Source organism: Cetorhinus maximus, chromosome 14 (assembly GCF_964194155.1).
Source record: "Cetorhinus maximus chromosome 14, sCetMax3.hap1.1, whole genome shotgun sequence".
Taxonomy (NCBI): domain Eukaryota; kingdom Metazoa; phylum Chordata; class Chondrichthyes; order Lamniformes; family Cetorhinidae; genus Cetorhinus; species Cetorhinus maximus.
This window is the reverse complement of record NC_135892.1, coordinates 93,949,750-94,021,838: the sequence shown is the minus strand read 5'-3', so window position 1 is coordinate 94,021,838 and position 72,089 is coordinate 93,949,750. Positions and strand designations below refer to the sequence as shown.

At 42.4% G+C, this 72,089-nt stretch overlaps 2 protein-coding genes across 6 annotated transcripts in view; one reads left to right on the top strand and one right to left on the bottom strand.

Moving 5' to 3' along the window:
* Positions 1-27,403: 27,403 nt before the first annotated feature.
* Positions 27,404-56,444, bottom strand: fh (fumarate hydratase). 4 transcript variants are annotated; one of them, XM_078557258.1, is made up of 10 exons: positions 56,415-56,444; positions 48,129-48,263; positions 45,205-45,315; positions 42,871-43,047; positions 42,298-42,480; positions 38,836-39,001; positions 37,707-37,910; positions 32,535-32,662; positions 30,359-30,512; positions 27,404-27,615 (listed from the first exon to the last, which is right to left on the bottom strand). In XM_078557258.1, exons 1-10 carry the CDS (start codon positions 56,427-56,429, stop codon positions 27,473-27,475), a joined length of 1,416 nt encoding a protein of 471 aa, XP_078413384.1. In that variant the 5' UTR covers positions 56,430-56,444; the 3' UTR covers positions 27,404-27,472. The 4 variants fall into 4 exon arrangements, with proteins under 4 accessions (XP_078413384.1, XP_078413385.1, XP_078413381.1 ...); XM_078557259.1 differs by lacking the exon at positions 56,415-56,444 and adding an exon at positions 54,065-54,177; XM_078557255.1 differs by lacking the exon at positions 56,415-56,444 and adding an exon at positions 53,824-54,143.
* A 4,565-nt stretch (positions 56,445-61,009) lies between these two features.
* The window catches only part of kmo (kynurenine 3-monooxygenase), a 369,659-nt gene continuing 358,579 nt past the window's right edge, over positions 61,010-72,089 (top strand). For both annotated transcript variants that reach the window (XR_013578721.1, XM_078557265.1), the window contains exons 1-2: positions 61,010-61,273; positions 66,808-66,877. Coding sequence is in view for 1 of the 2 variants with exons in the window: in XM_078557265.1 (XP_078413391.1) it covers positions 61,196-61,273; positions 66,808-66,877 (148 nt within the window). In the remaining variant the exon portion in view is untranslated. The remainder of the gene's footprint in view (positions 61,274-66,807; positions 66,878-72,089) is intronic.

Genomic DNA, 72,089 nt, shown 5'->3' with positions numbered 1-72,089 from the left:
AATGGGAGGCCAGCCGCCAGCGACAGGGCATGTTTCCTGTGGCTGTACAATTAATGAGGCGGGTAGGGGACGATACAGCACAAAAAACCCGCCATTGCAGCCGGTGGGTAAAACAATTTTTTTCCCGCCCACTCCTGCACTTTGAACAGATCTGGGATGATTCCACCCATGCTTATCAGGTGGTCACTATTATCTTACAGTCAAAATGATCTTCTGTGGCCCGGGTTCTGTACAGTTTTAATCAATACAAATTTCAAACTCTTTTGGATCCTCAACTGTCTAACTGTATTATGCAAATATTTTATCCCTTATATATTTGGGAATCAGAATGTGATTTCCACAATTTGAATTTGATGTGTATACTTACCACTGCTTTGACTGATCCACTTTGATTTGTGCTTTTAATAAGACCCATCAGTTGAGCTTTTATGAAAGAACCATTACAGCAATGACAAATATAAGGCAGACACCAAAAAATGTCACTTTCAAAATCTAGTTCTATTTCAGTATTCTTAGCTTCTCTCAGTTTAAAAAGATTACACTTATTTTGAAACTAGTGTATACATTTTTTCTAGATTTAAACTTCACAGGGAGAAGGGAGCGATAACGTTACTGAGGCATTCAGATAATATCTGACACAATCAATCTCATTCAAGTTTAGATGATGTTCATTTGGTCACTCCCTTTTGTTGCTTCTGATGGGCCCTAAACAGTTACCATTAGTATAACATTTATAATGTTGTTAGTCGTAAGTGTTTGGAATTCTCCCCTCCGGCGAACATTGGAGGCTGTGCCATTGAATGTATTGAATGATGGAGCAGGATCAAGTAGCCAAATGGACTACTCTTGCTCCCATTTCTTATGTTTTATAATTTATGGTCATACATTTGGATGGGTAGCCAATTGGCAATGGTGTGAAAGGAAAAGGATTTGGCTGCAGTCTTTGTTGACTACAAGTAGCACCATTCTATGTAAAGTTGTTATGAACTAGGATAATCAAATACTAAGAGACATTTGAAGGGCATTTGGTGACAGGTTGAATCAGGTTATTTTAACACAGATTATCACTGTAACACAAGGGGCAAACTACCATAGTTTTCTAAATACAGCAAAAGCACAGCAGCTTGTCTCTCTAGGATAAGATCCCTCTTCCTCCATCAGCTGGATTCTTTGGGTGATTCCAAGGACAAGCTTCAAGTGAAGATGTCTCTTCACCAATTTTATTGTCATGGACTGACTCATGTGTTAAAGATCCAGATTGATTCCATTGCCTCATTGCAATTAGGGAAATATCCTTCTTCTGACTAATAACTTCATCAAAACCATCACCTTGCAGCAAAAGTGCATAGGAAATACTGTTGACTTGGGTTACTCATAGTATCCTCCGGAAGATTCAATTCAAATGCCAAAATAATTCTTTCAATGCAGGTTATCCTGCTCTTCTAACATGTTGCAGTTGACTATGACAGTGCAAATTGTGCACCTTCAAATATTGGAAGCAACTTTTCAAGCCTCCTTTGACAGCACACTCCAAACCCATGACCTGTGCCATCTAGAACCTTAAGGGCAGCACTCGCATGGGGAAAACCACCAGCTGCCAGTTCTCTTCAAAGCCACGCACCATCCTGACTTGGAACTATATTACTGTTCCTTCACTGTCGCTCCATCACACAGAACTCCCTTCCTAATAGTACCTTGGGTGTACCTACAGCAGATGGACTGTCATGGTTCAAGAAAGCAATTCACTAGCACCTTCTCAAGGGCATTTAGGGATGAGAACAAATGCTGGCCTTGTCAGTGATTTTCAGATCCCCCAAAAGAACAACAAATTCACGAATCAGTTGCTCCTAATAAGCAGCCAATCCCCTCTACAATGTTTGCCAGTTTGTTATTTCTGCCAACTGGCAAGCTGTCAAGTAAAAAATCAAGAATGGTTTCTGAAGGTATTAGTGCATTAAGAAAGGAGTTGCACTGAGGTCTTCCCTGCTGACTTATTGCGAGCCATGACTCAGTGGTGATCTGTGAGTCAGGTAATTTTCAGCTCAAGGCCCACTCCAGACACCTGAGCACAGGAATTAGTCTGACACTCAAGTGCAATTGTAAGTGCAGTCATTGCAACAGTGACTACACTTCAAAAGTACTTCATTGGCTGTAAAGCATTTTGCGACATTTCGGGTTTCTTTTTTTTCTTTTAACTTATGGAACTTATGGTCACTCATAGTTTTGAGGCTAAGAGAGAGTCCTTGATGGGCTGTGTAGAAAATATGAATCTTACCTTTGTACTTCTGGTGAGATTATTACATATCTTTCAGCACAACAGCCAGATCATGCCACAAATGCAGCTGACATTCATGTGTTACGTTACTGTTCATCATGTAGAAGCACACAGCATAGAAGGAAACCATTTGGCCCATCATGCATCAGCTGGCTTTTTGAAAGATCTATCCAATCAGTCCAACTTTTTGGTCTTTCCCCTTAGTCCTGAAAATGAATCCTTTTCAAGTATATATTGGGTTTCCTTTTGAAAATTACTATTGCATCGGCTGTTCACAAATTTGTTGTGATACCCATCTTATGTCCACGGGAAAGGTACCTGTTTCTGTTGACCACCTGATCCGCTAGCATCCCCATGGCTGCATCTGAAAACCTCTGGGAGCTGCCAGAACTAATGTTACCCACAGATGTCTTCCCGCAGATCCAAGATCCAAAACCCTCTTTTGCGCATAAAAAGCATGTCCCCTTTAAGTTGCCTCAGACTTTACAAAACCTGCAGCAACACCCTACCTCCTGGGAACTCACAAAGGCCATTCAGATGATAACAATACCCTTTCCCAACTCTACCAGCCATCCACTGCACTTGCCCCACCTATCGCTGACCAGTTGTTATTTGCTCCCATTATCTGGTCATTCATTCATTCATTATGATTTGATGGACAATTCTGTGCACATATTATCTTCTATATTTGATACATAACAGTATGGACTTTAAGGCCAGGATTGTACGGCCTCTCCCGCCCAGCAGGATATTTTGGACCCGCCGAACTGAATGGAGATTTAAATGGCTCACCATATCTGCCGGAGGGGTGGGGTGGGGTGGGGTGGGGTAGGGGTGGGGGGGGGGGGGGGGGGCGGTGGGGAGGGGAGACACACCGTAGTGGGGCCAGAAAATCCTGGCCTATGAGTAGGGAATCCTGAGGGTAAGACAAGAAACTGTATAAATCATGCTTGTCTTTTTTCCTTCCATGAACAAAGTTTATAACACTAAATAAATTTAACTTTGATAGCCAGATTATTTAGTTCGCCGAGTATCGTTTTGGAGTTCCCAATATCATCCCTAGCAAAAATGTAAAGTAGGTTCTCCTTTGATGCATTTACAATTTTGCTGAAATACAAACAAAATTTGTTTTACAATGTCACTAGTGACAAGCACAAAACATTCCCACTTAATCAAAGCATAAAACCAAGATTAGATGGCATAAAAAAGACTTCTATGACTATATTCCACATTGCTGTTGACAATCCTTTCTTAGGGTTCCATCTTTTCAGTTTACATTGCGTGTGTGGGGCTTATAAATTTGGTCCTATCTGTTGTATTTACAATCTAAATGTTGCATTGCATAAAAATAATCACTCCAAATTTCCTTGAGTTTATGTGGGCATGAGGGGGATCCTCCCAATCACTAGCTTTAACTTTAGTAAAAGATCCCAGAAGCTCCTTTAATATAAAAGCAAAATACTGCGGATGCTGGAAATCTGAAACAAAAACAGAAAATGCTGGAAAAATTCAGCAGGTCTAATAGCATCTGTGGAGAGAAAAACGGAGTTAATGTTTCCAGTCCGTATGACTTTTCAGAAGCTCCTTTTGTGCATTTGCCTGGGGTTCCAGCCAATCTTCTGCAAAAGTGTTGGTGGTGGGCAATTGTGAAAACCCCAAAGAAATTTCTGGTCATAATATTCAGCATTTCAATTTTTCCATTCATCTCATTTTAAATTTGTTGCAAAGTAATACTTTTATTATTTTTATAACAGTGGTTCTGAGTGGGGCCAGAAACAGTGCGTACTTGTGAAAAGCAATCATTAACATTACAGAACTGGGAGAAAAAGAGAAGCACTCACAGCAGAAACAGAGCACAACATTCAAAAAAACTGTGCAAGAAGCAAGGAATTATGGAAAAGTACACAGGATTGCAATACTTGGGAAATATTTAAGGAGAGTGGTTGAGTCCAGATGGCACAAGATGCAAGCAAACAGCAGTCAGCAGGAAAACAAGGCCATAAGGAAGGAGACGGCAGGGACACTGGAAAAGAGACAAAGATGAGAGTCTGGGAGAAAGGCAGCAACTGAGAGAAAATGGTTTAAGCAGGGATACTGAGAGCCCAGGGAAGCCAGCCTGAACAATCCTAATATGCCATTCAAATCCGAAAAAGATGTGGAAAATTGGATTTTGTTATCGGACATTAGAGACAAGGTGAAACCTGTAATCCAGGCCTGCGACTCAGCATTAAGGAGAGGATTTTTGTATTTTGTAGAATTTTATATAGTGAATTGTAATGATGCGTTAATGCTTAAGATAATTTGCCTTCTGGTACACTTAAAAGTTTGGTATATCACTGTCACCTGCATTCAAGGAAATTGTGTCAGTATTTGCAGACTACTTTCTAGTAAATCATGTGAATCTTGATCTCAGTAGGTTTTCAGAGATATTAAAAGCTGCAGAATGCTGTAAAGAGAAGTACAACTCATTCATACTCCCATTTCTTTGTCTGATTTGTAGTTACTTGGTTAATTTAAATTATGTTTACATTGCATACAATTAATAATTATAATTACTGTCACAAAAAGCACATGCGGGAACACCTGGGAGATATGTTTATGTAGCACGGAGAAAGATGAAGACCATAAATGTGAAAGGATGACTGATATTATAGGTACATTAACTCTGTATTTTTTCTTATTTTGGTTCTCTGAGTTTATTCTGATGCTCGATGGAAGACGACCTGTTTAAATAAAAAAGACCTTACTTTTAATAAGTTTGTTCTTGGATAAAATGGATGAAATGGGAGTCATGTTACAGAGAATAGGAACCCTATTTGTCCCTATAGATTTGTTTCAATGTGAATGTGCAAGTGTACATATGTATGGGAGAAATTATATGTCTCAAGGCCAGAAAAAGCACATTTGATCAATACAGAACAAGTGACTGTGAATTAGAATTTTATATCTGGCCTCATGGGCTATCAGGTGGAGATATTAATTAATCTATCCCCGGGCAAGCTTATGGACCTACTTCTATTTGTCACTCATAAATATCTTCAACTGGAATGGAACCAATGGTTGCAGTTTCTTTGGTGCATGACTAATCTGAGAAAAAAATTGTGTTCTTCAGCATATCTCTTATTTATGTGGTTCATATATTAAAATATTGTAAGAGACAAGGTTGGAAAATCAACTGAATATTTTTATATAGCATAGCAGAGCCATAAGTGCACAAATGTTCATTTTTTAAAAAAGAAATTCTGATAGAATGCTGGGTATTGTTAAGGTGTTATTAAAGCCCTAACTATGAGCTGCTACTTTGTACTGGGAACTTACACTCATTGGAATCTTCTCTCTGCCTATTGATAAATGGAAATCAAACTTTATGCACCTGCATATTAGTTTTATGACAATATGTCCTATACATTTTAAAAGGGCACAAAAATAAGAAACAAAACCATTAATTCAAACTTATTTTTTTATAAATAGACTGGATAAAGAAGATTTCTGAATCAATCACCAGATCAAGGTTTGTCAACAGCTTTATTAATGACTGAAATTTTAGTTGGTAAATCAGCAAAACAGGGAAAAGAAATGGGCAGGTGCAAATTATACATTTTGTTAATTAGAAATACATTTATCAATGAATTAGCTATTTACGGTATTTTCAGACACAGTGTCCTTCCTTGTAAAAAGACAGCAAAAGGCTTCTTGATTTTGTGGCCTGCATTCCGTTCCTGGCTCAGGAGCGAAAATTGTGTCAATTCCAGGCCCCACAAACCCAACCCAGGAAAAGTGTCCCAGAAGTTCAGAATTTTGTTCCGGGGATGGGGGTGGGTGACCCCGGAGACAGTTTGGAGGCTGCCAGGTGCGGAGGTGGGCTGGGCAGAAGGTCGGACTCAGTGCTTCAGCACTTCGAGCTTATGAAAATATCAATAAAACAAAAGGCAGCCCTGAAGCCCTTACCCATCACCCCCTTCACTAACCACCCCCCCCCCCGCCACAGTCCCCATGCCCAATCCATGCCAAGCCATACAAACCTACGTGCCCCACTTACCCTCCATGCCAACCATTCTCTCCACCTACCTCCCATGCCCCTTTATAGCCCCTATGAAAACCTATGCCACTCTACCAAACACTGTGGCCCTTTATAGCCCCTATGCCAACTTAGTGCCAACTCATGCCAACCCATCATCCATTGCCCTTACACTTTTCATACCAACTCATCCAGTACCCACCATGACCCCAGGACCCCAGGAGCCGTACTGAGATTAAATAAATTTCTTAAGTGTCTATTGATGAATGTGCTATTTTAAAAAAAACACACATTGATAAAAACCCATTCATCGCATTTAAATTTCCTTTAATCCTTTGTAAAAGCAAGCATTTGTGTTCTTAGTCCCACTTCAAAGAGTTTATCGCCATTTGGAGTTGTCAATCAAACTGTGAACTGACAGGAAACCTGTTGCAATTGTGATAGGCTGTGAATTTAGTCATGCTGCACCAATTCTATAATGGTGATCCTTAGGCTCATGTCAACAGACAGAGTGAAATATCAAGGACTGATTTTTTTTTTAACACTGTGGACAGTTTTTTTCAAATATTTAACGGCAGGATATTTAATCCCCTTTACATCTTAATAGCTCTCTTAACAGTTCACTTGACAGTTCCAATGAGTTTATCCACTTTTTATGCACATTCATGTCTAATTTTAACAACCCCCAATGGTGTCCAGAACCATATCCAAAAGGGTACGATACCTCTCCAAAAGGGTATCCTACCTCTCCAAACAACTCTACTGACATTAGACTTTCTCCCACCAGATCTAAAGTGCACAAGTCGTGTTTTGGATGTCCCACTAGCCAAAATCAGATCTGCCTGAAGGCAATTGCACTTTTACATGTGCAGTTGCCTCCATGAACCATGGATATCGAAAGTGCAGCTCACATCCGTTCCCCCACCCCCTGCAAAAATGGTGGGGGCCAGATTCCAGGGCGGGACCTCTGGACCCGATCTCTACAGCCATTTTCGCAAAGACAGCCTCCCCATCTGTGTGAAAATGCAGGCCTGTGTTTTAAGGGAGGAAGACAGAACAAAATATCTGAACTCGTGCAAAAGAATAACAAAATGTCTGCATTAGAGTGGCCTTCAGGAAGTGGCTTTGTTTTAATTAGTATCTTCAATGAAGGTTTGGAGGCATTGAAATGTTGACGAAAACTGTTCTTATCCACTGTACTAGCATGGTAACAGTAAGCTGAGCATGAAATGTAGCACCATGAAAATTCTCTAAGATTGCACATTTTTGCAATCCAACTAGTAATGAAAAGGAAAATGCTCATAGTAAGTAGAAATTGAGATTAATTTGAATTTTATGGGGTCAGGGCAAGTTAATTTCTACTCCATCAGCAACAAAATCTTGACAACAATTTTTTGCATTCTTTTAAATTATTTAAAGCACTTTTTTTCTTGTGCAAAAAGCAGAGATACACTAAAAGGTGCACATCATGCATCAGATTTATAGTCCAGTTAGTCCAAAGGAGATTATCAATAAACAATGCATGTTCTTGCTGAAACTTCAATTGTAGTTTCAAAGTGAGCTAGCGCCACATTAGTCATAAACTGTAAAATTAATGAAAGGAAATGTTATCCAAAATAGATTTCTTCTTGTGGCTTCAACAATATTCGAGGTACAGCATTCCCATATACCTGTATTTGAAAATACAAATGCAGAAAGAAAGCAAGGTCACGCCATGAAACCTAGAGCTCTCATCTTTGGGGCATTGTTTAAACACACATAGGGTGGAATTTTCCAATGGCCCCATCGGCGAGATCAATGGCAGACGGGGATGGGGGCGGGTGGGGGGAGGGGGGTGGAATTCGGCGAGAGGTCCAAAAATCGGTTTCACGCCGGTGTGAAATAACAGCGGGATCTTCCGATCCTGCCCGCCATGGCAGTTCGCGATTCCCGCCAGAGACCGGCAGGAAACTGATTTGCATCCCACTAATGCCCGATTCTCCACGTTGCCAGGGGGAAAGCACGTCAGTCCGGAACATGTCTGGACCAACGTGGCGTGCAAAAGTTAGGGCTTACCTTAATGGCTTTGGTCAGCTCACGGGCATCCGACAACAAGATGGAGGCCTCCAGCTATCGGACCCTGGAGCACCACATGAAGCACAGGGTGTGGGTGGAGCATCATCCATGTGGCTCCTCCGCGAAGCGTCTTCTAGAAGGTGGGACTTCTTCATGCAGCAACCTTGCTCAGGCTTTGGACCTTATTCTATGGACTTCACTGAAGCTTTGGACCTTCTTCCAGGGACATTACGCTTGCTTCTTTCAGGGACTTCGCCATGGGATCGGATCCTCTTCCAGGGACATTGACATGGGATCAGATATTCTCCCAGGGACTTCACCTGATTGGATCCTCGAGCTGCATGGCATATTGTTGGGCATTGGTGGAGTGTTGGATGGGAAGGTAGTTAAAGGCTAGGAGGACTGCAGATGTGGTGGGGGTATGGGGCCTAGAGGGAGGCTTTGGTGGTTTGAGGTAGAGGGAAAGGCTTTACAGTAGTGTAGCTAGGCAGCAGAGGGAATGTATGGGGAGGTTGGGTAAGGGTTGCATTGGTTGCTGAGCAGGGGATGTTTGGGGGTGGGAGGTAATGTCCAGGTGTGTGAAGGGTGGGGGGTTAAGTCCAGGTGTGTGAATGGGGGAGTAAATCCAGGTGTGTGAAAGGGGGGTAATGTCCAGGTGAAGTGGCTCACAGGGAGGGGTCGGTGGAGTTGACCACTGACTCCTGGGGAGAGAACTCAGGGCTGGTGTGTTTGGTGGGAATGGGCAAGGTTACAGGGGTAGAGGGAGCTGGTAGAGTGGGAGGGTGAAGGGTACGATGGTGTCATGTGAAGGGTCGGTGAGGGTCATTCATGAGGACTTGTAAGTAGACAAGAACTCGGGTGGGGTGAGGGGGGTGGGTGGGCAGGAGGAGGTCGAGCAGGTCAATGTGTACAGAGGTGGGATTTTCGGGTAGGAAGGGAACGTGAGCGTTCACCTGGACTTTATCAAAGGAAAAGGGTTGAGTTAGAGGGTAACAGTGGGGAAGTCAAAGGTAACACTGGCGGTGGAGGGGGGCTGGCGGTGGCATCAAGAGAAAGGGGGTGGGTGACTGGGAAATGGGAAATGGTGCCAAAGTGAAGAAAAAAGGTAATAACCACCATGCTGATCAAATTGGAAGTAAGCAGAGCTTTCCATTGGATGGGCCGAGATGCTACATGGGAGTTGGGTCAGTGGATGGGCAGACATGCAGGTCACCTCAACTGGACAACTGAAAGGGAACCCCAGCAGACAGTATTGACAATGTGAGGGAACTGAGATATGAGTCTGACAGATGAAGGCTCAGCATGCATGAGAGAGTGCTTGCTCACAGCTAGCAAAGGTCTTGCCACATATCCTTCTCCCTGCAAACTCATTCAAGGGGTGGGGTCGGATGCGCACAAGAGAGGTGCTTGGATTGGGGGGAGGGGCGTTTGCTGAGCCTTAAGAACCACGCTGAAAGAAAACAATCGACATTTTTGTAGTTAAAATGATTATATTTACGGAGGTTAAAATTGTGACAATAATTTGTTCACATGTGCAACCAGTTGTGATTACAATTTCTTTATTTTTCGTGGCCTATTACTTCTTCTAGGTGCTACCCTGATGTCCGCAGCAGGGATGGAGGCAGACTGCTGACTAGTTGGCCCTGTTGCCTTTGGTGGCCTTGGCGGCTATCCTCTGGAGAGTTGAGGCCTGGAGGGCCCTGGCTTCCTTTGGCTGTCCTCCTGTGGGCTTCTCCCTCTGTGGTCACAGATGATGAGATTGAAGGATTCACAGGCAAAGGGGATTTGGAAGGTCCGGACAATCTCTGAATAGATGACCCAGGGATTTCCAGCTGCCACTCCTGCTCCCTTAGGGTGCCCGAAGGCCCCAGCCTGACTCCTCGAGGGGAAGGGGCATCTGGAGGGAGTTCGAAGTTCCCCGTCACCCTCTCACATGCCAACAGCAACATAGTTACTGCGGTGGAGTACAGGTCTGCGCGCATCTCCGGCAGGATCTGCTGGACTAGAATCTCTATGGAGCCTGCCAACCTCCCCATGGACACCTTGATCCATGCACAGGTCAGCACCACTTCATCTGAGAGCAGGAAGACAGACTCCCCAGACTCTCATAGCGGGCCTTGGACACCTCTGCCTGATGTTACCCCGCTTCTGGCTGACGGTCCACCATTAGTTGGAAGGCCGATTCCAGAGGCCCATCATCGGACTCAAATCTCGCTGATGCCTCTTCCCCAGCAGTCCTCCGAGTGCCGGTGGTCTTAGCTGACTGCCTCCACCTGCTGCGGACACATGTCTGTGTGGTGACCATCAGATTGTGAGACCTTTCCAAAGCTAGAACTAATACCCACAGAAGTGTGTGTCCCTGGGCTGGTGGAGGGTACAGGTGTCTGCTGTGATGCCTCTAAGGTGAACCTCTCTCTTCTTCCCTCTCTCCTGGCTCCTCTATGGGCTAGGGCTTTTACTGAGGCACAACAGGAAGTCCTCATCCACGGGCAGTAGTTCCTGGTAGCACCTATAAGTGAGAGAAGAGAGAGCAAGTGACAGCATGAGCTGCCTCCAACATGGATGCATGTTTGGCTATCATGATTCTATACCATGGAAGCATCCTTATTGGGTGCGTGGCCAAGTCCAAACTCCCCATCACCAACTGCCCAATCCCGCTCCGTGCCTGCCAGCTGAGATGCCCCCTCCCCGAAATCTGTTAGATGCCTCAGATGTAGGGACCGCACCCACCCCCCCACCTTTTCCCCCCGTTCCCTATGGTTGTGCCTTATCTTCTCCTGCTCAAAGACAACAGGAAAAACATTTGAGAAGAGCTGTATATTGCATCCATTTGTACATTACATTTTGACATTCAATTTACATTTTTCCATTCTTAGAGAGCCCACTGTTGTGTGACATGGCATTACTGCACTGCAAGTTGCCCAAAAGGACTGTGGGCCAGACCCCTCCAGAGTGCTGAGCCCATCCACATGAAAGGAGAAGGCTCAGACAGGAATCTGATTTGCAGAGGTTGCTGGTGCCCTCTGAGCCTAAGCCCTTTCCAACCCCCCACTCCCATACATGATCTCTCTATGTGGACGGGCAAAAGAGGCACAGTGGTCACCCCACCACACAGTGCATGCACGACAGTGTGGCTGTGAGGCACAACTATGCTGTTGCCACAGAGGCCCATGTATCCTGACACATTTATCTCCTTGTGATTGGTGTGAGCAGCTGAAGCTTTACTTACCCTAGCAGAGCGAATTAGGTTGTTCATCCTTTTGTGGCATTGTATTGCTGATCTCTTCTGTACAGCCTGGGCACTGATGGCATTGGCCACCTGTGCCCATGCAGGGTTGGTTTCCCTGCTCGGCCTCCTCCTCTCATCAGCCAGGTACAGTATATTCTTCCAGACCTGGTCCAGGAGGACGCGCAAGGGAGTTGTCACTGACCTTCAGTGCTGGACCTGCACCTCCCCTTCCAGACATCTCCATGGTTCGTTTCGACAGTGGACATCCGGACACCTTTTAAATATGGCGTCTGGATATGATGGCGGGGCAAGAGCCATCAGCCCGCCCCAACGCTCAAGGCATCGGGAAAACCCCGGCTGCATAATTGACAGCACCAGGGCCGGAAGATACCGCGGAATTTCCCCTCGGCCTAGACAATGGGAAACACTCCCCGCCCCCACCTTCGCCACCTTCTCCAGATGGGAGAATACTGCCCATGGAGCTTGGTTTACCTACTTTGAGTCTTCAGCAGAACCTTTTCTGTTGTTCAAACCTTTGGAAAGAGATTATTTTAATTTTTCATCTAAAAATCAGCTATGATGGTTACTATATATTAGAATTTCTGAAAAATAACTTGATGTACTTTATTTCTTGATTTCAACTTCTTCATATTTTATCAAGCAAAGGAACTCTAAACTTGTAAGAAAAAGACATAGAGTTGGGGCTTCCTTCATGTTGCATTGTTAGTTCCAGTGCAAATTGGCCCAACCAGCTCCAAAGAACGAGGAATTTCAAGGTCAAGTTACATCCAGTGCAAATCGCATTTCCACAAAGTTTTGGATTTCAGAAATATCGAGCTCTGCCCTGCCCACAAAACTGACCATGTCCTCTGATCAAAATAATCACTATTTGCACCCCATTTACAGACCTTCAAGGAGGCTCTTAAAATTGGGCTTTTTTAGGGCACTAATGAGTGCATTTTAAATATTTTTGTTAAGGAGCTGATCACTGTGTTCCAACCAACGTAACAGTAAAAGGTTCAGTATAGATTTTTTAAAGCTATTTTTGGTTATTTAAAGTCTGGTAGTTTGTAGGTGGTGGTCTAGATGCTGATTTAAAATGCTGAAATTTGGGATAAACCCATTCTCAGCTGTATTAACAATACTACATCATGGCCAGGATTTTGCCCTCGTCGGGCGGGCTCGGCTGGGGTGAGTGGGAGCAGCCGGGAAACCGACTGCTGCCCGTGATTGGGGCCAGACCGTGATTTCACACAGTCCACCCAGCGTGAAATGCGCGCTGCAGCGCTGCCTGTGTGGCGGGAGGAGAGCGAGCAGGGAACTTCATGCAGGTGTGCGCAGGAAAAGCTCCCTGAGGCACATAAAGCATTTTAAGCTGTTAAAGAGCACGTGCCCTCACGTGACTCTGGTACATGAGCGGGGACATGTTAGAAATTAGTGTGAAATTTTTTTTTTAAATTTGCTGATGGATCGAAACTTCATCCCACCCGCCAATGAGTTTTCGCAAAAAAATGCAAAGGCCGCTTGGTCTTTTCGCCTGTCCACCAAGCGTAAGGTTGGACGGGCAGCAAAAAATTTAATTCAATTAGATTGTTAATGGCCTTAATAGGCCTGTTAATTGTCGGCAGGCACACTGCCGACTCCCGCACGTGCCCACCAACCAAAATATGGCGAGTACGCGATGACATCGGGACGCTCGCCTGGCATCATTGTGCATCATTTTATGCTCGTTTAGGTCGGAAACCTGCCCACCCGATGAGACAAAAATTCTGGCCCTTGTTTCCAGTCTCAGTTATGTCAAGGGGCAGAATTTTTACCTCGGCAGGCGGGCACGCGCCCAACCTGCTTGAGAATAAAATGACGCGTGCTGACGTCGGGCAAGCGTCCTGACATAACGTGCAGTTGCGTGATATTTCGGTCGGCGGGCGCGCGCGGGAATCACCAACGCGCCAGCCGACGATTAAAAGGCCATTAAAAAGACAATTAACTTAAATTTTTCTCTGCCCATCCAACCTTACGGTTGGCGGGCAGGCGAAAAGGCCAAGCGGCCTTTGCACTTCTCAGGAAACCTCATCCATGGGCGAGTCACATGAGGGGGCATGTTTTGTAACATTTTTTAAATCTTCATTTTTAGAAAATTTTAAACTGTTTATCTCCCTGAGGCAACTTTTGTGCCTCTGGGAGATTTACAAGTGTGCACTCATGGGCATCTGTGAAGTTTCCCCCACTGGCCCCGCTCACCCTCCCCACCGCCCCACACAGGCAGTGCTGAGCGTTGCCTCTCGCGTTTTTCGATGGGCGGGCCTTAATTGGCTTGCCAGCATGAAATCGCGGCCCGGCCCCGATCGCTCCCGCCGAGCCTGTTCGGCAAGGGCAGAATTCTGCCCAAGGAGTATTTTAATGCAATAAAGAATGATAAAAAATAATGCTCCAATTTCACTTGTTCATGGAAGAGTTTTGCATTTGATGGTTTGCAAATGAGTTTAAGTGAAAACTTGAGCAAAGAATTCACTTTGCAAACCTAGCATAATTTTGAGCACAGTTTGCACCTGGATAGCTAATTGCACCCAAAGTGGAAACGCCTGACCTAAACATATTGCAACAATATGTTGCTCACATATTGCACCTGCAGTTTATTCAAAAACTTGAGTTATTCCCTCCAAAAAACACTGCTGTTGGACCACTTCTGAATTATGCAGCTGTCCCTCTTGGCGGTTCTTTTTGCATAAACCATTGGTCATTTTGTGATCAGACTGCATCAACATTTTTTATTGTTCTTTTAGTAACTAAATTGAAAAACATATTGGAGCTTTAGATTAATAATTGCTATCCCTCAAACTAAATTATTTATTCCCATATTCCAGCTATTTCCATTTGTTGTATTTAATCATTAGGAATGTGATTTACTGATCACCTTCAAGGAACTCTAATCTACAATGTGCGTGCCCACTTTGAGTTAGATCTGCTCAATAATTAATTTTACCCCACAAATTTGGACAACAGGTTGCAAAATGCACTGTAGAAATCAGTTTTTTTCAATTATTACAGTAGCTTAAATTGGTAGAAATATTGATAAATTGTTTATTTAAGATTTTTTGACTGATGTTCTATCCAGCAATATCTACAAGTTGTCTAACTATTTCGACTCTAAGACCTAGATATATTTTAATTGGTATTTTTGATTGTAGCTGTTCACATTTTTAATTGTCAGTGAAAAATACTTTGCAACCAGGGAAATTCTATATACTGCAGTCAAAGACAACTGATTTGAACTCTCCCAATTCCTTTGTGGCAAAATTGACAGCAAGCCTCACAAACTAATATATTTCATAGTCCACTACTGAGGTGTCAATGCTGGACTAAGCATTGCACCAGATTTAATCTCTGCCTCACTTAAGGTGCAAAACCAATCATGCTTCCCCCTCCATCACAACTTGGTGACTCCAGTTGATAACTACTTGTCTGTTCTATCTCTTTGCTAGAAAAAGCCAAAATTAATCCCATCGCCCTGCTGGCTCTTCATTATAAGAACATGAGAACCAAAGGAATAGGAGCAGGAGTAGGCCACACAGCCCCTCAAGTATTCTCTGCCATTCAATACGATCCTGACTGATCTTTTGCCTCAATTCCGCTTTCCTGCCCACTCTCCATATCCCTTGATTTATTGAGACACAAAAAAACTGTCTATTTCAGCTTTAAATATACACAACGATGGAGCGACTGCAACCCTTAGTGTACACAATTCCAAAGATTCACAACTTTCTCAGTGAAGTCATTTTCCCTCATCTCAGTCCTAAATTATCAAGCCCTTTATCCTGACACTGTGTCCCCATGGCCTAGATTCCCCAGCCAGGAGAAACAACCACTCAATGTCTAAAACAAAAACAGAATTACCTGGAAAAACTCAGCAGGTCTGGCAGCATTGGCGGAGAAGAAAAGAGTTGACGTTTCGAGTCCTCATGACCCTTCAGCAGAACTGAGTAAAGTTAGGAGAGGAATGAAATATAAGCCTGGTTTAAGGTAGGGGGTGGGGGGAGGGGGAGAGAGAAGTTGGGGGGGTGGGTGGTTGTAGGGACAAGCAAGAAGTGATAGGAACAGATAATCAAAAGATGTCATAGACAAAAGAACAAAGAGGTGTTGAAGGTAGTGCTATTATCTAAGAAAATGTGCTAATTAAGAATGGATGGCAGGACACTCAAGGTACAGCTCTAGTGGGGGTGGGGTGGAAAGACTGACAGGGTATTATAGTTATAGATTTAAAAATAATGGAAATAGGTGGGAAAAGAAAAATCTATATAAATTATTGGAAAAAACAAAAGAGAGGGGGAAGAAACGGAAAGGGGGTGGGAATGGGGGAGGGAGTTTAAGATCTAAAGTTGTTGAATTCAATATTCAGTCCGGAGCTCTGTAAAGTGCCTAGTCGGAAGATGAGGTGCTGTTCCTCCAGTTTGTGTTGGGCTTCACTGGAACAATACAGCAAGCCAAGGACAGACATGTGGGCAAGAGAGCAGGGTGGAGTGTTAAAATGGCAAGCGACAGGGAGGTTTGGGTCTTTCTTGCGGACAGACCGCAGGTGTTCTGCAAAGCGGTCGCCCAGTTTACGTTTGGTCTCTCCAATGTAGAGGAGACCGCATTGGGAGCAACGAATGCAGTAGACTAAGTTAGGGGAAATGCAAGTGAAATGCTGCTTCGCTTGAAAGGAGTGTTTGGGCCCTTGGACGGTGAGGAGAGAGGAAGTGAAGGGGCAGGTGTTGCATCTTCTGCGTGGGCATGGGGAGGTGCCATAGGTGGGGGTTGAGGAGTAGGGGGTGATGGAGGAGTGGACCATGGTGTCCCGGAGGGAACGATCCCTATGGAATGCCGCCAGGTGGGGTGAAGGGAAGATGTGTTTGGTGGTGGCATCATGCTGGAGTTGCTTTCCATTTCTCTCCTGGTATTTGACAAGGTGTTTACTAAAACCCACTTTCCATTCTTAAGTAGCACATTTTCTTAGATAATATCACCACCTTCAATACCTCTTTGTCCTTTTGTCTGTGACATCTTTTGATTATCTGCTCCTATCACTGCTTGCTTGTCCCTACAACCCACCCACCCCCCAACTTCTCTCCCCCCCACCCCCCCTCCACCTTAAACCTGCTTATATTTCACCCCTCTCCTAACTTTACTCAGTTCTGCTGAAGGGTCATGAGGACTCAAAACGTCAACTCTTCTCTGCCGATGCTGCCAGACCTGCTGAGTTTTTCCAGGTAATTCTGTTTTTGTTTTGGAGTTCCAGCATCCGTAGTAGTTTTTTGTTTTTATCACTCAATGTCTACTCTGTCAAGCCCCTTCAGAATGTTATATGTTTCAATGCGATCACCCCTTGTTCTTCTAAACTCCAGAGATTATAAGTGAATTTACTCAGCTTCTCATCATGGGACAACACTCTCATTCCAGGAACCAATCTAGTGAACCTTCGCTGTACTGTCTCCAATGCAAGTATATCCTTCCTTAAATATGGAGACCAAAACTGCACACAGTATTCCAGGTATGGTCTCACCAAAGCCTTGTACAATTGTAGTAAGACTTCTTTATTCCTGTACTCCAATCCCTTTGCAATAAAGGCCAACATGCTATTTGCCTTCCTAATTACTTGCTGCATCTGCTTGCTAACTTTCTGTGTTTCTTGTACGCACACACCCAATCTCTCTGAATGTCAATATTTACAAGTTTCATACCTTTTATAAAATATTCTGCTTTTCTATTCTCACTATCAAAGTGAATAGCCTGACACCTCCACATTATATTCCATCTGCCACCTTGTTGGCTAGTCAGGTAACCTGCCTATGCCTGTTTGCAGCCTTTATGTCCTCCTCACAGTTTACTTCCTACCTAGCTTAGTATTGTCAGAAAACTTACTCCCGATCTCTTTGCCTATTAGTCAGTAATAAAGAAAGGAAATAGCTGAGGTCCTAGCACTGATCCTTGTGTTACACCAGTAGTTACAGCCTGTCAGCTTGAAAACACCCAGTTTATGTTGGCTCTGTTTCTTGTCCATTAACCAATACTCTATCCATGCTAATATTTTACCTCCAACTCCATGAACCATTATCTTGTGTATTAAACCTTTTGTATTGCACCTTCTTGAATGAGTTTGGAAATGTTAGCACCTACTGCCTCCCATTTATCTGCCCTACTGGTTACATCCTTAAAAAGCTCTAAATTTGTCAAACGTTATTGTCCTTTTGTAAAATCACGTTGACTCTGTCAGATATCTATGATTTTCTGTGTGTATTGTTAAGACTTCCTTAATAATAAATTCCAGCATTTTCCTGACAACTGCTATTAGGCTAACTGTCTTGTTGTTCCCTGTTTTCTCTCTCCCTTTCTTAAATAGAGGCATTACATTTGCTAACTTCAATTCACTGGGACCATTGCAGAATCTAGGGAATCTTGAAAAATCATAGTCAATGCATCAACTCTTGCTGCAGCTACCTCTTTAGACCTTTAGGGTATTAGTCCTTTAAAATTTCTCCAATACTTTTTATCTGTTGATATTAATTACTTTAAGTTCCTCACTCTTATTAGCCCCTTAGTTGCCCAATATCCCTGATATGTAATTTGTGTCTTTTATTCTTAAGATAGACACAAAATAGTTGTTCAATGTCTCTGCTGTTTCCTCATTCCCCAGGAAAATTTCTCCTGTCTTTTCTTCCAAGGCACCAATGCTTACTTTAGCCACTCTCCTTTTCATATACTTGTAAAAGCTCTTACAATCCATTTTTATATTCCTAATAGTTTATTCTCATTTTCTATTTTTCCCCTTACCATCAACTTTTTGTTGCCCTTTGCTGGTTTCTCAAACTCTCCCAATCCTCGAGCTTTTTATGATTCTTTGTAACATTATAAGCCTCTGCTTATAATAGTGATAATACTATTTTTGACTCTCTTAATAAGCCATAGGTGGAGCTTTCTTGTTGAGTATTTTTTTAATGGAATGTATTTTTATTGAACATTTTGAATAATTTATTTAAATATTTTCCACTGTTTATTTACCACCATACTTTTTTAGTCCATTTACCCAATAGCCCAATCTTCCCTCAAACCTATGCAATTGACTTTAAGTTTAAAATTCTTGTTTGGGACAGGAGTATGCCACTCTCAAACTTAGTATAAAATTCAATTGTATTATGATCACTCTTTCCCAGAGGACTTTTTACTGTGAGATTACTAAGTAAACCTGCCTCATTGCACAATATGAGATCTAAAATAGCTATACCCATTGTTGGTTCCACAATGTTATGTTCCAGGAAACTGTTGTGAAAGCATTCTGCAAACTCATCTTCCAGAAGACCTTTGCCAGTTTGATTTGTCCAGTCTATATGAACATTAAAGTCCCCCAAGATTGTTAAATTGCTTTTGTTACAATTATTTCTTGCTTAATGCTCTGCCCAACTATATAACTATCCATAAGGGGCCTATTAACTACTCCCATGAACATTTTCTAACATCTGTTATTCCTAATCTCTATCTGTACTTATTATGATTCCTGATCATCTGAGCCAAGATCCTTTCTCACTCCTGTCATTACGTTATCCTTTACTAGCAGGGTTAATCCTCTTCATTTTCCATTCTGCCTTTCTTTTAAAAATGTTGTGTACCCTGGAATATTTCATTCCCAATCTTGGTTACCTTATAACCATTTCTCTCTAATGGCGATTAGATCCAGACTATTTATCTCTATTTGTGCTAGTTCATTCATCTATCTTATTATGAATGCTTTATGCATTCAGAGAAACAACCTTAAATTTTATTTTTTTTACTACTATTCTTTGCATGGACCTTTTTTGCTGAAATTCCATGATTCCATAACCATCAAAATCTTTGTTCCTCCCCGTCCCACTCTTGCTTGTCTTTACCCACATCACTACAGTGCTCTATTACCACAACTTTTCTCTTCAGGATTCTAAATCTCCCTTCACTTGACCCCTCCCTTCTCCCATTTAATTAAAATCAAATCCACAGACCTAGTTATACAATTTGCCAGGACACTGATCCCAGCTTGGTTTAATTTGAGTCAATCCCAGCAGAAGAGTACCCTTTTTTTCCCCAGTACTCGTGCCAATGCCCCATGAATCAAAACCTCTTCTTCCCACACCGCTCGTGAATTCTCAAATCTGCTTGACCCTATGCAAATTGGCACGTGACTCAGGTAACAATCTAGAGATTATTACCTTTGTGGTTCAGCGTTTTTCTTGAGGCCCTAACTCCTTAAATGCCCACAACAGGACATAATTCCTAGTTCTACCTGTGTCATTGGTTCCTACATCGTTCACGACAACTGGATTCTTCCCTTCCTGCTCCAAGCTAATCTCCAGCCATGAGGAGATGTGTTTAAACCTGGCAGCGGGCAGGCAACACAACCTTCAGAACTCTGCTGCTGCAGAGAACAGTATCCAGCCCTGGGGCTATACGATCCCCTATCTCAAGCACATTCCTTTTTACTAGCCCTACCCCCCTCACCCCTCTTGAATGTGCCATCCTGTTTCAAATATTTACTTGTGGATCCCATAAGTTGCAATTATCTCTGGTAAGTCATCTCACGCTTTAGCAACAATATGTAAAAAAAACCTAACCTCTTTCTTCGTTAATGACTCCCCAAACCAGAGGTACCAGTAATATACTTCATGTGCAAACATTTTTATTTATCTACATGCGATGTGTGGTGGGAAGCCATACTGGTAATAGTTTTGACAAGTCATAATACATCCTTAGAGCTGTCTTTTCAATTTTGATGGTGGAAAATGGGTTCACCACTTGAGAATTGAAATTAATACCTGATTACATTATTCAGCCAAAACTGTCATAATTGTATAACACTGATTTAACATAGAAACTACTCAAGATTACATTAAATATTTTGAATTATTCACTTACGATAATTAATGCAGAAAATTACAGGAAAGCACCATTGCCTGAGCCATTTTAGCAATATCATGCAGATTTCAGTTTAAAAAAAAATCTTTGATTAATAACACCCTTGCAATTCAATTCACAGCGATGCTGAATTATTCAAAAATTATTAATGATACTGTCTTCAGCTCTCAAAGCTATGCTAAATGGAGCCACTTCTCAGAAAATTAATCATATTAATGGCATAATCACAGCTAATCAATTTCATCTGATTTATTCTGTCTCTGCCTAGCACTGCAAAAATGAAAGCACACGATTGCGATATCTACATGTGGGAATGAATGAGGGTGGTACTGCATTGACAGATGTGTCATCTTTTGGATGAGACATTAGACCATGACCCTCATGGGTAGACACAAGGCACTAGTTAGAGGGCAGGGAAGTTCTCTGACATTTTGGCCAATATTTATCCCTCAGCCTGTTTAACTTTAAAATTATGTCATTCGATGTAAAGCATTTTGGGATGTCTTCAGATAATTAAAAGAACTATATAAATGAAAGTTTGTACTTAAAAATATTAACCCTTATTTCCTCCGAATAAAATACTATATTCCAGAATGTTTTGCCTAAACATATGCAATCTCCCAGATAGAATTCCTAGTTTGTTACCAAAACTGTTACCTGTTGTTACTGCACTGCATTATCACACTGATCCGTGCTGTCTTTCCTTTGCAATCAATTGTGGTGTACACCTTTCCTGGAGGAAACTATAATTTCTTTCTCTTAAAAGTGACTCAGCCACTTGGATCAAAACATTGTAGCTATTTCTGTGTTGAAAAATAGATGTCAATGATCTTGTACAGACTAAGTGAATGAATTTTACTCTCATCATCCTGAGACCTCGCTGTAGTTGCAGGCTGAAAATAAATACATTAGTTAAAAGCTATCATCATGTCCTGAAAAAGCAATGAACAAAGCTTGAAGCTACATCACTGCAATGGTGTGGCACAGTGATGCAGAGTGTAGGAGCTCCAGTATGAGTTACCACGGTGTGGTAGGATGCTGGTTCATTCCCAGCATTACGTGAGTTTCTTCATGTACTGTGTTCCTTCTGCACTGTAAACCTCACATTTTGGGAATGCAAACATATACTCATCTTTTAGCACTCTTGCCTCTGAGTCACAGTTCCAGGTTCAAGACTCACTCCAAGACTTGGGCAAAAAAATCAAGGCTGACACTCCAGTGTGGTACTAAGTGAGTGCTGCACTTTTGGAGGTACCATCTTTCAGATGAGATGTTAAACTGAGGCTCCGGCTGCCTTCTCAGGTCGATGTAAAAGATCCCATGGCACTATAGGAAGTAGAGCAGGGGAGTTATCCCCATTGTCCAGGCCAGAAAAAAAAAATTACCCCTCAACCAACATCACAAAAACTGATTGTCTGGTCATTATCACATTGCCATTTGTGAGAGCTTGTGTGCAAATTGGTAGCAGTGTTTCCTATATTACAACAGTGATTACATTTCAAAAGTACTCCATTGCAGTAAAGCACTTTGAGGTCCAGTGGGTCATGAAAAGCATGATATAAATAAGTCTTTCTTTTTTACTGTTAATGATCTTAGTCACAGTTATTGGCTGGAATAACATTCAAAGTTTTGGGACCAAATGTCATTTTTGGCTATTGAAAATGTACAAAATAGGATGATTAGAGGGGAAAATGAAGAAGCAACAAGAAAAAAATCAAACTAGCTCGGTTATCAAAACTTTATCTCTCAAAGAGATAACCAATGAAGTACCTTTAACATCAATGGTTTGCACTTGCTATAACACATTGCTACAATCTGTGCCAGTTCTCACACCCTTTGAATAGCCTACTCTGTAATGCATATTTCCAACAAATGTCTTCTGTTTATTTGTTCATGGGATGTGGGCATCAATGCCAAGGCCAGCATATATTGCCAATCCTAATTGCCCTTGCAGATGAGCAACCTTCCTGAACTGCTGCCATTCATATGGTGTAGGTACTCTCAGAGTGCTGTTATGGAGGGCGCTCCAGAATTTTGACCCAGCAACAGTGAAGGAGCAGAGATATATTTACTAGTGAGGATGGTGGTGTGACTTGGAGGAAAAATTGCAGATGGTGGTGTTGCCTGTTTGTTCTAGGTGATAGAGGTTGTGGGTTTGGAAGGTGCTGTTTAAGGAGCGTTGGTGAATTGCTGCAATGCATCCTGCAGATGGTACACACTGCTGCCACTAAGCACAAGTGGTAGAGTGAAGGTGGCGGATGGGGTGCCAATCAAACAGATTGCTTTATCCTGAATGGTGTTGAGCTTCTAAAGTGTTAAAAGGTGTGCACAGGTCAGGGCGGTGGCATTGTCACTAGACTAGTAATGCAGAGACCCAGGGTAATGCTCTGGGGACCCGGGTTCCAAACCCACCATGGCAGATAGTGGAATTTGAATTCAATAAAACTATCTGGAATTAAAAATCTAATGATTGTCGTAAAAATCTAGTTCACTAATGTCCTTTAGGGAAGGAAATCTGCCACCCTTACCTGGACTGGCCTTGATGTGACTCCAGAGCCATAGCAATGTGGTTGACTCTTAACTGCCCTCTGAAATGGCCTAAGAAGCCACTCAGCTGCATCAAACCACTAAAAGCAAGTCAATAAGGAATGAAACCCAATAGACCATCTGGCATCGCCCTAAGCACCAGGAACAACAACGGCAAGCTCAGCTCTGTCCAGCAACCCTGCAAAGTCCTCCTTGCTAACATCTGGGGATTTGTGCCAGAGTTTGGGGAGCTGCAGACTGACATTGTAAGGTACGATTTCTTGAGTATTACTATGTCCCAGACACCACCATCACCATCCCTGGACAGACCCAGCAGAGATGGTGGCACAGTGGTGTACAGTCTGGAGGGAGTTGCCCTGGGAGTCCTCAACATCGACTCTAGACCCCATAACATCTCATGGCACCAGGTCAAACATGGACAAGGAAATCTCCTGCTGATTACCACGTAATGCCCCGCCTTAGTTGATGAATCATGTTGAACATCCCTTGGAGGAAGCACCGAGCGTGGCAGGGGTGCAGAATGTATTCTGGGTGGAGGACTTCAATGTCCATTACCAAAAGTGGCTCGGTAGCACCAGTACAGACCAAGCTGGCCAGGTTCTAAAGGACATAGCTGCGGGACTGAGTCTGCGGTAGGTGGTGAGGGAACCAACAAGAGGGAATAACATACTTAACCTCATCCTCACCAACCTGCCTGCAGCAGATGCATCCGTCCATGACAGTATCTGTAGGAGTGACCACCGCAGAGTCCTTGTGGAAACGAATTTCCGTCTTCACATTCAGGATACCCTGCATCATGTTGTGTGGCACTACCACCATGCCAAGTGGAATAGATTTCAAACAGATCTAGCAACTCAAGAATGGTGCTGTGGGCCATCAGCAGCAGCAAAATTGCACTCAGTCACAATCTGTAACCACATGGCCTGGCATATCCCCCACTCTACCATTGCCACTAAGCCAGGGGATCAACCCTGGTTCAATGATGAGTGCAGGAGGGCATGCCAGGAGCAGCGCCAGGCATACCTAAAAATGAGGTGTCAACCTGGCGAAGCTATAACACAGGGCTACTTGCATGCCAAACAGCAAAAGCAACAAGCGATAGACATGGCTAAGTGATTCCACAACCAACGGATCAGATCTAAGCTCTGCATCCTGCAACATCTAGTCATGAATGGTGGTGGACAACTAAACAACTCACTGGAGGAGGAGGCTCCACAAATATCCCCATCTTTAATGATGGGAGAGCCCAGCACATCAGTGGAAAAGACAGGGTTGAAGCATTCACAACAATCTTCAGCCAGAAGTGCCAACTGGATGATCCATCTCAGCCCCCTCCGGTGGTCCCCACCATTACAGATGCCAGTTTTCAGCCAATTCGATTCACTCACATGGCATCAAGAAACAACTGAAGGCACGATACTGCAAAGGCTATGGGCCCTGACATTAATCCGGCAATAGTACCGAAGACTTGTGTTCCAGAACATGCTGCACCCCTAGCCAAGCTGTTCCAGTACAGCTACAACACTGGCATCTACCTGGCAATGTGGAAAATTGCCCAGGTATGTCCTGTACACAAAAAGCAGGACAAATCCAACCTGGCAATTACTGGCCCATCAGTCTACTCTCAGTCATCAGCAAGCAGCACTTAGCAATATCCTGCTGACACTCAGTTTGGGTTCCGCCAGGGTCACTCAGCTCCTGACCTCATTACAACCTTGGTTCAAACACGGACAAAAGAGCTGAACTCAAGAGGTGAGGTGAGAGTGACTGCCCTTGACATCAAGGCAGAATTTGACCAAGTGTGGCATCAGGGAGTGCTGGCAAAGCTGGTGTCAATGGGGATCAGGAGGAAAGCTCTCTGCTGGTTGGAGTCATACCTAGTACAATGGAAGATGGTTGTAGTTGTTGGAGGTCAATCATCTCAGTTTCAGGCTATCGCTGCAGGAGTTCCTTAGGGAAGTGTCCTAGGCTCAACCATCTTCTGCTGCTTTATCAATTACCTTCCTTCCATCATAAGGTCAGAAGTGGGGTAGTTCGCTGATGATTGCACAATGTTCAGCACCATTCGCGACTCTTTAAATATTGAAGCAGTCCATGTCTAAATGCAGCAAGACGTGGACGATATCCAGGCTTGGGCTGACAAGTGACAAGGAACGTTTGCGCCACACAAGTGCCAAGCAATGACCATCTCCAACAAGAGAGAATCCAACCATTGCCCATTGACATTCAATTGTAATACCATCACTGAAGCCCCTACCATTAACATCCTGGGGGGGGTTACCATTGACCAGAGCCAGTGAGAGGCTAGGAATCCTGTGGTGAGTAACTCATCTCCTGGCTCCCCAAATCCTGTCCACCATCTACAAGGCTCAGGTCAGGAGTGTGATGGAATACTCTCCACTGGCGTGTATGAGTGCAGCTCCAACAACACTCAAGCTTGACACCATCCAGGGCAAGTAGCCCATTTGATTGACACCCCTTCCACATTGACTCCCTCCATCATTGACACACCGTGGCAGCAGTGTGTACCATCTACAAGATGCACTGCAGGAACTCACCAAGGCTCCTTAGATAGCACATTCCAAATCCATGACTGCTACCATCTAGCAGGGCCAGGGCAGCAGATAGATGGGAACACCATCACCTAGAAGTTCCCCTCCAAGCCACTCACCATGCTGGCTAGGAACTATATTGCCATTCCTTCACTCACTGAGTCAAAATCCTGGAATTCCCTCCCTATACCACAGGACTGCAGTGGTTCAAGAAGGCAGCTCAACACCACCTTCTCAGGGTCAATTAGGGATAGGCAATAATTGCTGGCCTAGCCAGCAATGTCCACATCCCATGAATCAATTTTTTAATAAGGGGAAATGGTTATATTCTCTTTTGTTGGAGTTGATCATTGCCTGGCACCAACGTTACTTGCCACATGGACTGCTTCAGTATATATCAAATATATTTGACACTTCTTTCCAGTAGCCAATTAAATATCACTTTTAATGAATTTAGCCCAGGTTCTCTCAGCAAGGCCCATTATAACAATTTATCAATTTTATGACTATTGGCCCATGATTTTAGATTACAGGATAGTCAATAACATATTCGAAATATTTGACTCTCAATGATATAGGAGCACCATACAGAAGGCCCCAGAATGATTCATAACAATGTGTAGGGTTGACCAGAAAGCACACGTGTGTTATATTCAGTTGGGCCAAGCAGTTGGATAAATATTATACTGCACCAGAACGAGTACAGTATTTCCAACATTTTTATGATTACACTGGCTGTTTTTCAATGTGTGTGATTGGAGGACTGTTAAATTGTCCTGAAGTAGCAGTCATGTTATGTGGTCACTTTGGCATTTAGGATGTAAACAAGGTGTTAAGGGACGTCAGGGGAAGAAACAGCAGAGTAGGATGGCAACCAATCAGAATTAAGTGGAAATAGTAAATCAGTTGTGAAGCAGACGTCAGTACTACACAGATAAAAGACAGAGACTTGGTGGCAGACAGTAAGGTTGGTTAGCTTATAGCATTTTACATTCTTTTTGAGTTTATTCGATGGCTTTGCATGACCATTGGGAAACAGCAGGGGAGTGGAACTGAGTGGATAATTTCATCAAAGAGCTGGCACAACCCAGGATGCCTCCTTCTGCCATCTCTCATTCTGCATGATTTTACGATGACATTCATTTTTAAGTGTTATTCTTTTATAACTAATGTCTATTGTTTCAACAACCTCGTTAGATTACCTCAAGGTGAAAAGTAAAATGACAAGAATTAAATCAGTTTCTCTTTTTCTTAAACATTGCTTGGAAAGTACAAGGCACACATAAAATCGATTTGAAAATAAAGTGCAAGTTAGCATCATCCTACATTATATTCAATACCACCTGTATTTTTTACATGTTCCAAAGTTTAAGGCCTTGTGATTGCTTCACCCCCTGCATGCTGCAGTAAGGCCAAAGCTTATTGTTGATTCCAAAGCTATTATAATTTGTTCAACATATGAATAAAATTACTTTGCTTGAATAATAAAACTTTCAAAATACCAAGTTCATGTGGTTACAACAGATTCTTAATAATCATGTGCACAATAATTCCTTACCATGTTGCATTACACTGGCTCTGAAATGCAGTGTAGATTTGTCCCAAGTATGAACACAAGTTTCACCTTCAGGTGCATCTAGTCATTTAACTGCAGAGGTTGCAGCAGTAGGAAGAAATATGGAGTACTATTCATCGGAACTCAAGTGCTGTTTTCCTCCTCTTTAGAAGTGAACAATGTGGACAGTGTGAACTTTGAGCTTGGCAATGTATTCTGCATGTTAAATAATAAAGACTGCACAGTTGGACTGCAGTTAGCAGTTTTCACAAAACATTTATTTTCCATTATTATAGAACAATTGAAGCTGAGGTACTGTTAAAAGTTACTTGGGGCCAAGCATTTCATGTGGCTTGACCCACTGTTCAAATTGCTCCGGTGTAAGGAATCCCAACTTGACTGCCATTTCTTTTAGTGTTGTACCTTCTTTGTGGGCTGTCTTGGCAATCTTTGCTGCTTTATCATAACCTGTTGATAATGAGAAATAACAATCATCATTCCTTGTTCACAAACAACCCAGAACTCTTCCAGCAATTTTATGGCAGGTCGCGTTTCACATCACTCCACACGGCAATCACGTAACTGGATTTTGTTCTCAGCTGCCTGCAATGAAAAACTAAATGTGCCAATATTGATCAAAAATATAGTCTGTAGAATGAAGCTAACAGCATAGAGTATTACTCAATACACATACAGAACAGGACCACTGAATCAGCATGTGAAGGCAGCAAATCCAGCAAAGTTTTCCTCACTAACATCTGGGGACCAGGGCCAATGATGGGGCACCTGTTAGTCAAACAACACCCTTATCTGGTCATACTCTACTGCACAATGGCTCAACATTAGACTCCATTACCATCCCTGGCCTGCCAGTAGGACAAATCAACCAGTGCAGTCATACTGTATTCAGTTGGACTCAGGGGAGTTCTCAACATTGACTATAGACCCCTTGAAATTTCATCTTCTCATCGAATATGGGCAAGGAAACATCTTACTGATTACCATCTACCAACCTCTCTCAGTTGATGAATCAGTAACCCTCCATGTTGAACACCACTTGGAAGATGCACTGAGGGTATGAATGATATGTCATATGTGCTCTGAGTGGGAAACTTCAATGTTCATCACTGACTGACGGACTTGGTTTTACCATCAGTGACTGAGTCGGCCAAGTCGTGAAATACATAGCTGTCAGACTGGGCTTGCAGCAGATGGTCAGAGAACCAACTCAAGGGAATAACCCACTGCTCTTATCCATATAGCACTGATCGAAGTGACCACCATGAAGTCCAAATCCCATCCTTATACTGAACACACCGTCTATTGCGCCTGTTGGCACTAGCACTGTGGTAAGTGGGTTAAAATTTAAGTTCAGATCTAGGTGCTCAAAACCAGGTTTACATGAGGCACTGAGGGACATGAGCAGCAGCAGAATTGTTAATCACCACACTATATAACCTCTTAGCCTAGCATATCTCACAGTCCTCTGTCAACATGAAGCCAGGAGCCAGTGTTCCAGTACAGCTAAAAGATTGCTATTTGACTGTTGATGTGGAAAATTACCCAGATATGTCCTGTCTACAAACAGAACAATATCAACCTGGGAAATTACCATTTTCAACTCAGAATTCCCCTCTAAATTACACACCATCCTGACTTGGACATATATCACTGTTTGTTCATCATCACTGGACCAAAATTCTGAAACTCGCACCCTAGGAGTATTTTGGGAGCATATTCACAATACAGAATGCAGTTGTTCAGAAAGATGGCCAGCATCAACTTTTCAGGTTGATAATGCTGATGCTGCCAGCAATCCTCACATATCAGAAATAAATAACTTGTTTTAAAATGTATTTCACATTATTTGTTTATTAAATGAAATGTCTTCCTGTTGGACACAGCAAATGCCTGAGGTGTTTGTCCCTGGAGCAGGATCTGGAGGCCGGTCAGTTATGTCTCAGTTTCTCATTGTGGACTCAAGTCAAGATCAAATGATTGACTAAGACGGTGCCAGTACCACCTGAGCATTCCCATTCCAGGACAGTTTAAAAGCCACAAGTACCAGTCTTCAACACATCCCCATCCACTTTAGCAGAGCTTAATTATTTGGCCACCCTCCTCTTTTGGCTCTAACACTGATAGCCATGTCTTAATCCATCTGGGTACCACTATCTGGAATGTCCTCCCTAACACGTTCTCTCTCCTCTCCTTTAAGGGCTCTCTAAAAACATCTTCAATCAAGCTTTCAGACCATCCTTCCTAATTTCTCCTTCCTTAGCTATGCATCCATTTTCCTCACACCTCTGTGCTGCAACTTGGGATGCTTCACTGTGGTAAAGGTGCTATATAACTGCAAAGTAGTGCTATCATGGTCAATCCAAAACACTAGCCCCGAAACACAAGTGCCTTACATCTATACTACTGGAGTATTCAGTGATGAAAGCTTCAAAGTACCAAATCACTTGATAACAAGTTTCTGAACCTGCTGTGGATTCCTTTATCTCGTGCTAAGCAAAAGCAGACACTGCGATATTGGCTGGTACAGGACTCAACAAACTGGCTCTGAAGCACCCAGTGCAACACTGCCAAGTATCCCAACCAACTAAGTTTTACTGATTGATTTACTTAGTACCGGTTAGAGTCTCTGAGACCAAGTTTACATTTGATAAGCTGGTTTAGCATCCAAATCAACTGAGCTACTATCATCAGCCCTCTTCTCAGCCAGCTGCTTTTTTACTACATTGGGCACAAGAGCAGTCTCAAAGAGGCTATAGTTTCTACCCTGCAATGTGGCAAACTGCAGATTAAATATTTGTATTTTTAAAAAATCAACAGCTCCATTCAGGAACTGCTGGCAATATTCCACTTGCTCTCCTGATTCCAATCATATGATATTTTCCCTATAAAGGGGCCTTCTTTCAAAGAGATTTTAGTTTTTTGTTTTAACTTACCTATCATTACATGTTGACATACCAGGTTTCTGGTGGGCACTGAATAGAATATTTACGCAAAGAAGCACAGAGGAAGCAACTAACATTCAAAAACCAGTACTCAAGTGTAGTAGGGATTTTACCATGCAGTGATGGTCAGTCAGAGCAGGACTATTGATCCCATAATGTTTCACTGCTCTGCATCCTACTAGAAATCAGCTGTTTCCCAAAATAAAAACAAAAAAGCAATAAAACCCAGCATTTACTGACTCTCTTACCAATATGTGGGTTGAGTGCTGTCACCAGCATTAGGGACTCGTTCATTAACTTGTCAATTCTTTCTCTGTTAGCCTGAATTCCAACCACACAGTGGTCTGTGAAGGAGACACATGAATCTCCAATCAATTGTGCTGAATTCAGCACATTTTTGATCTGGAAGAGAAAAACAAATGTATTAAATCATCTTGGTGGTTAGAAAATGCAGTGAATTTAAAGAACTAAACATCACTCAAACTTTATGGCTACATCGAATGCATCCAAATCAGGAATGGTGATGACTGATAGTAATGCAAACTCCTCCTCTTTCCTGAAACCAGTGATGTCCCATCACTGCAGCCTTAAAAAAAGGGTTCAAGCCCTACTCCAGGGATTGAGCACAAAAATCAAGACTGACATACTAGTGCAGTATTAAGGGAGTGCTGCATTGTCAGAGATGCCGCATTTCAGATGAGAATTTAAATCAAGATCCCATCTGCCTATTTGGGTGGACAGGAAAGAACCTATGGCACTATTTCACAAGAGAGCAGGGAAGTTATCTCCATTTCCCTGGCCAATATTTATCACTCAACAACATCACAGTAACAGATTATCTGGTTATTATCATGTTGCCGTTTGTGGGAGCTTGTTGCGTGCAAAGTGGCTGCCACACTTCCTACATTACCTCAAAGACTACACTTCAAAAGTACTTCATTGACTTATAAAGCGCTACATAAATGCAAGCCTTTTTTCCCTCTGCATAAGAAAATTTAACCTTTCAACAAAGCCCAAATCTTAGATCTCAGAAACAAAAACCACTGACTACAAAATTACTGTGCTATAGATTAACAAGCCTTTGTGTGTAGGGAGAACACAGTAGGCATCATGTCTCATTTTCATTTAAGACCTTGAAGGTCCACTGCTGTTGAAGATTGTTTTGTCATCCATTCCAGCACACACAGTTTCCTGAAAATAATTCAGTACTGTTTACCATACAGGCTATGTTTTAAATAACTAAAAAGACAAGTTTCATGTATTTTTAAAGCTCCTTAACAAAACCAGAAATATAATTCAGTCAGTGGTGAGAATGTGGAACTCACAGCTACATGTAATGGTTGAGGAGAGTAGCATTTAAGGGCAAGCTAGATAAGTAACATGAGAAAGAAATGCATAGAAGAATATGATAGGATGAAATTAAGCAAATAGGGTAGGAGGAGGCTCATATGGAGCATATACTCCAGCATACACCAAATGGCCTACTTTGTGCTGTAAATTCTATGCAATTGAAATTACTTGTTTTATGAAAACTGTGAAGGAGCATGCAGATGACAATAAATTCTAACAGTGGCAAACTTCAGTGACCATGCTAATCTTTTCTTCACCTTTGCATTTCAAATAACCAGTCTCAATGACTTGCATCTATATAATGCCTTTAACATAGCTGCTTTATGAGGGCAGAAGAAAGTTAAATTAAAGAAAGAAAGAAAGAAACTTACATTTTGACCTCAGGTTATCCCAAAGCACTTCATGGCCAAAGAAGTACTTCTGAAGTGCAGTCACCGTTGTAATACAGGAAAATGCAACAACCAATTTAGACAGAGCAAGGTCCCACAAGCTGAGATAAATGATCAGATAATGTGTTTTTAAAGAAAAAGTGATGTTGAAGGATAAATATTCGTCAGGACCCTGAGAGAACTCTCTGCTGCTTAGCTCTTTTACATATATCTCAGAGGATACCTGGATCCTGAGTCCTCCAAAAGATGGCTCACAGATTGCATCAGGCAATGAATCTCTATGGCTTTATTATCAAAGTCTTGGTGACAAGAAGTAGCAATTTGAACTTTTGGTTTTGGACTGTGATTTCTTCCTGCCCCCACCACCAATCAAAAGTGAATGATTGAGCTTGCTCTGTACCGTCTTAGTATTAGCAATGCAGCATATTCACTACAATTCTAGAGATCAATTTTCACCCATACTACAATCTATATATTTTGCAGATTAATACATTATTTAAAATACACACATACATGAAGATGTGTAATCAAATATAGTTGGAATTAAGAGGAAAATCAATTATTATACAGCTACTTAGCACACTTCTTCATGTTATGCCACTTTATATGTAGCAATCTCTACATTTGGACTGCTACACTTAGCACAAGATTCTTTGAAAAAAAAATCAAGTTTCCTAGTACTTACCATCAAGGGTTTGAAAACATTGAGCTCAAAGTGGCCATTACTTCCTCCAACAGTAACTGCAACATGATTTCCCATAACTTGTGCTGCTACCATGGTAACAGCTTCACACTGGGTGGGGTTCACCTTACCTATCAAAACACAGAAAACGCAATACTTGCCATAAAAGTTAAATCACACATTCTGTAATTTTCATTGAATTATTGATTTTTACTGCAAAGTTGGAAAAAGCATTTCCTTGTGCTAAAAGTGTAACTGCCTTCCTTAAGATTAGCAATTATTCTGTCTAATCTTAACATTGTCTCAGTCAGCTGTGGTTCCCTAATATCTGGTGGTGCAGTTTCTTGAAAAGCAGATTACTGTGGATGCTGGAACCCGAAATATAAAACAGAAAATGCTAGAAATACTGAGCAGGTCAGGCAGCATCTGTGGAGGGAGAAACTTAATGGCTCAGGATCTTCCAGTCTCCGGATGGTTGTACCCCAGAAGATCTGCTGGGAGACCTCTCGGAAGTCCCAACGCAAGAACTCCACGGGAATTGCCCAGGAAGTTTCAACTTTTGATGGACAATTCCCCTCCGCCTGGAGCCCTCCAAAAAATTCGAACTCTGAATTAGAATCAGAAGCTTCAGAGTGTTCCATAGTTATCCAGGAAATCTTAGACAGGAAAAAAACACATCAACCTCCTGGGTAACTATACAACTGACCCTCCAGACTCCCCTCTGAACCCTGTACCCTCCCCACCAACTCCCATCCTGACCCTCCGACTTTTCCCCCACCAACCCTCTGACTCCACCCCGACCTCATCACCCTACCCACTCTGCCACCCTGCCCAGTTGACACCCTACCATTCTACCCACATAGCTCACTCACATTAATTCACTAACACAGTGAACAGCTATTTAAATGTCCCAAAGCTTTTCACTATATTAGTGAATAAAGACTTACCAAAATACAGCAACTAGTGCCGTAAAAAAAGGAGCATAGCTTGGCTTCTCCTGACAATTCTGCCCAACGAAGGAGGACTCCCAGAACAGGTACGCTCCGCATTTCTAAAGAAGTCCTGGCCTGAAATGTGGATCTCTGGTGCTGTGTAAACAAAAAAAGGAGCGGAGTGGCAATCCAACAGTGATTGCCACTCCTTGGAATATTCAGCCCAATGTTCCAGGTCTGTGACCTTTCATCAGAACTGGGAAAAAGTTAGAAACGTAATAGGTTCTGTGCAAGGGGTGGGTGGGACAAGGACAAAAGTGATAGGTGAAAATTAGGCAGGATTGAACGACAGAAGAGTTAGTCTTACAGGGCCAAAGGGATTGTTTCTTTTCTTGCCCCATAATCAAAGAAACAAAAGGTGTGCCTTGAGCAGGCGTGCTGCTGTCAGGAAGTAGAAATAAGAGCAAAACAGAAACGTGCAGAGAAAAGGAAACAAAAATAGGGGCTAAGGTTACAGCCTGAAATTATTGATCTCAATGACATGCCTGGAAGTCTGTACAGTGCCTAATTAAAAGATGAGGTGCTGTTCCTCAAGCTTGTGTCGAGCTTCACTGGGACAGTGCAGCTAGCCGAGGATAGAGATATCAGTGTGATTGCAAGGCGGAGAATTAAAATCACAGGGCACCAGAAGCTTGGAGTAAGGTTTGCAGACTGAACAGAGGTGTTACACAGTCACCCAATCTGTGTTTGGTCTCCCCAGTGTTGCTGTTGTGGAAGGATGCATCATCAGAACAGATGCAACAGAGATAGATAAACTGGGAGATTGGAATGTAATCCTTACAGGACTTCAAGTAGGAGGGAGTGTACAGTTCACTGTGGGAGTTAAGTGGGTTTATAATGATTATTAGTTGATAGACTATGACCAGAAATGGAGACAAAAAAGTCAAGGAAGGGAAGAGTCAGAGATGGACTAGAGAAGGGTAGAAATTGGAAGTAAAAGTTGATGAAGCTTTCCAATTCAAGGCAAGAGCAGGACAGGGCACCATTATATTCATAATTTCTAACCTTTCCCAGTTTTTATGAAAGGTCACAGCCCTGAAATGTTAACACTGTTTGTCTCTCTACAGATGCTGCTGAGTATTTCCAGCATTTTGTCTTGCTGCAGTTCTTCGATGTGACAACACAAAGGACAGCCAGGTTCATATAGAAACATAGAAACTAGGAGCAGTAATAGGCCATTCGGCCCTTCAAGCCTGCTCCACCATTCATTATGATCATGGCTGATCATCCAACTCAATAGCCTGTTCCCGCTTTCTCCCCATACCCTTTGATCCCTTTCGCCCCAAGGGCTATATCTAACTCCTTCTTGAAAGCATACAATGTCTTGGTCTCAACTACTTTCTGTGGTAACGAATTCCACAGGCTCACCATTCTCTGGGTGAAGAAATTTCTCCTCATCTCAATCCTAAATTGTCTACCCCATATCCTCAGACTGCGACCCCTGGTTCTGAACTCCCCCGCCATCGGGAACATCCTGCCTGCATCTACCCTGTCTAGTCCTGTTAGAATTTTATAGGTTTCTATGAGATCCCCCCTCATTCTTCTGAACTCCAGCGAATATAATCCTAATCGACTCAATCTCTCCTCATATGTCAGTCCCATCATCCCAGGAATCAGTCGGGTAAACCTTTGCTGCACTCCCTCTATAGCAAGAACATCCTTCCTCAGATAAGGAGACCAAAACTGCACACAATATTCCAGGTGTGGTCTCACCAAGGCCCTGTATAATTGCAGCAAGACACCCCTGTTCCTGTACTCCAATCCTCTTGCTATGAAGGCCAACATATCATTTGCCTTCTTTACCGCTTGCTGCACCTGCATGCTTACCTTCAGCGACTGGTGTACAAGGACACCCAGGTCTCGTTGCACATTTCCCTCTCTCAATTTATAGCCATTCAGATAATAATCTGTCTTCCTGTTTTTGCTATCAAAATGGATAACCTCACATTTATCCACATTATACTGCATCTGCCATGCATTTGCCCACTCACTCAGCTTGTCCAAATCACACTGAAGCATCTCTGCATCCTCCATAGCTCACCCTCCCACCCAGCTTTGTAGCATGCAGAGTTTCCCAAATAAAACCCATCTGAGAAGCACTGACTTGGCCTTTGGCCTAAGACCTTGCTGATGGAAAAAGTAAAAAGGCATTCTTGTGTTTGTCCTGATGACTACAAGACAAAAATCTTCAGCAACATATCTCTCTTTTCAGCAAACAAAAAAGAAATAAAAAAACATCAGCATATTGTGACACCGGAGAATTAACTGGGATTGATTTTATGCACTTAATTTGTATTTTGTCACTACCTTCCACTCACTGTACTTTGCTGGAGAGATAATTCTGCTTTTATCAGGCGAGTTTCAGTCATGGAGTTCTGTTTGCTGTCATTGTTTTCGGACTCCATCTAAATATAGTCCATTTTCTATAGTGTGCAGAAACTCTGTTTTAAATAGACTGTTAGCTGCAAGTCCTGACCCCACCAACCCAACAACTGACATAATGGCGTCAATACTCACTCAGATATTAAAAAAAAAATCAGAGTACAGGTTGTTCTCACATCTCATAACACACTTTTACACTGGAGAAATGCTGATACCATTGGAGTTATGATACTTGTGCTACCGACAGCCTCTAAAGAACCCAATGGTGCCAGAGAAACAGATTTTCATCGATTTTGCTGTCAGGACTCTATTTACCTCTAAACGCACAGAGCCAAATAACCTCCACCTTACAACTATGAGAATTGCACCTCTGCGACCTCCAGCATGCCTCAATTAACAACACCAGCTAAAGTAAAAGAGGAAAATTACATAGAGGTTGAGCACTACTGCTTCAGGATCTATTAAAAGAATGAAGTGCCACAACAGCAGTTACAGGAGAAACAAGCTTAGGCCACCTATCTGGGTTGTTGCTTGTGGAATGTTATATGATAAATGGGCCATTAGAGAAAAGAGAAAATAAAACAGGAATTAAAAAAGAGACACAGAAAAAAGTGCATTGCGTAATTCCAACTAACTTGCTTAGCTATTACAAAGATGAGAAAATCACCTTTAAATCGCTTTAAAAAGCAGTAAAATTCACATCAGGAAATTCGTAACAGCAAACCATTAAAATCATAATTTGAAAATAAAGCCAGTGTCAGCAGATAAGAGGCCCACAAGATATTCATTTGTCTACTAGTTGAATGCAAGCATTCATACATTTAAAAGTCACTTGGCAGTACAGAACTTGAACAATGCTGAAAGGGGACATGTTGCCGAAGGTTTTCACTTTGCACTCATCAGGACAAATGCAAGAATGCCAAATTTCAAACGGTCACGATAATTTATACCAATAGAAAAATGGCGGTGCTGATTGGTTGGCAAGTCAACTCAGATTGGTCGAGGCATCGCTACGGAGAAAGCAACAGGGAACTATAGGCTCCCCATTCTTCCAGGCAATCCAAAACAGGCGCAAGGCTTGGACAAATTTTTTTGTTTGCAGAGAATGGGTTCCGGTCTATGAATGTGTCACTTCTAAAAAGCATAAATGAGCCACATTACGAGCTTGACCGATTATCTTAAATTGGTTAAGTGTAGCTATTAGTGTAGGGAGCCGAGAGTTCCCTGTTATTTTCTCTATGACAATGCCTTGGCCATTCAGAGACAACCTGCCAACCAATCAGCAGCCATTTTTCTCCTGTAGTATAAATTCTTGTGACCGTTTGAAATTTAGCATTCTTGCATTTGTCCTGATGAGTGCAAAATGAAAAGCTTCGGAAACACACATCTCCTTTCAGCAATAATCAAGATTTAAATGGATTAGTGCCTCCACTTAACAGCAAGGATGTAACCATGGTAAACATTTATGTACCAATATAATTAAGTGTACTTCTAAAGCCCATAGTTATGGCTCTACATTTCTCCGAGATGTATCAGTATAGTTTTACGAGTATTTTTCTACTGAACAGCTGTTAAACACAAATATTTCGCAAATCAATTAAGGTTTTTGCAGGTGTATGTTTGGTCTTAAAGGCAGACATCTGCTCTTTTGCTTCACTGGACCACTGAAAACGTGTTGCAATAAAGTTTAAACCACAGTTACAGACTTTGTGCCATGTAAGCATTCCACAACAGGGTAGCAACATACATCAAAACAGCAACTTCTGACAGACACTTTAATGTACTTGCACTGCAGGATTACCTGGCATGATGCTGCTTCCTGGCTCATTTTCAGGCAAGATGAGTTCGCCCAAACCAGACCGAGGTCCAGATCCCAGAAAACGAATGTCATTGGCCACCTTCATCAAACTGCAGGCAACAACATTCATGGTACCGCTCAGCTCAACCAAGGCATCGTGCGCAGCAAGAGCTTCAAACTTATTAGGTGCAGTTACAAATGGTAAACCTGAAAACAAAGGCAACATTATTTTCTATCGTCATTTTGCATCTGTTGCAGTCTACCACCTGCCAATTGGGCTATAATCGCATATTCTGTTATGCACTGAACACCACCCACTGCCAGTATAACTGTAGGAAACCCAAATATTTCTCTGTGCAAAAGGTAATGATGGTCCTGCCAGCATTTGACAGCTTGATCCCACTGAACACAGAAGTACCTCTCACTAATCAAAACAAGATTGGTTTTGTTTTGCTGTGAGCCAGAGCTGCAGGGATTTTCTTTTTAATGCAAGACAGCTGGAGATAAGGAACAGAAAAATAGAAAAGACAAAAAAAAGGGAATAAATGCTTAGAATATCCTAACAGGGAGATGTCTAGTAACAAGCTCAGTGTTTAACTTGTCAAAATTCATTCTACTGTTCTAATTTTGTTAGCACCATTATCTCAAAATAAATGAGACGAAGTGCTGTGGCAGGGCGTGTTTAACACAAGTAATCACATTCTGATATATAGGGCCGGGATTTTCTACACCCGCCCGCCGCCGCGATCTTCCGGTCCCGCCGCAAGTCAATGGACGTCTGGCTGAGGTGCCTCCTCACCCGGGATGGGGTCGGAAAAACCCGACCATAGTAACCAATATGCACTGTATACGGGAGAATGGAGTCCTCATACAAGATACGCGGCAGGTCAGTTGCCACCCAAAACAGAAAAAGAAGTTAATGCTTTGGAAAACGCTGACTCCCCACCCCTGTTATTTCAGATCACCATTCACGGGTTTTCTTTTCAGCTCTTTGCAATGGTACACACTCGATTTGTTCATGTCGCACAATTGTTTTTATAAGTAAAAGATAGTAAAATTTTGAACACTTTAAAACAGAACTGTATTATCAGTAAAAGCTGTAGTGCATATACTGTTTAATGATCCATCTGACCTGTAAGCTCTGAGATTTTGGCAGCCACTTTCTCTGCGAACCCTATCCTCGTGTTCAATCCTGTTCCTACTGCAGTCCCGCCAGCTGCTAGCTCATATATTCTTGGCAATGCAGCCTTAATCCGTTCCATACCATATTTTATCTGCTGTACATAGCCACTAAACTCCTAAACATGAATAAAAACAACAGGCTGTGAATTCCAATCAACATTTTAGAACAGAAACCTAACACAATGTAACTCAGTCAATTTGAAAGAATATTTCACAGGGGGACACCAAGCTCGCAGTATTTTAAAAAATGTTTTTTCATAGACTGGTTTAGCAAGTTAACCTTTTATCATGGAGACCTGTGTTTCAAATCAACCTAGATTGATGTAATGATGGTTTTCTTTCGGTTGGATCTCAATCCAGTTCCTGGTATGAGCCACAGCAGAAAATTGGCCACAATTTTCCAAAGATTAGCCACAATTTTCCAAAGATTAGCCACAATTTTCCAAAAATGAGCAATTTCCTTTAAGAAGCTGGAAGTGTACTGAGTGTGTGGAAAGTTGGGGGAAAAAATTGCATTGCTGCCATTGTAGAACTCTGCTGAATTTAAGCTAATGCATGATGCCAGAGCAGAGTAGAAGGAGCTTTAGAGCTGACATTGCTAAACCTTATCCAGGAAGTGTTTGATAATGAAACCGGGTGCTTAAATTGATAAATGCTCCCCAGCACTAATTCCCTTGCTTGATGGACACAAAAATTCATAAATAGCTTGTTCCCAACTCACTCAGCTTCCAAGTGGCAGCCACATTATAAACAGACGCATCAATTAATTTCACTATTACAGTTACAGAATTGACACCAGGTCCCAATAGCCAGCTTTCACTTTAACAATATTCTCCAATAGTTTACCCACTAGCTACACATAGCTAATTGTGAATCGTGCTTTGGATAATTGCATTTTTGATTAGTAAATTAAAAATGAGTAATGAACACCATTGTTGGGCATGTGATCTCAATACTCATATTTGCACTACATTAATGTGTACTTTAACCTTTTTGTGTTTGTTGGCAAGATGAAAAGCAGAGTGCATTTTCATCATTGTGTACTTTACTTCCTTGTTTATTGCTCATTGGCGGTCTGCTAAAAATAATGGGTAACACAGGTGAAAACACCAGATTTCAGCATCGTGGAAACGCCAGCAACATTATGTGGAGAAGGGTGCCATCATCGTGGCTAGACATTTCAGAATAACTGCTCCAGGACAGTGGAAGAAGGCAAGGCCAGACAATCATGAACAGCTCCAACAAACAGCAACTCCTCTGAAATTTGTGCCAAGCTTTCCTGGAACTCCATGTTTGAACCCCTCCAATCAGGTTTCTGACCCTACTGCAAAATGGAACGGCCCTTATCAAAGTCACAAATGACATCCTATATGATGGAGACAATGGTAGACAAATCCTTCCTTGTTCTTCTCCATTCCCCTGCAGCCTTTGACATGGTTGACCACACCATCCTCCTCCAATGACTCTCCACCATCATCCAACTGGGTGGGACTGCACTTGTCTGATTTCATTCTTACCTATCTAATCAAAACCAGAGAACCACGCGCAATAATTTCTCTTCCCCTTCCCACACTGTTATCTCTGATGTCCCCCAAGGATCAATCCTTGGTTCCTCCCATTTCTGAATCTGTCCCTTGGCAACACCATCTAAAAACACTTCATCAATTTTCACATGTGCACTGACAACACCCAGTGCTACCACATCATCACCTCTCTAAACCCCTTCACTGTCTCTAAATTATCTCACTGCTTGTTCAACATTCAGTACTGGATTAGATGAAACTTCCTCCAAGTGAATACTGGGAAAACCAAAGCCACTGCCTTAAGTTCCCAAAACAAACTGCTCCCTAGCCACCAACTCCATCCCTCGCTTTGGCAACGGTCTGAGGCTCAACCAGGCTGTTTGCAATCTTAACCCTGAAAATTGTACTTAACCCCAAAATGAGCCATATCCATGCCATAACACTGCCTATCTTTAGAGTTAACGTTTCGAGTCTTTATGACTTCTTCAGAGTTCTGAAGAAGCATCATGAGAACTCGAAACGTTAACTGTTTTTGTCTCTCCACAGATGCTGTTAGACCTGCTGAGCTTTTCCAGCATTTTCTGTTTATGTTTCAGGTTTTCAGCATCTGCAGTTTTTTGCTTTTAGCTACCTATTTCTACCTCTGTGGCATCATCTGACTCTGCCCCTACTTATCTGCTGCTGAAACCCTCACCCATGCCATTGTTCCTCTAGAATTAGCTACGTTAATGCACTTCTGGCTGACCTCCCACCTTCCACTCTTTGTAAATTTGAAGTCATCCAAAACTCTGCTGCCCATGTGCAACTAGCATCAAGTCCCTTTCACCCATCAACTTCTGTGCACAGTGACCTACACTGGCTCCGGTTAAATAACTCCTCAATTTAACATTCTCAACCTTGTTTTCAGCTCAATCCGTGGCTTGAACCCTCCCTATATTTGTATCTCCTCAAGCACTACAACTCTCCAAGATATCTGCTCATCCTGGACACTCGTGCATGCACAGTTTTAATTGCTCCACCACTGGCTATGCTTTTCGCTGCCAAGGCCCTAATTCCCTCCACCTCTCTTTGCTTCTTTAAGATCCTCCTTAAAACCTATATCAAAGTGACAAAGCTTTTGGTCATCTGTCTTAATATCTCCTTATGTGATTCTGTATCCAATTTTGTTTGAAAATGCCCGTGAAGCACCTTGAAACATTCTGTTAGCTTAAAGGTGCTCTACCTTAAAGGTGCTATACAAATACGAGTTGTGGTTGTTTGATAAATTGATGCCAGAATTCAAAACTTTGGTGGAAGAAAATGGGGTGAAATTGGTCTTCAGCGGTACCACAAAACAGGTGACAGAAAATCAGCAGCTCGTTTCATGCCTGGCTTAATTTTCTTCACAATTGACTAAATGATAGTAGATATACACATAAGTAAACGTATCTGTACAACCTAATTTCTACTAAAATTAATGATATGATTAAATGTTTTCACCATAGCTGTGCATGCAGCTAGTCAGCCATTTCTACTGGACAACAATGCTTTAAAGCTGCAGCAAAATTGAAATGAATTTAGTGTTATGGACACATCAATGGCACAGTATACTGGTGGGCCAATCCAGGCTACATCCCATTGCAGTCCCTACATCCCACGTGGCGAGCTGCAAATCTCAGTTACGTTGTCCGAAAAGCATCAACCAGAGGAAATTGCTCATGTGGACTGGCTGCTTGTGATGAACGGACCCACCAGAAACATGCCTTTCTCTTCCAGATGTGGGTTGTGCATTTCAAGCAATTTTTTTTAATATAAGGACAGATTTCAAATCTTCACATTGTTCCTCTATTTATCTTTTATTGTAGCAGTGAGGTTTCATGCCAGAACAGATACGCTTTCTTTCAACCTACCTGACCTAATGAAAGAGGCACAGCATCTTGTGTATGAGTACGGCCAATTTTGATGATGTCAGCAAACTCTTTGGCCTTGTCTTCAAGTGCATCATGTAGCTTCTGCAGTCCAGGCAGCAGCACTTCATGGACCTCCTTGGCGGCAGCAATGTGCATGGCAGTTGGGAAAGTGTCGTTGGAACTCTGGTTATGAGGGAAAGAAGGGAAAGCACAGATCAAAACTGACGCAACGCTGCAGTTAGATTTATTAGATGCTGTATCAGTGCATAACCATTTTTTATAAGCTGGATTTTCAAACAGCTTAAAACTATGGACTGCGTGCACATTTTCAACTTTGTAAATAACTACAATCAAATTAAATTAAACCTTCTAATGCATCAAGACAGTTACATTTCTAAATTAACCCTCTCCAAAGGTTAAAAAAAACACATTTCCTATTCCACGCGAGATAACAAATGGTGTTTAGACAGAGCAAAAGTAATATTGCAAATCCCCGGCGCTCTTTTCTGGACCATGAAAAGGAAAAAGAGATTTTAAACTCCAAGGAAATGGAACTGAGGCCTAGATGAGTACCTGGCTCTTGTTTACATGATCATTGGGATGTACAGGATCCTTGCTGCCCAGTTTACCTCCGAGAATCTGAATTGCCCTGTTGCTGATCACTTCATTCACATTCATGTTCGTTTGTGTTCCAGAGCCGGTCTGCCATACCACCAGAGGAAAGTGATCATCCAATTTCCCAGCAATCACCTGCACAATAAGCACATCAGCAAACCTCATTGTCAGATTCTTGTGCCATGTGGACAAGAAAGCAGCCACTTCAAAGAACATCAGAAACAAGATAATTTGCTCTTCCATATCGTATAGAATGTTACCCAAGGCAAAGAGCGTTGGGACTCATAAGTGGAATGGTTACGTTTTACTATAATATCTCAAACTGATATTTGTGGTAGTAATCAAACTGCTTTAATAAACTAAATTATGCAAGTCACCACTTGTCAGCACTGTAGAGAACTGCTATACAATTTCAAAGCACCGTCCACTGGCTAGATTACAGTATTACAACACTGGTCAGAATTTTCCAAATGAGGGAAGAGAAAAATGCTTTGTTCAGAAAAACAGATTTTCAAGAAAAAAAATTGTTTATGATTACATTTACCTTCAATTGTTAAAATACAATTTTACACTGTAGCGGTGCTACCATGAACCAGTTATCTTCTCCCAAGAGATTTCCATAGTAGTGAGAAATTCCTTGGGAGGGCAAACAGAAGAAGAGGAGCCGATTACATAGGACTGCATTAAAATTACAACACAGAGGCAGACTGTCAGTTAATGTTCATGTTCCAACAAGGCAGCAAGGAACGGGCATGACACATTATTTCTTTAAGTCTATAATACCATGACTTGGAGGTCAGTACCGGTAGGTTCCAGTGTGCACTGAATGCTTAGGGGCTATTTTCCAATTAAACATAAACCCAAAATTCCAAGCCATAAATTACAAAATTGGCTATTTTCAAGGAACGTGAATTCTTAAAACACTGAATAACCAGGATTACAGAAGCGACTGGTTTGCACTACACCTAAATTCAGAAGATTTCAAGCATCATGGTATATTCAAGGCTCTTTTAATAAGAGCAGAATTAGGTCCTCTGGCTCCAGTAAGATGCCACATTGATATATGTTTTAATCTGTAGCCCCAAAACTAATGTTGCAATTGTGTTCTGTATCTTTTTAATGTAATTTTCTGAAATTCATATTTAGTGAGTCAGCAGAACACAATAAATATGATTATCAAACTGCTCTGGGAAGCAGGAAGTCCCCCTCCATGTCAGATGTCACTGGGGTTACTCTGGAGCAAAAGAGGCACAAAATGAAGTCTTCATGTGTTGCTAAAATGAGTGCTGTTGTAATAAGGCAATTAACTTATTGAACAGCATAGATTCTTCAAGCACAGGTAGGAGGCGTACTCTGAACAGCAAGTGTTCTGCCCTATTTCTTTCCTGACAATAAATATTACAGGTTAAGGCCACTGTGAGGGTTCCCCCCAATACAAAGAAAATTCTACCTCTGCACACTCAGGACAATTGGAGGTTGTGGGCAGGGTGGAGTGGGGAGGGGTGGGTGAAGATACTGCCATTTGCTATTCAAAGCAAAACTGGAAATGGGTGTAGAAATGCACATAAACTTCTCACCATACAACAGAAATTTTCAATATTAAAATTATGAAAAGATTTCTTTGAGACCTATTATATCTTAAATTAATTTCCTGGGTACGTGTTCCATTGAAAGCTCCTATGTCAACCCTCTCTGAAGAGAAATTCCATTATAAAATGTCCATTTTTACTTGCAGTAGTTATGATGTCTGTAGGTGGGGCTGTGATAGGATTTACAATATTAAGGGTGTCACAACTTAAATGTCACCTAACACCTGGCATGACATAACATTTAGTGTTACACAATACCTGCTATTTTATAGTGAGAGTATGACTTGACATAAACTGCTTTGAGTTAATTTGCAGTTGCACAATTGGGCCAATGGCAATGTAAAGCAACTTTTTAAGTTTCACAGCTTGATCTTGGTAAAGGTAAGTAAATGGCAAGATAAGGAGCAACTTTTCCTTTTAATCTCATTTTAATTTGTCGTGCCACCTTACAAGTTTCTCAGAGCTCCAACAATGCCAATTCCCCCTGTGGATATTTTAGGTCACCCTTTATCCTACTGCTGCAATTGAATACGGTCTGTTCCTGGTCCAGCACAGCTATTATGACTGCTGTGGCTCATTCGAATTAGGTTCTTCTTTTGTTTCTTCTTGCTTGCCAATTCAGCTATCCTGGCTTATGTCTTCTTCCCCCTCGGAATTCATAATAAATAAAACAAGTTGTAAACTATTTTCAGGCTGTTCTTACCTCATCAGCTGCCTTTACAATGCTATCTGCAATCTTTGCATCCAAACCATATGCTACATTCACTTCTGCAGCAGCTCGCTTCAGAATGCCAAAGGCTTTTATCAGTTGGATCTGTGTACAAAAACAAAGATGAAGTAACATAGAATCATAGATTTCCATGGAATATCTTGCTCTCCTTTTCTCCTTTACTCCCTGACAGAAGGGTTTTATTAAAATATTCTGCCTGGAAAATGCACGTTGATTTAATTAGTAAAAAGTGTAATTTCCACAGGTTTAGTTTTACATTAGTGACAGATGATCTGTTATCTATTTCACTGTTGGTGGTTCTCCTGGAACAAGCAATGCAAGGAGAACCAGTTGAATGCTGCAGTGGGGGGGAAACTCCAATTAAACTGTCCATTTGCATCTCTGCAGTGGGGAAAGACTGAGCTCCCAATGTCCTCACTGAATCACAAACTCATTGGGTTCTAAGGGCCAGTAAAACTTCCAGCAATTCCATGACAGCACGGTCAGCTCTTTCAGGCTTCAAAAACTGAACTATGTAAGATAATAAAATCCCCAAAAACCCGAAGGGTTTTCCAAATGAAAATTTAAACCAAGTTTAAATCTGCCTGATTGGATAAGTTGAAAAAGATTGCAAACCCTTCAAAGAAGAGGCGGTTTCTCCCTGTGGTCTGGCCAGCATTTATCCCTAAACGAAGGCAGTTAAACTATTTGTCGTGTGTGGTACCTTGCTCCACCGCACTGTAAATGTAATTCATTGCTTCTGAAGGACTTTGGGGCATGCTATGGAATGGAAGTTCTTTCTTTTTCTCTTTAAAACACTGGAAGGTATATTCTACCCTCCCTCCAAAGCATGCCAGGTCTGGGCTGCTTGTCAGAAGGTGCCAAGAAAGGATGATGGACGGTTACAACTACAAGAACAAATGTGACAGAGTTTAAAAATGTAAGAACCACATTCAACAGCAGGAAAAAGTAATCCACTATATGTCCTCGTATTTCAAGACAATTACAGAAAAGGAACAAAAACAAAAATAAAAATACCTGGAAAAATACCTGGCCTGCTCGTTGACGAATAAAATGACGCGCAATGTTGGGCGGAACTCCCGGCGTCACTGTGCCCCATTAAAATTTTCAGGAAGGCGGGGGCGCAGCAAAATCAGCTGTGCGCCTGCCGACCTGTCAATGGCCAATTGAGGCTATTGACAGATCAATTAAAGTAATTAGTGGACCTGCCCGTCCAACCTTAAGGTTGGCGGGCAGGCCAGGAGCCCCGGCGGGAAGTAGAAAAAACATGAAACCTCATCCACAGGTGGGATGAGGTTTCATGTAGGATTTAAAAGATTTTAATAAAGATTTTTTGGAAACTATGAACATGTGACCTTGTCACATGAGGGGACATGTAAGGAAATTTTTTTTTTCTATTTTTAATATTTTTGAAAGTAGAGGCCATCTCCCTGAGGCAGCACTTAGCCTCAGGGAGATGAGTGCGCTCTTTTGTGCGCACGCGCAAAAGAGTGCACTCTCAATTTTAGGAATCGCCCCCCACCCCGGCCGCCTGCACATGTCGGAAGCACACCTACCCATCAACTTCACCCCCAATGAGGGGAAAATTCTGCCCATGAAGTAGAATTATACAGATTTTATACACTGCACTTTCCCGCATTTTTAATTCAGATTGCCATGCGCTAACTCCATTTTATACTGTGAAACTGGTATTATTGTGATTTATTTGTTAGTGAGAAGGAAAAAAAAAAGTGCTTTTTTCCAGTGCCTTTCACGGTCACAGGACATCCCAGAGTGCTTTACAGCCCATGAAATACTTTTGCAGTGCAGTAACTGCCGTGATATGGAAGGTACAGTAGCCAATTTACACATAGCAAGCTCACACAAACAGTAACATGACCAGATAATTTGTTTTAGTGATGTTGATTGAGGGATAAACTTGGCCAGGACACTGGAGATAGCTTCCTCCCTCTTCTTTGAAATAAGAACACACGAACAAGGAGCAGGAGTAGGCCATTCGGCCCCTCGAGCCTGCTCTGCCATTTAATAAGCTCATGGCTGATCTGATAGTAACCCTAAATCTGCATCCCGCCTACCGCTGATAGCCTATCACCCCCTTGCTTACCAAGAATCTATCCACCTCTGCCTTAAAAAATATTCAAAGACTATGCTTCCACCACCTTTTCAGGAACAGAGTTCCAAAGACACTCAACCCTCAGAGAAAAAATTTCGCATCACCTCAGTTTTAAACGGGCGACCCCTTATTTTTAAATAGTGCCATGGAATCTTTGACAGGGCAAACCGGACTTTGGTTAACATCTCATCTGAAAGTGGAGCACTCCCTCAATACTGTGCTGGAGTGTTAACCTCGGTTGTTACGCTCAAGTCTTGGAGCAGGACTTGAACTCCCTGTCTGACTAGAGTGCCAGATAACAGAAATGTTACTGTAATTAACAATTAATGAGGATTATTTGCCTGCATTATAGCCATATAAACTAGAGATATTTAGTGCCCATGTGGATGCCACATCATTGTCATTGTTACATCAATGATAATGCTACAATCAAGTTTTTTTTTAATAAAAGACATTTAATTAAATCATGTAATTAGAAAAATCTCACAAAGATACCAGTTTCAATTTCCAAGATTTTTGCCTGAAGCTGTAATATGATTCCTGCTACTATTCTGCTATTTTACGTAAATCAGTTACAATCCTGACCAATTACTGCATATCCAGAGGCTTGCAACAAAGGAAGCACTTTCCTGATCTTTTTACCAAGTGAATTAGAAGAAAAATAAAATAAAATTCACAGCAATAGGTGGGGGGTGGGGGGGGGAGACAAGGACTGTGGGGAAAAATTAAAGGAATCAGTTATCAGCTTTTTCTTTTAAAATTAAAACTTTGCCAATTAACTTACTGGCATCCGTTCAGACAGCCCTCCGATTTTAAAGTTCATCATTGATCTAACCGTCTGGGCTCCATAGTATTTGTCATTTGGCACTTTCAGCTCACCAAAGGTGTCATATTCGATTCTGTAGCCAACAGAGCTTTCCTGAAAAAAACAAGCAGAATTGTTTCAGTTTCTTAGTACAGGGTAATGGATAAATATTTATTTAATTTCCAAGTGAAATTTAAAACTCCACCGGAGGTTAAGCATGCCTAAGGTTTAGAAATCATCTTTTTAAACCTTCCATCGATTGCAAACAATGACTGTTCAGAAAATGTGGTTTCCTTCTTCACTCAAACAAAAAAAAACGACTTGCATTTATTTAGTGCCTTTAACATAGTAAGAAATTCCAAGGTGTTTCACGAGAGCCTCTTTTGACCCTGAGCCACAACAGTAGACATTAGATGACCAAAGGTTTCATCAATGAGGTAGATTTTAAGGAGTGTCTTAGAGAAGGGCAGAGAGGTAGAGAGGCAGTGGGGTTTAGGGAGGGAATTCCAGTACAGATGCATCGGAGAATATTAGCAAAGTTAGGGTAATATTGTGTCTTTGAAAAAGATCATTCCCTCCCCGCAAAAAGTTTAAATATCACTCATATGTGCCCGCTAATTGTTTTGGCATGATGTCTGCACCAGTAATCATTTTGCCTTTGGTTTGAACCAGTACTTCGATGTGAAAGTAATCATTTTTTAAACATCAGTTGGAGCTTTTCAGTGACATCAAGTACTCAAATATTTCACTGAAAAGAGACATAGGCATAATTAAATGTTTGAAAAATTAAAAATATATTCTGATTAACAGAAACAACTTTTGCCAAACTGCTTCATTGTGAGCTTTAAAGGGCAAAGTTTGCACCTGCTGTTCTTTATCAAACAGAGTTGCATATTAATGTGACCTTAAAACAAATGGGTGTAGAAATGTACAATTGCTCATTTTTTTTGCTAAAATAGACTGAGAAGATCAAATGACCTCATTGAAACATACAAGATTCTTAGGGGGCTTGACAGGGTAGATGCTGAGAAGTTGTTTCCCCTTGTGGGAGAGCCTAGAGCCAGGGGGCGTAATCTCAGAGTAAAGGTTCGCCCATTTAAGACAGAGATAAGGAGGAATTTCTTCTCTCAGAGGGTGGTGCATCTGTGGAATTCTTTACTGCAGAGGGTTGTAGAGGCTGGGTCGTTAAGTATATTCAAGGCTGAGATAGAGATTTTTAATCAGTAAGCAGTGTTGAGCAACCCCATAGGACCAATTTCTGACCTGCTCCATGATTAAATGGTAAATAAGTAACTCTCAAATATGGGTGTTGCAATCTTGGATCAATTGCAGACCCACGGTCAAGAATTAATTCTAGCACAACTGAATGCAGACCGCATGTCAGACAATAACGTGGCATTGCATTGCACAAAGATATACCTGATTCTGGTGTGATTTATAGCCCCAACTTGGTGAGCTCCACATGACATTAAAAAAAACAACCACATCCCGGCAGGAGGGCAGAAATCTATGCACCAGAGCTAATTGCTACTCCCTAGCCAAATTACTCCTGTCAGCCATGACACTGGATACTAGAGGACAGGGGGCAGTGGACCTTGGTGTTATCATGCTAGCTTCGAAAGAGGCTCTCTAAACCGTTTCTACTCCATGACTCAAAATATTGAGGGATAGCCTGTCAATGTATCAGTAATTACATTGTCGTCATTCAATAACAATCATTTTGTTGACTGACAATTGCATTAAGGCAATTGCATTGTTAAAACAGGTGATGGGAAGTGACTCACCTATTGATCCTGTTAATCACATTTTGGTTTAATGTTTGCAAGTTTCCTTTAAATTTTGTCTTTGTTTTTGCAGTTTCCTTTTAAGGGGCTGCCCTTTACTTTGTCCCTAATTTTGTTAATTTAGTTTACTTGATGGTTGACTCAAAAGAGCTAAAAATGGCTACAGCTGTAACACTCCAGGGTGGAAGGGACTGGGAGAGTCTATCACTTTGCTGAGCGGTCTTAAGAATAAACCTGCTTGACTCGTCTTTCCACGATAAGCGTTTATTGGAAATGACATAACCCTTGATGATCCTACATTTTCAATATCCTGGAAAGAAACGTCCTCTATTTCCCTCATTGTGCGGAAGAAACAAAATCACTCTTACTGGCAGACAAAAGCTTGCTGTTTTTGGATATTGTTCCAACCTATTATTTAGCTCTAGTTGGTCTGGTTGTTAAGATCAACACTACAGCAACCAAATTATCCTAAATTAATTATTATTAGGTATTCTAATAAGACCATAAGACATAAGTGCAGAAGTAGGCCATTTAGCCCATCGAGTCTGCTCTGCCATTCAATGAGATCATGACTGATCTGATAATCCTCAACTCTACTTTCCTGCCTTTTCCCCATAATCCTTGATTCCCTTACTGATTAAAAATCTGCCTATCTCAGCCTTGAATATACATAACAACCCAGCCTCTACAGCCCTCTGTGGTACAGAATTCCAGATTCACTACCTTCTAAGAGAAGAAATTCCTCATCTCTGTTTTAAATGGGTGACCCTTCACCCTAAGATTATGCCTTCTGTTTCCAGACTCTCTCACAAGGGGAATCAACCTCTCAGCATCGACCCTGTCAAGCCCCCTCAGAATCTTATATGTTTCAATAAGGTTGCCTCTCATTCTTCCAAACTCCAATGCGTACAGACCCAACCTACTCAACCTCTCCTCACAAGAAAATCCCTCCATACCCAGGGTCATCCTAGTGAACCTTCTCTGGACTGCCTCCAATGCCAGTATATCTTTCCTTAGATAAGGGGACCAAAACTGTTCACAGTGTTCTAGTTGTGATCTAACAAGTGCCTTGTTTAGTTTTAGCAAGACTTACCTGTTTTTATATTCCATTCCTTTTGAAATAAAGGCCAACATTCCATTTGTCTTCCCTATTACCTGCCGAACTTGTATGTTAGCTTTTGGGGATTCATGGATGAGGACCCCCAAATCCCTCTGTGCTTTAGTTTCTGCAGTCTTTCTCCATTTAAGTAATATTCAGCTCCTCTATTCTTCCTGCCAAAATGCATAACCTCAATTTTCCCACATTATATTTCATCTGCCAAGTTTTTGCTGACTCACTTAACCTGTCTATATCCCTCTGTAGACTCTTTGCATCATCCTCATCACTTGCCTTCCCACCTATTTTTGTGTTATCCACAAACTTGGTGATTGTACATTCACTTCCCTCATTTGTCATTAATATATATGTAAATAATTGCAGCCCCAGCATTGATCCCTGTGGCGCTCCACTAGTTACAGATTGCCATCCTGAAAATGCCCCCTTATCCCAACTCTCTGTCTTCTATTAGTTAGCCAATCCTCTATGCATGCTAATATACTACCCCCAACATCTTATCTTATTAAGTAGCCTTATGTGCGGTAACTAATCGAATGCCTTTTGGAAATCCAAATACATTACATCTACTGGTTCCCCTTTATCTATCATGCCTGTTACCTCCTTAAAGAATTCTAATAAATTTGTCAGGCATAGTTTCCCCTTCATGAAGCTATACTGTCTCTGCTTGATTATACTATGTATTTCTAAATGCTCTGCTATTACATCCTTTATAATAGACTCTAACATTTTCCCAATGACAGATATTAAACGAGCCGGCCTATAAGTTACCTGTTTTTTGTCTCCCTCCCTTTTTGAATAAGGGCATTACATTCATGCCAATGTCCAGAAAATTCTACACTCTGGATACTTACTGGATAAAATAGTTTTTGCTTAAATGTGGTTGGTTTTCGGAATGTAAATATCTGATGCCAGTACCTCGAGTGACATATATTGTTTGCAAATATTAAAAATCCATACTGAACATCTTTTCACTTTCACAATAGTTGCAAAAGGATATTTATGCATTTCACAAGTTTATTCATTGGAATTTAAAAAGTGTGTAAAACCGAAAGAAACATTTCTTAATGAGACGTAGCAGGTTGGTCTGCATCTGTGGGATAAGAGTGCAGGCAATCAAGGTTCCAAGTGGGTACCCTTCAGAACAGAAAATCAAGCGCAATCATCCATTTACTGGATTTGTACATAGAGGAACATAACAACAGCATTGCTTCCTTAATCAAGTGTGCCATTAACAGTTTGAAATTTTATATAAAGTTAAAATTAAAATAGGAAATACGTGTGGCGAAAGTTTGCTTTGCGATAGCTGAAAAAGCAACTGCAATGCTCCAAGCTTTCCTAGCAGTTAACTATGTTAAATGATCATCTAGCTGACAATAATGTATATCTGATGGATTGATTTTTTAAACTAATTTTACAAACTGTCAGCAGTTCGTCATCTCTGATAAAAGGATTGGTGGTAGCAACACATGTCTTGAATCTGCTCCAATTTTGAGCTCTCCCTCCCTCTCTCTATATATAAAATCTGGATCACTTTGGCAAATCTCCAGTTTTTGTAGCTGTCACTCCATCTTCCCACGGGAGGAGTTTCTCCCCCTTCTGGTCACACATTTGATCACTCAAAACTTCTTGCCCAAAAAAAAGCTCTCTACCCCCATTTTAGAAAGCACGGTGCTCCGATCGTCAGGATTAAAAACTTTGGTTTCAAAGCAAATTATTCACTCTCCCTGCCAAAACTAGTGACGGAAGCAGAATCCACAATAAAAGGAAAATGGATAAATATTTGAAGTTGCAATGCTTGTATTAAAAAAAATAGTTGGGGGAAGAGACTTAAGTGAGCAGCTTTTTCAAAGAGCACCTCCCTTCCCCAGGTGAATTAGGCTTCTTTCTACTCTGCAAAATTCTGTGCACGATTCGGCAAATAGTAAATATCGTACGCTTCTCAAATAAAATATAATACCCTGCAGTTCTACAAATACCTTACACGCAATGTCACTCATGCACCAGGAAACCTACTGAGTCAAGGGAAGATGTCTGCCTGCTGCGTTTTGCCGTTCGCGGGTCTCGCAGGCGACTTAATGCAACGGGAGGGGGGCAGAACTCACGATCCATTTGCCTACAACCGCGGAGGGGAAAGCAAGAGTAAAGACAGAGCAGGAGCCCCTGTCCTCGCTCAGGGATGAACAGGCGGTGGTGGTGGAGAAGTGCTGAGGCCTGGTGTTTCCTGATCAACGCGCCTCCGCCTTTCGAAGCAGGAGCGATATCGACACCACCAAATATCGGGGTTGTTAATTTTTTTTTTTCAAGAGGAGGTCAAAGAAAAGAAATTAAAACAGTAAAAAACCGGGGCAACAGGAAATGTCGAGACATCCTAATTGTACCAGTCTCTCCTCAAAATGTCCCCCCCCAGTGAGAGTGAGCGCCGCTGCCGTTGCTGCTGCTCCGGGAGGAGGGTCGGTGTGTGGGTGACCTTGTCCAATGGAACGTTCCCCGGAAAAACCTTGGCAACCCCGGGCTGCACGGGGCCGGAGTGGGGGAAGATTCCTGCAGCAGCTGATTGCACGAAAATAAAAAGCATGGGGGTGCGAAGCAAAGGAGCATTTTTTTTAAAAAAAGACCAAAATTTCAGCCCGCCCGGTGTGTCAGCCGAGCTGCCGTGCACTTAAATGCGGTGCAAATAAAACCCTCGCTCGCGCGCACACACACATACTGCGCGAGAGGCCGGTCTGCATCTCTCTCTGACACACACACACACTCGCGCTTGAATCGCACTCACCATCCTCTTACTCATTGCAACAGCAGCAGCGGCCGGCTGCAGGGTCCGGCTCAATAATTGAGAGGTCTGAGCCGCTTGGATTTTGGCGTGCAACCGATGGAGGTTTCGGAGAAAGCGGAACATAGTGAGGATCAAGGCCGGGGAGGGACCGAGACCAGAGTGGGAGAGGCCAGAGTGGGCGAGACCGCCAGAGGGAGCAGAAGCACGCGTCAATTGCGATAAACCGCATCTAGTTACCTACAGTATTTTAAAACCTGAAGATTTGCTTTTTTTTCCCCAATAAAATGTTGAAAACATCCATTTTTCTTATTCCAGAAATCTGAATGTTGTTCTGCATGTTGCAATCCGAACTTTGCTGCGTTGCTCAATTGCAATATTGACATAACTTCAAAGTAAAGTTCACAAAAGTTTAATACTGCTAACGTCAATGAAACTAGGGTTATTTGGACAGGAGGCTTGCCGAAAAGGTTATCATGCTCCACACAAGCCTCCTTTTTTTGTGCAATGGCAGGTGTATTTCTCCTCACATTGCTGTACTTACATTTACAAGTTATAAATCTCAAGCTTAGCAAAATAAAGGCTAAATGTTTGACCAATATTGGGAAAATGTATAATGCTCATGGTATATGGGGTAAATATTGGCATGGAAGTTTGGCAGGCTAACAGCAAGCAGAGAGTAGACATAAATGAGTCTTTTTCAGGTTGGGAAGGTGTAACAAGTGGTGTGCCACAGGGATCAGTGCTGTGGTCTCAACTTCTTTCAAAAATGACTTGGATGAGGGATGGTTGCCAAATTTTCTGACGACACAAAGATAGGAAGGAAGGTAAGTTGTGAAGAGGACATAAGGAGGCTACAAAAAGATATAGATAGGTTAAATGAGTGGGTAAAGATCAGGCAAATGGAGTATAATGTGGGAAAATGTGAAAATGTCCATTTTAGCAGGGAATAAAAGAAAGTATCTAAGTGGGGAGAGATTGCAGAGCTCTGAGGTATAGAGGGATCTGGGTGTTTTAGCACATGAATCACAAAATGATGTATGCAAGTACAGCAAGTAATTAGGAAAGCTAATATAATTATTTATTACAAGGGGAATTGAATACAAAATTAGGGAGGTTATGCTTCTGTTGCACAGGGCACTAGTGAGACCACCTTTGGATTACTGTGTACAGTATGGGTCACCTTATTTAAGGAAGGATGTAAATCCGTTGGAAGCAGTTCCGAGAAGGTTTACCAGACTATTGCCGCGAATGGGTGGGTTATCTTATGAGGAAAGGTTTGGCAGACTAGGCTTGTATCTGTTGGAGTTTAGAAGAGTAAGAGGTGACTTGATTGAAACATATAGGGCAGAATTTTTGGGTTAGGGGGTGGGCACAATCGGCGGGCCTAGGATCGGCCAGGGAACAGACCACCGACCACAATCAGCCCCTGACTGTGATTTCACACTGGTTGGCCAATTAATGGCCAGCCAGTGTGAAATGTGCGCTGAGAAGCTCAGCATTGCCGGGGTGGGGGTGGGAAGAGGGCGGGCGCTGACGTCAACGTGGGCATGGGTCAGCGCTGAGAGAAAGCTCCCTGAAGGCAGAGAGGTGTCTCAGGGAGCTGCAGACCCGAAAATCCTCAAATAAAGTTTTGAAAAGCAGGAAAGAAATGTCTAAGCATCCCAATCAGGCACCACACCTGAAAATATACATGATAAAATGCTGTTTACTGATTTTTTATTTTTATTTTATTTCATCACGGAAACCTCATCCCGCCCTTAGCTGAGGTTTCATTAAAAATGCAAAGGCCATCTAGCCGATTCACCAGTCTGCCAACTATAAGGTTAGACGGGCAATGTAAAATTAAAGACAATTGTGCCGTTAATGACCTTAATTGGCCTCTTAATTGTCAGTGGGCACGCTTCCGACTTTTGCGTGTGCCCAGCAACCAAAATATAGCGCGAGCGCGGGATGACGTCGGGACACTCGCCCGACGTCATCTCACGTGATTTCACACCGAGTCAGGTCGGGCATGCGCCCACCCGATTAGCGTAAAATTCTGCCCATAAGATCCTGAGGGCTCTTGACAGGGTGGATGTGGAGAGGATGTTTCCTCTTCTGAGAGAATCTAGGACTAGGCGTCACTGTTTAAAAATAAAGGTCGCACATTTAAAACAGAGATGAGGCAAATTTTTTTCACTCAGAGTGTCATGAGTCTTTGGAACTCTCTTCCTGAAAAGGTGGTGGAAGCAGAGCCTTTGAATATTTTTAAGGCTGAAGTGGATAGATTTTAAGTAAGCAAGGGGCTGATAGCTTATTGGGGTAACAACCTGATCAGCCATGATCTCATTAAATGGCGGAGCAGGCTCGAGGGGCTGAATGGCCTACTCCTGCTCCTTGTTTATAGGTTCATTTCTCAATAAAGAAATGTTTTCTCCAAGGTGAAATTCAGCTCCACCTTCTTCTGGTGGAACATTATAGTTTTGACCATATTGCTTCCCTTTCCTAAAGGTACAATGACAAAATCTCAAAATGTCTTCCTTCTCAAAATGATGAATGACTATTGTTGATCATGCCTATTCTGGGCGAAAATATTTTACATTTAAATTTACCTTTGTGTGATTCATGAAAATGATAACCCCATTTTAAATTTGAAACTGTGGTTTGCACTCAAGCATTTTAGTTTTTGAGGTAGATATAAAATGAACTCCAGATATTAAAACAAAGAATACTGGAAACACTCGGCAGGTAAGGCAGCATCTGTGGAGCGAGAAACAGAGTTAATATTTCAGATCATTGGCCTTTTAACAGAACTAGAAAATGCTAGAGATGTAATAGGTTTTAATTAAATATAGAGGTGCGAGAGGGAGAAGATCAAAAGGGAAGATCTGTGATACAGTGGAAAGCAAGAGAGATTAAATGATGAAAGAGGTGACAGTGCAAGGCAAAAAGGGATGGTAACAAGTAAATAAACAAAATATGGGTTTAGAGGAAGTGTAAATAGAAGAGCAGTATCATTACCAACAGTTTCTGTCCAAAGAGAAATGGGGACAGGGATTGTGATCTGAAATTGTTGAATTCATTGTTGTGTCCAGAAGACTGTAAAGTGCCTAATCAAAATATGAGGTGCTGTATCTGGAGTTTACACTGAGCTTCATTGGAACAGTGCAGGAGGCCAAGGGCAGAGAGGTCAGAGTGGGAGTGCAGCGGAGAATTAAAATGACAGGCTTACCTGTGTTCGGGTGACACTTGCGGACTAAAGGGAGGTGTTCTGCAAAGTCGTCACCTAAATTACATTTGGTCTCCCCAGGTCCACTAGCATCCAGGTCCAATAGCCAACAATATATTAGCTAGACAAGGAATCAATGAATCATTTGCAAAATTTATGCAGTTTTAAAATCATTTGATGCTTATTTTAATCTCAGATGTAACAAAATCCTTGAAAGGGCTAAATTTAATAAACAGGTCCAGCAGCCAGGAAAACCTGTCGGCTCCTTCACTAATTAACTGTACAGAATGGCTGAAGACTGTGATTACGATGACCTGAAATCTGTGCTAATTAGGGATAGAATAGTTGTAGGAGAGGCAGCTGACAGACATGCTTCAAATGAAGGAAGATCTAGCCTTTGAGAAAGCCATCCAGATTGTCAGGCAATCTGAAATCCGTTTGCAGTACAAATCCATATTAAGGGGAGGAAGCAAACCACAGTACAAATTAAACCCCACTGTCCAGGTAGTGAAACAGCACAGAAACAGGGGCACTCCATGCCAAGGGATGCAATATCCTAACTGACCAGTAGAGCGATCATGCTGTTCCTGTAGAGAAAAGTGCCCCCACAGGTGTGGTCAATGTCCAGCAATTTCAGCCCAATGCTTTCAATGTAACCTCATAGGACACTCAGGAAGCTGTGCAAAACCAAAACGCACAATCCTCCAAAGAGGATTCACGAGGTTGAGACAGCACACCAAGAGGACACATAACGATGCTTCTTGGGTGAGGTCAAAGATATTGGATTTTCATTCTGGAATGCAAACATCTCAGCTGATGGCCACTCACAAACTTTAAATTGGATACGGGAGCCAGTGTTATGTCCTATCAGGCAAAAATAAACTGTAGCTGAGGGACCTCTGGCTATGAACAACAGACACACCACTCTATGGGCCAGGAGGAATCCAACTTCCGGTCACAGGCATAACTCTGGAACCACTAAGGTATGGAGGCAAACAAATTGAGCTGGTGTACGTCATCCATAACCAGTCATTTTCTCTCTTGAGCAGATATGCCTGTGCATCCCTGAATCTTCTCAAAATGGCAGAAGATGTCAAGACAACCGCTGTTGTAAATATAGAACTGCAAGTTCCCGAGAGCTCCAACAAGAAAGGTTCTCTTGAATTGTCTTCTCTCTTTGTAGAACTCGTTTGTCATTACAGATGGCAAAAACCCCTCCTTGGTCAGACCAGCCAACAATTCATATGGTTACCACAGCACCGTGAGTAGATGACAGTCAAGAGAGGAACCAGCAATGAGAAGAGCCTCAACCTCCAGTTCCAATGCCAGTTGGAGAGATAAACCCTAAGACCACAGGGCAGACGCTACAATCCCCAGCCAGCACGCTGGAACCAATTAGCAGCCATCCATTGACAACAGATTCTGAATAAGACCCAAAGGATTGGAAAACTGCCAATGTAACACCATTATTCAAAAAGGTGGGGGGAGACAAAAAACAGGTAACATCCGTTATTGGGAAAATGTTAGAGTCAATTATAAAGGACGTAATTGCAGAGCATTTAGAAATGCATATTATAATCAAGCATAGTCAGCATGCTTCATGAAGGAGAAATCATGTCTGACAAATTTATTAGAATTCTTTCAGGAGGTAACAAGCAGCATAGGTAAAGGGGAACCAGTAGATGTACTGTATTTGGATTTCCAAAAGACATTCGATAAGGTACCACACATAAGGCTATTTAATAAGATAAGAGCCCATGGTGTTGGAGGTAGTATATTAGCATGGATAGAAGATTGGCTAACTAATAGAAGACAGAGAGTGGGGGGATAATTGCATTTTCAGGATGGCAACCTATAACTAGTGCAGTGCCACAGGGATCAGTGCTAGGGCCACAATTATTTATAATATATATTAATGACTTAGATAAGGGACGTGAATGTACTATTGCCAAGTTTGCGGATGACACAAAAATAGGTGGGAAGGCAAGTGGTGAGGATGACACAAAGAGTCTACAGAGGGATATAGACGGATTAAATGAGTGGGCAAAAACTTGGCAGATGGAATATAACGTGGGAAAATATGAGGTTATGCACTTTGGCAGAAAGAATAGAGGAGCTGAATATTATTTAAAGGGAGAAAGACTGAAGAAAGCTGCAGCACAGAGGGATTTGGGGGTCCTGGTGCATGAATCACAAAAAGCTAGCATACAAGCTTAGCAGGTTATAAGGAAGGCAAATGGAATGGAGTATAAAACTAGGGAAGTCTTGCTAAAACTATACAAGGCACTAGTTAGACCACACCTAGAACACTGTGAACAGCTTTGGTCCTCTTATCTAAGGAAAGATATGCTGGCATTGGAGGCAGTCCAGAGAAGGTTCAGTAGGTTGATCCCGGGTATGGAGGGATTTTCTTATGAGGGGAGGTTGAATAGGTTGGGCCTGTACTCATTGGAGTTTAGAAGAATGAGAGGCAACCTTATTGAAACATGTAAGATTCTTAGGGGGCTTGACAGGTTAGATGCTGAGAGTTGTTTCCCCTTGTGGGAGAGTCTAGAACCAGAGGGCATAATCTCAGAGTAAAGGGTCGCCCATTTAAGACAGAGATGAGGAAGAATTTCCTCTCCCAGAAGGAGTGAATCTATGGAACTCTCTACCACAGAGGGCTATAGCGACTGTGTTGTTAAGTATATCCAAGGCTGAGATAGACAGATTTTTAATAAGGAAGGGAATCAAGGGCTAGGAGGAAAAGGCAGGAAAGTGAAGTTGATGATTATCAGATCAGCCATGATCTCATTGAAACAGACTCAATGGGCCGAATGGCCTACTTCTGTACCTATGTCTTATGGTCTTTATGGACAGCACACCACACAGCCAAACGCAAAGGTGAGCATACTACCAAGTCACACCCTCAGAACAGGAAGAGCCATCTTCCATCCCAGCATGCATCATGACGAGCCACACAAAGAAGAGAAAAAGACACTATAGAGATGAGCCCAGGGTTCATCCACCCCATAAAGAGTGGGATAAACCAACCACCATCTATCACTACAGTTGGGGAATTGACAAAGAGCAATTCAGTGCCAAAGAACGGAAAAAGAGCATGAAGACACTCAGATGCCAGAACAACCTTCAATTCAACAAAGTTTACCTGCCAATGACAGAGCCTGGTGTGATCCCACAGATGTGAGAGCAAAATATGGAATGGTTATAAGGCCACCAGACTGCCTGAACCTATGAACTCAGAGACTTGAGGGAGGGGGGGAGATGGGGTAGTAATAATGATGCAATTCATGGGGGTAAAATGTAAAAACTGTAAACTTGTAAATACATTGGATAAAGACTTGGGGGAGGCGTAGTATAAGGATCTGGTACATAAAAGTTTAATGTGGCACTGAGTACAGTATCGTCCACACAGTGATGTAAGAGAACATTTGACCCACACCTAGGGGTCAGTGTAGTGTTGGACAGAGCCATATGTAGAAGCAAGCATGGAGATAGCTCCTAGCTTAGAATTTTACTGTACCTATGTATATGTTTTCTAGTAATTATTAATACTTACCATTTAACTACTGAAGACAATGAGTACCTTAATAAGACCTACTAAACTATGCCCAAAACTTTACAACAGGTTTATCTTTTGTGTCTTTATTTGTACCTCCTTTTGCTTCCACATCATCCCTTTTGCCATTCAACTTGCCCTGTCTAAAGTCAGGGACCCGAAAGATTAACTCTATTTCTTCCTCCACCGATGCTGCCTGACCTGCTGAGTATTTCCAGCACTTTCTGCTTTTATTTCAGATTACCAGCACCCGCAATAGTTTGCTTTTGTTTGTATCAGGTAGCCCAACTACAACATTTGCGGGTCAGTAACTGGGCCAGCAAAGATGCAGCCAGCAGACTCTGCCGTTGTAAAGATCAGACAGATCCTGATTCTGTGCCTGGGCAAAGTCTCTTTCATGAAAAACGCCGAGCGTGATTCAGTGTCTTCCAGAAAAAAAATAACAAACTTTTAAGCCAATGACGTTTGGAGTTTGAGAATAGGCATTTTCCCACCTGATGATAGGAATTGACTTGAGTTGCAAAGCGCAGTCGCAGTGGGAGGCAGATTCAGAGTGATCCATGCAATTTACTCGAGGAAGGTAATATCATTTCTGAGTTTGCGAGATGTCCAGTCCACGCTCCAGTCCGAGAACCTCTGATGGAGAGAAAACAAAGAAAGTGGCGATTATTGGCGGTGGCTTGGTATGGCTCGTTTCTTCTTCAGAGAATCAAGCATTTATTTGCAGTCAGTTAATGTTTTCTTGCAGGTTGTGGCCGCACATGAGGGCTGAGGTACAACTTTCATTACTTCAAATCGAGCCAGCAAACCGCTGACTTGAGATCACGTCGAACCTATTAGAAGCCGATCTTCAGAGCCGATCAACCCTTTTAAAATTCAGGCTTATAATTTGTAAAAAAAAAAGTATAAATGTTGTAGTGGCAAAGAGTTTTAAAATAACAGTAGAGTGGATACAGTCATTTCAAATTTGTGAATAAACTGCTTATTTTCCCTGTTTTTTTTAAAGAAGCTAGAAACATTTTCCCCAATTAATTCCCCAATCAGGATTTTACAAGAAGCAGGATTTGAACTTACATGCTCATCCACCCATTGGATCTAGAGTCCAATGCCTCACCCATTTGGCCATGTCATTGTTTTGTTTTTAATTTTGATGTGACTGTTCAATCCTACAGTGACTATCCTGAGTAAATAAGTGACTTGATGTTTTCCTTGAATAGCTGGTCCAAGGAGACACATAATGCTGCCTCAGTTGTGCTGATCAGTTATGCTGATTCCCCAAGCAATGGACCTGCCATTTCCTCACAGAATCAGAATCACAGTGCAGAAGAGGCCCTTCGGCCTATCGAGTCTGCACCGACACGTGAGAAACACCTGACCTACCTACCTAATCCCGTTTACCAGCTCTTGGCCCATAGCCTTGAATGTTATGACGTGCCAAGTGCTCATCCAGGTACTTTTTAAAGGATGTGAGGCAACCCGCCTCCACCACCCTCCCAGGCAGCGTATTCCAGACCGTCACCACCCTCTGGGTAAAAAAGTTTTTCCTCACATCTCCCCTAAACCTCCTGCCCCTCACCTCGAACTTATGCCCCCTTGTGACTGACCCTTCAACTAAGGGGAACAGCTGCTCCCTATCCACCCTGTCCATGCCCCTCATAACCTTGTACACCTCGATCAGGTCGCCCCTCAGTCTTCTCTGCTCCAACAAAAACAACCCAAGCCTATCCAACCTCTCTTCATAACTTAAATGTTTCATCCCAGGCAACATCCTGGTGAATCTCCTCTGCACCCCCTCCAGTGCAATCACATCCTTCCTATAATGTGGCGACCAGAACTGCATACAGTACTCCAGCTGTGGCCTCACCAAGGTTCTATACAACTCCAACATGACCTCCCTACTTTTGTAATCTATGCCTCGATTGATAAAGGCAAGTGTCCCATATGCCTTTTTCACCACCCCACTAACATGCCCCTTCACCTTCAGAGATCTATGGACACACACACCAAGGTCCCTTTGTTCCTCAGAACTTCCTAGTGTCATGCCTTTCATTGAATACTTACATGTCAAATTACTCCTTCCAAAGTGTATCATCTCACACTTTTCAGGGTTAAATTCCATCTGCCACTTATCTGCCCATTTGACCATCCCGTCTATATCTTCCTGTAGGCCAAGACACTCAACCTCACTGTTAACCACCTGGCCAATCTTTGTGTCATCCGCAAACTTACTAATCCTACCCCCAAATAGTCATCTATGTCGTTTATATAAATGACAAGTAATAGGGGACCAAGCACAGATCCCTGTGGTATGCCACTGGACATTGGCTTCCAGTCACTAAAACATCCTTCTGTCATCACCCTCTGCCTCCTACAACTAAGCCAATTTTGAATCCACCTTATCAAATTACCCTGTATCCCATGTGCCTTTGCCTTCTTTATAAGGCTCCCATGTGGGACCTTGTCAAAGGCTTTGCTGAAATCCATATAAACTACATCAGCTGCACTACCCTCATCTACACACCTGGTCACATCCTCAAAAAATTCAATCAAATTTGCTAGGCATGACCTCCCTCTGCCAAAGCCATGCTGACTATCCCTGATCAAACCTTGCCTCTCCAAGTGGAGATAGATACTCTCCTTCAGAAATTTCTCCAACAGTTTCCCTACCACTGACATGAGACTCACTGGCCTGTAGTTTCCTGGCTTATCTCTACAACCCTTCTTAAATAGCGGAACCACATTAGCTGTTCTCCAGTCCTCTGGCACCTCCCCCATGGCCAGAGAGGAATTAAAAATTTGGGTCAGAGCCCCTGTGATCTCCTCCCTTGCCTCCCTCAGCAGTCTGGGACACAAATCATCTGGACCTGGAGATTTGTCCACTTTTAAGCCTGCCAACACCTCCAATACCTTGTCACGCCCTATATCAATTTGCTTAAGAACCTTGCAGTTTCTCTCTCCGAATTCGATACCTTCATCCTCATTCTCTTGGATGAAGACGGACGTGAAGTATTCATTCAACACTCTAGTGATGTCCTCTGGCTCCACCCATAGATTGCCCTCTTGGTCCCTTATGGGCCCTACTCTTTCCCTGGTTATCCTCTTCCCATTGATAAACTTATAGGGAAGACTAGGCACTTTACAGCCTTCTGGACTGAATATTGAGTTCAACAACTTTAGATCATGAACTCTCTCCTCCATCCCCACCCCCTTTCCGATCCCCCTTTTTCCTATCATTTATATATATTTTTCTTTTCCCACCTATTTCCATTATTTTTAAATGTATTTCCATCCATTGTTTTATCTCTACCTTTTAGCTTATTTCAATCCCTTCCCCCCACCCCACCCCCACTAGGGCTATCTGTGCCTTGCTCGTCCTGCTTTCTACCCTTAATGTCACCGTTAGCACATTTCTTAGCTAACATCACCACCGTCAACTCCTCTTTATCCTTTTGTCTATGACATCTTTTGGCAATCTCCACCTATCACTGACCCTCTATCCAGCAATACCTGTCCCACCCCCCCTTAAACTAGCTTATATTTCACCTCTTTTCTATTTTTCCTTAGCTCTGTTGAAGAGTCATACAGACTCGAAACGTTAACTGTATTCCTCTCCGCAGATGCTGTCAGACCTGCTGAGTTTTTCGAGGTATTTTTGTTTTTGTTTTAAACTGTACCATGTTGTGGTCGCTATCACTAAAATGCTCGCCCACCACCACCTCAGCCACCTGTCCAGCTTCATTCCCCAGAATTAGGTCCAGCAATGCACCGTCCCTTGTTGGACCCTCTACATATTGACCTAAAAAGTTCTCCTGTACACATTTCAAGAAATCCACTCCATACAAGCCCTTAACGCTATGTCTATCCCAATTAATGTTGGGAAAGTTGAAATCACCTAATATAATTACCCTATTGTTATTGTTTTTACACACCTCCACAAATTGTGCACATATTTGCCCCTCAATTTCCTGCTGGCTATCTGGGGGCCTATAATAAACACCTAACAATGTGGCTGCCCCTTTTTTATTCCTAAGCTCTACCTACAAAGCTTCATTCGATGCCCCCTCCAAGATATCATCTCTTCTTACTGCAGTAACGGACTCCTTAACTAATAATGCAACACCTCCTCCTCTTTCACCCCCTCCCGTCTCACCTGAAAATTCTATATCCCGGAATGTTGAGCTGCCAATCCTGCCCTTCCCTCAACCACGTCTCAGTGATGGCTACTATATCACAATTCCACATGTCAATCCTCACCCTTAACTCATCCGTTTTACCTGTAATATCCCTGGCATTAAAGTAGAGACCATCCAGCCTTGCCTTACTCCCTTGAAGTTTATTGCAGCTGTACTCCCTCTGACTTGATTGTTTTACTGTATTATGATATGTCCCTATTCTGCTAACATTCTGTGTCCTCTCCCCCTGCCGAATTAGTTTAAACTCCTCCCAACAACACTAGCAAACACGCCCGCAAGGATGTTAGTCCCGCTCTGGTTCAGATATAGACCGTCCCGCTTGTACAGGTCCCACCTTCCCCAGAAACGGTCCCAGTGATCCAGGAATCTAAAACCCTCCCTCCTGCACCAACTCTTAAGCCACGTATTCATCTGTGCTATTCTCCTATTTCTGAGCTTGCTAGCATGTGACACTGGGAGTAATCTAGAGATTACAACCCGAGAGGTCTTGTTTTTTAGCCTACTACCGAACTCCCTGAATTCTTGATGCAAGACCTCATCTCTCTTTCTACCTATGTCATTGGTACCAACATGTACCATGACCTCTGCCTTATCACCCTCCCCCTTCAGGATGCCCCCTTCAAAAGTGCTACTCCTTGTATGATATAAGGAGTTGGTTTTGTAGATCCACGTGCCTATTTTTGTGTGCAATGCAGAGAAACTGAAGGAGGCTATTTCCACCCCACCCCCCACCACACACACACCCACCCTCACACCCTCCTCTCCTTGATGTCCTTACCCAACAAAAATCTGTCCCTCTCAGGCTTGAAAATTTTTGATTGACCCAGCATCCACAGGCCTCTGGGGGAGCGAGTTCCAGATTTCCACTATCCTTTGTGCGTAATAGTGCTTCCTAATTTCTATTCTAAACGGGCTAGCTCTTTAAGATTATGCCAAGTGTTGCATGACTAGACCTCTAGAAATAGATCCAACCAAACTCAAATAAGTACAATTTATTTTATCCAAGTCCTGTTTAATCAAAAAAACATCAGACATCTTCTTAAAATATTCTGTTCAGACCTTTTTTTTCATTTTAGTGCTGCGGTTTTGTAAAATAGTTTCTATTTATTTGCTCAATCGCTGACTTTCTGAAGGCTGTTATTTTGAACAATGACTTTGTTATTCCATCACAGCACTTCATTTGTCTGTATTAATGTCGTTTTTATAAAGTTGCTGAAAAAGTGACTTCTTTAATTAAAAAGCTATTAGTTTGGCTAAATGTGTGGCATGTACCACAATTGCTTTTAAGTAATGAAGAAACTGGTTTTGTCAGTCAAAATAATCATTTAATTAAAAAAATTAGGATATTATTATACTATATTAACTAGGAAGGCAGTTGATCAATTGTGGTTGTCTCGCAGACAGTCTTATCACTGATTCACCAACGTTTAGCAGGATCAACAGCTGATTTAGACAATTTGAGATCCGTAATCTACATGAATGACAATAATTAACCAGTGTGCTCGAGCATCAGTTAAGTTTTGTTTAGGGAGTCTAAGCTACTAGCTTCTGTTTTTGCATTCCTTTCACTGGTATTTCCCTCTCTAAACCATGCACCAACTGCAGCGAGAACACAAACAAGTGAGCTTTCCCTGGCTTTTACCAGTTCACAGTGCCTACTGGAGGATATTTGAAAATAGCCCCATAATGACTCCTTTTTATATTAATTCCCTCATCTGTGGGCAAGTGCCTTGGCAATGTGCAGCCAGATAACAATATGCCTGAGATCAAGAAGTGGCATGAAGGACAGCTAAAGTAAAACTCAAAGTTCCAACATTTCAAGGAATCATGCAATGGGTGATGTACTCGGCCTCTAACCAATCATTTTAATTAATGTTTTACTTTCTTTTATTCATTGCATTCCTTGTTCAAAATTAAACACCAAACCCTTCCCCCGTAAAACCAATGCTGCTTCAAAGGAAAACAGTGATGAAAACTCATGTTAACATAATTGTAGATCAGTTTTGTTATTATTGTTCCCCCAGGTTGGTGCTTTAAATGCATGTTTCTTCGCAAAGAGAGGCTTTCAAGTGGAACTTTATGAAGCACGCAAAGGTGGGGTTTATTTTCTGCTTTAACATTTTCAGATGAACACATTTCCAATTTGCAGTGTAATCTTCGTTATGGATGTAGTTAAGAGTATCTGTGAGGTGCACAATTACTACACTCAATTTAAGTATCTGAATTTATGTATCTATTATTAAAAATCCTATGTAAACTGAAAAATTCTTGTCAATATATTGTTTTCTGTGCTTGAATTTTGATTCACACTATTTATATCAACATTTAACATCTACCATTGGTAACCTTATCTAAAGATGTACGCATTTTATTTGCCATCATACTTTGATCAACCAATCAAATCACAGAAATTAATTTTTGAAAACATTTTCTCAAATTTTAATATTTCAGATGTCCAGAACAAGTTTAAAAAAAACATAATTGTGCACAGCCACACAGCAACAGTTTTTTAATATGTTTATTAACATTTCTACTACAAGACCTTTGTCTCTCTAAAAAGGCTGGGCTTTGACTGGATAATTCTTTCACGCAACAGTTGCTTTCAAATAGGCGTTCATTTTAAACAAATGCAGTTCACTGCATTTCCCTGCATGCAATCTTCTCATCAACATGTGTATAAAGGTCCATTCCTCATCTTGTAGAACAAGATCTCCCTCCACAAATCCTCACACTGCTGCCCAAAATATTACTGTACTCTGACACCCCAGCACTGAGCCCAAATCTCTTTCATGGTGCTCCTAGGGTCACGCAAAATGCCAATACAACAGCGTTCCTAATAATACTGTTTAACTTAACCATGACTTTATAAACCTCTAACTCAGTATGAGGAATGCCATTTGAGAACTGTTAGTTTATTGAATAGTTGAAGTGTTATTTTTGTCAATGTAGTTTCAAAGCTGCTTAAAGTCTCCATTCCCACAGAATCATTTTGGGAAATAGTGGTGGATTTAACTCTCTTCATGAAGTGGGAACGGGTCAGCAGCGAAGTTAAAATCAAGTTGGCCAGTTTACTAACCCTTTCCAGCTTCAATGCAATTTTACACTGGGTCTTTTGCTGGGTAGCCTCATTAATCTATGCAAATAGGGGTCCTATGATGTAGCTAGGACTCAAATGCAATTTAGAGGGCCTGCTGGGTGGAGTGTGTGCCCTGGACACTCTGAATAAAGACTGTTTGTCAAGAGGAAAAGGCCATTAAAAGTTTTTGTGGAACCCGCAAGGAGCCTGAGTAGTTCCCAAAGCTCTACAAGAATAATGTGGGTTTCTGCTGCACACACTACCCAACTCCGTGATCACCATCCCCTCTGCTCCTACTGTTTTGCAGCCTGGGTTGGCCTCCAGGCTGCTGGGCTAGTGAGATGCAGTGAGGCGCCCGTCCGGGGTGTGCAACTTGCAGACGGAATGGTTTTGTGACTTGGCCCTCAAAATGGACCAAGCTGCCATCCCCATGGATTGGGTGATACTTTGTGTGCTCCTCCTGCCTGATTATTAAAAATGCCCTGAGTGAATCATCACATTTGGTTGCGATGGTCACATTTAAGCAACATCTGCATGCGCTACATACACCTTGCGGAGGTGGGGGGTGGGGGGTGGTGGCAGCGCGGGAAGGGGGTGTTGGGTGCTGGTTTGTTCAGTTGGTTAGACAGCTAGCGCGTGGATCAGATTTATGTCAACAACATGGAGTTCGATTTCCATTCCGACTGAGGTAGACTCAGGGCCTGCCTCCCCACCCTAACCGTAGTAAAAAATCATGGCACTTGGCCATATTTTGGTGAATAATCACCAAGGATTTGCCTTTGGGCAGAGTGCTAGAAAAGAAGAATCTACATCTTTAGCAGAAGGAATTTTTAACCTATTGTGCCAATGATATAGTCAATAGGTTCTACACTCTTCCTAATTGGGAGCAAAAATAAGGTGACCTTACCTCAGCAATAGACTCATATTGTCATTAGAGCACAGAAGGATGCCACTCGGTCCAACAAGTTCATGCCAGTTCTCAATAGAGCAGTCCAATCAGTTCCATTCTCTATCCAGTAGCCCTTCAAATACCCATCAAATTTCCTTTTGAAATTATTCATCGTCTCTGCTTCTCCCACCCTTACAGGCAATGAGATCTAGGTCGGTATCACTCCGAGGAGAATAAACCCAGCTTTTCCAAGCTATCCTTGTAGTTAAAATCCCTCATCCCGCCATCCCTTTCTGGTAAATCTCCTCTGCACCCTCTCAAGGTCCCTCACATTGTGCGGAATTTAATAAGAAGAGCACGGCTCCTGATGGTAGGACATCATCAGGAAATGGGTCCCACTTCAGCTGACGTATTGGGAACTGCCACACATGCAATCGCGATACAAGTTGTAAGTGCATGCAGCAGGCACATGTCTCACATGCAATCAGCAGGGGTGGCCTGTAAACAACCCTCCTGTGCAAGCATCCAGTCTCTGCAGGCAGGGAGAACTGGTGCCAATCGAGAGAAGTGCTCACCCACCTGCAGGGTCATCTTTAAAATTTGTCAGCGACTTGCAGCTTCCATTCTCCCCTTGACAGTCTCTATCAGGTGGCCCTCCCATCACTCCCCCTTTCATCTATCAATTTATGTTCTTGGACCCCTCCTTTTTTTTAATTCTTTCATGAGATTTGGGTGTCCCTAGCTAGGCCAGCATTTATTGCCCATCCCTAATCTCCCTTGAGAAGGTGGTGGTGAGCTGTCGCCTTGAACTGCTGTAGCCCACGTGGTGTAGGTACACCCACAGTGCTGTTATGGAGAGAGTTCAACAGTGAAGCAACGGCAATATATTTCAAAGTCAGGATGGTGAGTGGCTTGGAGGGGAACTCCAAGGTGGTGGTGTTCCCATGTGTCTGGTGCCCTTGTCCATCCAGGTGGTAGAGGTCACAGGTTTGGATAGTGCTGTCGAAAGAGCCTTGGTGAATTGCTGCAGTGCACCTTGTAGATAGTACACACTGCTGCTACTGTGTGTTGGTGGAGGGTGTGAATGTTGAAAGTGGTGGATAGTTGGGGGGTGGGGGGGTGTGTGTGTTGCAATCAAGCGGGCTGCTTTGTCCTAGATGATGTTGAGTTTCTTGAGTGCTGTTGTGGGAGCTGCACTCACCCAGGCAAGTGGAGAGTATTCCATCACACTCCTGTCTAGACCATTGCTAGACCATTTCAGAGGCCATTTAAGAGGCAACCACGTTGCTGTGGATCTGGAGTCACATGTCTGTAAAGGATGTTAATGAACCAGTTAAGTTTTTATGGCAATTGCCAATGGTTTCATGATCTCTTTTACTGAGACTAGCTTTATAATTCCAGATTTATTAATTGAGTTTAAATTCCACCAGCTGTGAGCCCAAAGCAATTGTCTTGGCCTCTAGATTGCTAGTGGCATTACCACTAGGCCACCATCTCCCCCTTTTGTTGTAGCCTCTCCTCCTGCTCCCGAGGTTGTAAGACTATCGGGTATCAGACCCATAACAAATTCACCAAGTGAATTGTGTGAAGGAAGCAGGTACTGATGTGAACACCTCTGTGTTCATGGCTCTTATCCATACAGCAGCTGAGCAATGAGATTTTCAAATCCTCTAATGGGCTATACCCAAAACTCCTCCCACAGCACAGTGGCCTCCTCCCACTTGGACCTGGATCCCTGCCAGCTGAAAGTAAGTTAGCATAAATTGCCAGCAACTCAGTCAGAATCACCCTCCACCTGGAGCCCGCACCCTCCACCTTTCCCTTGTCACCTTCGAATTTGTGTCCATCACCTTTGACCCTCCAAACATCATCCTGCACTTTCCCCCCTCACCCTCGAGCCTCTCCCCATTATCCCTGACCCAGTGGCAGTGACAGTGGAGATCTCTCCCCTTTGAGCCTATCCTCTTCGAGCCATTCCTCCCCTGATGCTGGCCTTACCCCCATCAGCCTTTATGTGTCCTTAGTATCCCCTGTGTCACTCTCTCAGACCTTTGAACGCCCTTGCCTCAGACTGGACCTGCCCTCCTACTATATCGAACTTCCCCCTGTAACTATGGATTTCTCTGTTTCGGACAGCTTCCTCATTTAGACACCCAGGACTTGACAGTGGACAGTACTGCAACAGTCCTTTAGGCCCCTCATTTTGCATTTCCTAATTTCTCCCCACCTCCCCAACCTCACTTAATATGCCAGGCCCTCCATATTGTACAGTTACACCAGCCACACCGCTTCCTCAAAGCCCTCCTTCTCCCCTCATGGCCCAACTGTAGCCACTCCTCTTCCTCAAAGTGCTTCTTGTGCCCTTCTTGGCCCAACCCTACCAGCTCCCCTTCTTCGAAGCCCTCTTGCTCCCATTTATGTCCCTGACCCAAAACCCTCCCGTTACCCCCAAATCAGCCTTGTCCCTACCGCCGCTCTATCCAAGCTGCCATTCTCCTCCCCTGTGCTCCAGAGTTTGACAAAGACAATCGCTCACCTGAGACCCAACTGGACAAGCTCAATTGGTGCAAGCCAGCTTTAGACAAACGTGAAACTGGCGCCACGAGATCCCCGTGTACCGTTGACTTAATCTTGAAGGTAGGATCTAATTTGAAAAAGTTTTGATATAGAATACTCATGGGATGCAAATGCATTGAAAATAGGAACCCACCCCCGGATGGTGTGAGGCCTGACCTGCCCCCAACTTAATCTGTACACCTCAGCCCGCCATTGCAAAACTGAAATTTCAGATCATGTCTGATTAATTCTCTGCACCCACAAAGCGTGGTGACCAGAACTGGGCACAATACTCCAGTTGTGGCCTAACCAGAGCTTTATAAAGGTTCAGCATAACTTCCCTACTTTTGTACTTAATTCCCCTATCTTTGAAGCCCAAGATCCTATATGCTTTGGTCACTACTTTCTCAATATGGCCTGCCATCTTCAAAGATCTCAGCGCATGAACCCCAAAGACTCTCTGTCTCTGCACACTCAGAGGCTGACTAATTTTGATAAATGCCTCAAGACCAACTGTTTGTGTTACCTTGTAAAACTGGCATATAGCAGAAAGGCCCAAGGTTCAAATCTAATTATATATTGATTGAACTAAGTCACTGATGGGGATAGTACAAATGGGCTCCTGTGCTAAGGTGGAGAAAAATTAGCCTTGCTTCCTTATCACTACTCATGGATCCATCCTGGAAAGTGCATATCTGCATATCCAGTGAGGGCAAAATTAGGTTTCTCAGTAATATTGCCACAATGGAATAGTCCAGAGACCAAAAATAAAAATTGACCATGTG

Bases quoted from the DNA above. Each gene is read 5' to 3' on its own strand.
- fh (XM_078557255.1), bottom strand. From the start codon at position 53,946: ATGTTCCGCTTTCTCCGAAACCTCCATCGGTTGCACGCCAAAATCCAA. The intron at 32,663-37,706 runs GTAATCCTGCAG...GTGTTTTGATAG, and splicing joins AGGAAGCAGCATCATGCCAG to GTAAGGTGAACCCCACCCAG. The intron at 30,513-32,534 runs GTAAGTACTAGG...TTTCTCTTCCAG, and splicing joins ATGTTTTCAAACCCTTGATG to ATCAAAAATGTGCTGAATTC.